The sequence below is a fragment of the Ambystoma mexicanum genome, chromosome 2q (genome assembly GCF_040938575.1).
Source record: "Ambystoma mexicanum isolate Mex_15411 chromosome 2q, UKY_AmexF1_1, whole genome shotgun sequence".
In the NCBI taxonomy this organism is placed as follows: domain Eukaryota; kingdom Metazoa; phylum Chordata; class Amphibia; order Caudata; family Ambystomatidae; genus Ambystoma; species Ambystoma mexicanum.
Genome location: NC_090924.1, coordinates 512,516,621 through 512,588,709, shown reverse-complemented (window position 1 = coordinate 512,588,709; position 72,089 = coordinate 512,516,621).

Sequence of the window (72,089 nt, the reverse complement as noted above, 5' to 3'; positions counted from 1 at the left end):
CCGGACAATCTGGCCAATGCCCATGGCCACAGGCTATACCTCAGTCATCAAAGGTATTTCACAATTTTTTGTACCTACATTATGACACTTGTCAAAAAATAAAACACGGGCACATTTGCAAAATCATGCTTTAAGGTTCTTGCCAATGCTTCTTACACAAGTTTGCTTGAAATCCACCCATGTTTTATTTTTTCAAAAGTGTCAAAATATATGTACATACAAAAGTCTTATAATTTAGCCCCCACTTGACAAAATCCATTCAGTCTTTACACAAACATTGAAGGTTGTGTCTATAATCTTTCTGAAAACCTTTGTCCCCATTTGTCAAATGGCAATTAAGTTATAAGCCATTTAAAAATGTTGAGACATCCCCTCTAATTTAGCCCTCTCTTGACAAAATCCCACCAAGCTTTAGAAAAACATTTATATCCATATCTAAAATGTTTCTGCAAACTTTTGTGTAGATTCCTCAAATGGCACCACATTTATAAGCCTTCACAATATTTTGGGACCCCCCGCTCTAATTTGGTGAAATCCGTCCAGCGGTTTGGGCTGTAGGCAAGAGCAAAACTGTTATGCCATTATGTCTATGAAAAAAGAAAAATTGGGACCTGCCCTATAACTTTGCCCCCCCTTAACTAAACTTCACCAAACATGCCAAAAGAAATTCAGAGTGGGCCATATACTTTTTTTGCAAAGTTTGGTAAGGATTCGTCCAGGGCGAGCAAAGTTATAAATGGCCCAAAAAGTGCTCTTCCTATGAGTTGAGCAACTTAACCATAACTACACGTCTGCTACCGGAGTCCGTGTAATAAAACAAAGTAACTTGAACACCACATCTATGTTCTCCCAAATGAAATGGCACCAGGCACAGCCCCAGGAAAAAGTCAACAGATCTGAATTGCATTGATCCCTGAGCCATCAGACAAGCAACATACTACCACAAGAATGTACCCATGGCAATGAACATACTGCAACTGTGCTTATGAATAAGACACTAAGCACTACCCCAGTACCTCAGCAATACAAAGCAGCAGTGACTTCCCAATGACTTCCCAATGTGCCTGTGACAAATCAACTTGCGGAGCACCAGTGGTCCAGGGATAAATACCAGTTTCTAAACCATCAATCAGCTCCACACCTCTAGTACACCAGAAGGGATCCGAACAGATTCGAAGCACAAGCAAATTACAAACCTCCCTGTTCAATTTTGGCAACATAGACGGAACAGCAGGCTTATATGCAAAAGGTTGTGGATCGTTGGTTAGTTGCAACAGAGCGCAGATACAATTATTTCCCAATGATAAAAAGGACTGTCCAGTCAAAGTTGTATAAAAATATCTACTTTATTATTATCGCAACAGACAGTTCTAGCACACTACAAAATAAAACCCACCCTGTGAAGGAAGGCAGATGACAGTTTCAAAGAAGGAAAATGGATGCACTCTGGATACTGACAGTAGGATAGTCGGTATATTGTAAGAGGATTCAATTCAACACTACAGCTAAGTCAATGCCTAGTCTGGGATACTGAATGGAAACCCTTATTGATATATCTTTATGTCCAGTTCATGAGTTCTGGATGACTACCCCTATATAACACCCCTCTCTTGGAATCCCCCTGACCCCACTGAGCCAAGAAGTAGTTCTGTTTTGCAAGTTAAAAGGTTTATTTGAGAATTTAAACAATATATATATAAATATCACACTTTATAATAAATTAATAATTGAATATCACACTTAATCTGAGCAGTAATCAATAATGGATAGTCTGGCACTAGCACACTTCTTTATAATCAATGATGAGTGGTTATAGGATGGATAAGATAGCAGCAATACTTTTATGGTTTCAAATGGATGCAAGGTGGATTGAAATTGCAGTACAGAAAATAACTTGATAGGGTTTCAGCAAAAGACAATGTAATCACTTTCTTGGACAATTCACCCCCCCCCCTTAATGCAATGTAAGGAGATGAATAGAATGGGACTCAGTTCTTAGAAATGCAATCAAATAGAATTCAGTTCAATTCCCCCTCAGCAGCTTATACAACAATAGGAGTTTTGAAACACAGACCCAAGTGCTTTGAATATGGTGACAATGCAGTGAGAAATATGCTGAAAATGCTTTTAATTCCCTTCAGGAGGTTCAGGGTGAGTGGTATCTAGTTAATATTAGTTTTGGCTCACTCTAGCAATGCTTCAGGAATAGTTCTTAAGAGGCAAACGAAATTTAGTAGTTCAGGCAAAAGCAGCTATCTTTTTACAAGTAAAGAAATCGGGCCAAATCGCAAATCGCGGCAAAATTCGCGGGTGCGAGAATCGTGATTATGGAGAAAGTATAAGGACTAGGACTAGGAAGCAAATGGAATTGAATCTCCTCTATAGCTTCCAGTGGCTCTTTTTATGTCTTTTGAAAGTGGGTGTGTGTGCAGCATCACTAGCCAGCCCCTCTTTCAACTTGTCATTGGCCCAATTCTCCCCTCTCTCATGATTGGGGAAGGAACTGTGAGTCAGAGTGTTGCTGTAGGTTTTATGGGTCAGAGGATCCTCCCCTGGTCAGTTTGCCCACAAATCTATATTTGATCAAAATACACATTTCTCAAATACATAGTGGTTTGTCATTGCATGTACATATTACCTATCACATGAGGTAGTCTCTGTCCCAAACCTGCTCTTCCTGAGGGCTTGCCTTCAGAAACGGCAACATTTTCAATTTTAGTGGGTTATGCAACCTTGGTTCTTCATTAAAGATTATACACATATACACGCCCTGTCCATACATACTCCAGTAAATTCCCATGTCTCTAGCTTAAACACAGAGTCTGTAGTATCCATAAATAGCAGGGTTTTGCCCCAGAACATCACACAAATTCCCAACGCGTCTTAAAATGTGCACAGAAAAATCACAAGAATTATGGTATCATTTAAATAATTTTGACAAGTCCGCACCATGAGTTATACATCTTTCTTAGAATCATATTCTGGCCAACAGTGGTGTGTCTTTTCAGGTCACATGGTGTAGAAACCAGTTTATCCAGTTTCTGCCAAGCCCAGAGACCCTGCCCCTCCCAACTTCTGCCAAGAGGAAGCTATTTTACGGCCACCCTAATAAACCATCTGCCTGGGCCCAGGACAGGCCTTTGTTCAACTCCCTGTAGCTGCTCCACCCCTAATCTAATCAGAGAGGTGACAACTCCTTTTGGCAAGGGGAAGAGTGGCTGAGCAGGTTTTAACTCCTGTGGGGGTAGATGTCAGGCAGAATTCAGTTTCATTAAGCCAGGTTTCAGATAAAATGTCACTTTTTGTTCCCCAGTTTAAGTCAAGACAATTTTTACATATGCAGCTAGAATGCTGATTCTCAGTTCAAAACTATGACATTTCAACAGTGACAAACTATGTGACACTCAAAAGTAGGTCACTCAGTTAATTTAAATATTTTCGATTTTTGGTAGTTTTAAATCCAGTTTCAGTTAGGCAGACCTGCAGAGCTCAGCCAGTCTTGTTATGAACATTGATTTGGGGCTCTTCAACTTCCCAGATTTAGTATGCACACATACTTCATTCTGCCAGATGTCCGCTGGTGTTCAGTGAGATTTTTGGATGTGTTGCAATGTTTGAAAATAGGCATTTTGAGCTGGCATTCAGGGAAACAAAAGGTTATTTTAAAGTGCGGTTTTTCCTTTGGCACACATTTCACTCATGGCACCCCGGCCCATCCTGCTCGCACTGGTGGGTGGCAAGTTAGGCAACCATTTTAGTGTGCACAAACTGCGTGGTTCTCCTAGATTCTGGCGCACATGTGGGCTTTTTGGCCATCTTGGATTTTCTAAGCCCATAGCACCAAATGTTGCAGCATGATAGCTCAAACGTGGGTCAGGACACCCAACAATATTAAATAATCACAGTTTAAGGATACTTGGTTTCAGCACAAAGGGAGCAATGGGTTGTAAAATGTCTCTAGGGTCCTTCGGAGAAGGACCAGGTTGACAGAACGACAATGTACCTTGTGCTTGTCGACTTTTTTGCTGCTCAACAGGTTAGAATTAGTTTCAGGGCACTTTTGCAGCTTCAGTGACAGAGTTCCAGATCGGAGACAGCTGTGGGTATCTGGCAACAAACAGTTCGGAGAGCGAAGCTGGATGCACTGCTACAGGTTGGCCTACACAGCGGCTCAGGGTCAGGAATCGGTCTCTCCGTGCTATCGGTGGTTTGGAAGCAGTGGTCGAGACATCTCAGATGGCTTTAATCGACTGCGGCGTATCAACAGTCAGTTGTGCAGTCGGTTGCAGCTGGAGGGGCTTGACAGGCTCGAAAATGTCCTTTATAGCAAACGTCGGTAGATGCTTGTCGATGCACTTCTCCTAGCTTCTTCACTGGACCTATGTCGTCCTTTAAGTTGGACAGCCCAAAGCTGATGAGTGTGCTGCAGGCAGCTACCTTGCCCTTGGTTTCGGGTACAGAGACTCTCTGGCACTTCTCACATAGGAAGCTTGCTGCAGAGTCTAAAAGGGCACAATTTGTGCTTGCTGGCTACTGGTTCTGGAGCTGCTGGGGGGGTCCTCTGGATTCACTATCTCCCACTATTCACTGGAATATGTTTAGGGGAGGGTCCTGGCCTTCCTTCACTGGCAGATCTAATGCAGACTGTACCTTCAGCCATGGTCCAATGATGAGTTCTTCCTTCTTCTCCTGGTGAAGCCTTCAGATGACCTGCCAAACGAGGGGCTCGGCCCTCTTTTTAAAGCCAAATGGACAACGGGGATTGGTGTAGGCTAAGCCTACCTTATTAAACCAATCTTGGGTCCCCACCAACAATCTCCTGCATGCGTGAGGGAGGTTATACCCAGTGTGCTTTGTAACAGAAAAGGTAAAGGGTGTGTAGGAATCATGCATCGTGCCAATTCAAACGCAAAATCCCCTACTAGATTTGCAGAAGAGATATTTGGGCATGAGGATAGAACATAACAGTATTCCACACTTGGGGATCCACATTACTAGTGACCTGGGAGAGATGGTGAAATTAAACTATGACCCCTCTGTGGAACAGCTCATAGATGATTTGAAAAGGCGGACCCCTTTAATATATCAGCTGGATGACAAAAGGAAAATATGATTCATGGGACTACAGACTATAACAAGTGGAACCAGGGGTGGGAACTGTGAACGCAAACTGAGAGAACAGGAATCAAGGATGATCTGTAGATTCAGATGTGTAAATGAAAGGTTTGAACACTGAACACAAATTTAATGTATTTTTATGAAATGTATGAAGGTTAATACACCAGGGGAATATATATATATATATATATATATATATATATATATATTTATTTTTATTTTTTTATTAGCATTTAGTTTATTACAAACTTTTGCTATATCATTCTATCCTCTTCTTCATTTAAAAATCAAACAAATTAAACACCCTCTCCGCTCAAAACATCCCAAACCAACAGTCCAAAAGTGTCGAGGCGAAGTGAGCAGGGAGGTAAAACCACCTTAAAAAGTAAGTAGCATTTAACCAATTCAGTAATTATCCTTGTGGGCTCACACCATGATCTGCTCTCCATGATCGAGGTTATTAAGTTCAGTCCCGGGATATGTGATAAGTCTTTTCCAAGAGTATTCTGCCATTTGTGCAGAGCAAACCAAAAATCCCCTTTTGGCTTTTATTCAGTGGCTTTCCACTTGAATTTTTGTTCAAAGATGAGCTCTAAAAATGTTGCCAGGAGCCTCGTCAAAGACGGCATTGTTCCTCCATAAAGACACTCTCATCAGGCTTCTGCATTTAAACCAAAGGATTTCACCATATGATCATGCAGACAAATATTTCTCTCGGTTCTTTACTCAGGGCAGAAGAAAAACAGGTGCCTGAGTGAATCTTGCTCCAGTTTACAGAATCATCATCTGTCATTTTCCACCAACCCACCATATCTGAACAGAGTGCCCTTAGTATGCAGAATGTTCAGTCGAAATCTCAAGATCATATCCCTATATTTCGTGTGTGGAAATTCCTTTAGGTACTGAAGGGTGATGTTCAATTGTCCCATAAGTAATCTGGATAGGGTAGGTATCATTGAGCTCAATCTTCTTTCTTCTGTTTTAGACCTGCAAAGGATGTCGACTGACAATCCTAGGTCATTTAAAATGTCTAGGCATCTTTCTCTCCATAGATTTAGCGCCCAGTCTGTCATGCCATCTTCCTTCATTTTTATGATAAGACGCTGTGGTGGACAATCCAAGGAGTACAGTTTACCAAAAGTAGACAGAGCTCTCCAGATGATGCACACATGCAGAGACAAGAGACCCAGCTCATAACTCAGAATCCCCATTGACACAGCTTTTGGCAGTCTTAGGATCTGCTTCCAAAAGCTGCTCTACAGTTCCTCCCAAACGCGCTTCTGCTGCATAGGTCAGTGTAAGGACTACCTTCTGGTTGTAGAAGACAATAACTGGAGATAGGGAGAATTTCCCATATTTTCTCCCTATCGCTAAGCCTTGGGCAGTCAGTTATTTCATTTTCCCCTGTAGGGTGAGCAGCCAGGGTTTCTCCCAGCAAATTTGCACTGATTGTTATCCCCAGGTATTTGATTTCAGGCACCAATCTTATTTTGTTTAAACCCAACAGCCAGGAAGCTGGTCTCTTGTTTCTTGGTTTTGCGTTTTCTATCATCAAGATTTCAATTTTTATCAGGTTAATTTTCATGTCAATCTGGTCTACATACTTCTGTAGGGCTTCCAGTTTTCTCTGAAGCCCAATGCGAGTCTTATCTAGAAGGACTAGATCATTGGTGTATAGGAGCCAACCTGCTGAGTTTCCATTGATCTTTAGTGGACAAGATCTTGATCGGGTCTAAGATCTCTTTCATGTCTGAGACAAAAAGGTTGTACAGAATAGGTGCCAGGGGGCAGCCCTGCTTCAATCCTTTTACAGTTTTTATCTCTCTAGTGAGATTTCCTTCCTGGTCAAGCATGATCTGCATCAGTGTTCCAGTGTAAAGTGCTTTGATTGCCGGCAGCAAATCTTTTGGGCAACCCATTGATGACATGTTGGCCCATAAGCGATTTCAGTCGATACAATCAAACACAGCTTCCATGTCGATGCATTCAATGTATATGTTTCCCTTCTCTTTCTTGGTCTTTATCTTGAGTAAGTTGATGAGGAAAAGGTTTAAATCACTGCCTAGCCTGCTGACGAACACGGTTTGCCTTGGTTCATAAGATTTTGATTTAGATACTCATTCTTTTAGGCGATTGAGCAGGAGACCCGCAACAACCTTTCCCAGAACATCTAATAGGATGATTGGTTGATAGTTCTTTGGCTTTCCTCTATTGCCCTTTTTATAAATGGGGATCATCTCTGCTCATTTCCAAGAATCTGGAATTTGACCTCCACTAGCAATGTTTTCCAACAGTGTCAAACAAAAGGATGCCCACTCTTCAGGAGCCCTTTTAAGGATAGTGTTTGGCAGTCCATCTGGGTCGGCTGCCTTCGAGTTACTTGCTTTTGCTATGATGGACAGACTTCTTTCTTTATTAAAATGGATTTGCCAGGGGCCTTTTTTCGATGGCTGTACATTTTCTGTGAGCCTCAGATCTCTATTGAATAAACTTTCAAAGTGATTCACCCACACACTCTTGGGATTGGATTACGTTTTATTGAATCTTGAATACTCTATCATTTAGTAATTGCCATATATTTCTCAAGTTTTATGAAGTAATAGCCTGCATCATGCGTTCTGCGTCGTTCTGGTATAGAGCCGCCTTATAGGATATCATTCAGTTCCTATATTGTTGTTTACATCTTCTGATTTGCTGACCTCTATTTGGAGGTGATAGGTTTTTTAGTGTTCTCAAGTCTCAGTATAGCTGGTCTTTCCTAAAAGCCACTGTGGCATTACATTTGTGCTTGGATTTAGGTCAGTGTTTTGATCCTTTTCCTCCAGGCTCTTTAAACAGTGCTAGCATGGGGACATAGTCAACCTCTTCTGCATTCCTAGCCTGCCGGGCTATTAATCTTGTAATGAGATGGGGACAATTTTCGGATTAATACAGATTTGATTTCTATTTCGAGTTACAGTTAATTTTTGCTTCCGGCACTTTGTATTTAAATCAGGTGCTGTCTTCTGCCAAGGATTTTTACAAATCAGCACAAGGAGATTGTGGTCACTGTGTTTGGTTTAGATTATGCTTAGGGATATAACGAAAGGGAAGACCCAGCCTGAAACAAAGAAATAATCCAGAATTGAACTGGAGAAGATTAAGTGCCAGGTTGCTGCAGCCTTTAGATCCCCCTTCACCTGGCCATTCACCATTCTGAATGGAGGTGTTGTTTCTTCCAATCATGTTTGGCATTTGACTGTCTTCTTTTGATTACGTTTTTGGGACCATTCTTACCATTTCACAGATATCGGAGGCACTTGATGTTTAGGTCCAAAGACATAATCTCAACCTGGATCCAATCAATCCACTTCATAACACATGCCACAGAAACTTTTGGAGCACCTGACCTTCGTATTCCAGTAAAGATTGCACATCACTAGAGGACCATAGGTTTCTGTGTAATCGTCGGATACAGACAAGCATATTTTTTTAATTTGGGGGTTCGAGTGTTTCACCCAGAGCACTGCCCCTCACCTGGTCTGTTGTTAACCAGTGTTAATAGCCCCGAGAAGTGCCTTCCTTTAGTCCCTTTTAGTGCTGGATTTAGGTAGCTCGTGTGACTGTTTCATAACGGAATCTCTGTGAGCAGCGACTCCTGGAGACAAATAATATCAAGTTTTGGAAATTGTGAGTTCTGCATGTCACACAAGTGGCTGAATCCATGGGTGTTCCAGGATACAATCTTTAGTGCTCCATGTCCCTTCCGATCTAACCTCTAGGCCCGAGAGGGCTTTGCTGGAGCTATGGGCAGCCAGTCCCAGGTGTAAGCTATATCTGTTTCGGCTTTTGATGAGCCGGGTGATAGGCCACCTTCTTGTCTATTGTCCGTGTTTGCACATTTGACCACTTATGACTATTTGTCTAAAAGCACTAATAAAACCACAATTGGTTTTGTAAAACTTGATTGTAGATATCCATCGATCTAATTAACTAGTGCAAGGTATCCGGGATCAAACTAGTTTTCCCTTTAATATTAATGTGGTACGGACATGTGACCTCCGTCAAGATGAATGTACTCCCCTGTCTCTTGTATTTATTTACCTCCATCCCCAGTCAGCTCCTGGAAAGATTTTTCCTTGACTTAATGGGAGAAATCCGCAGATTTATCTGACAGAATAAGACACAGAGGGCCTCATCACGAGTTAGGCGCTAAACCCGGCGGCATTATTGCCGGGGCTATTAGCCCTACCACCAAACCTCCCGGGGCTATTAGCGCTGGATGACGGGTTTGGCGGAACAGTAAGTCGCCATTGGGCCCATTTGGGAATTTCCCATTCCCCATTAGGCCCAATAGGCAATGTTCGGTGCTATTACCGCTGGCAATTGCGCCGAAAATCAGCAAAATCACGGCGGATTTGCCCCCAGGTAAGAGCTGGGGGAAAATCCTCCAAGCCCGTGATTTGGCGGACCCTTAAATGCGCAGTAATAGTGTTACAGCCACATTTAAGGGTAACCGCCAAACTCGTGATAAGGCCCTCTACCAACACTGACGCTCCTGGGGGATGGAGATGGGAACCTGATTTTGGGATTTTGGATTTCCTGATATCTGACTATAATATGAAGCTGCTCAATTGCGACTAATGCTAGATCATATGAGGGCTGACACAAACACCTACTGGACTTACCTTGAAGATCTGGTGACCCACACATTGAAGGTCAGGCACTACCTTTGGGCCCCACTCAGGTCTGTCCTGGAACGGCTACGATCACACCCCACACTGGGGGTTCTCTGGTCAGTCTGGCAAGATAGTGGGATTAATCACGTGTTCTCATCATGGCCCTCACCTTTGTCCTTGGTGTGGGGCCCCTCATTTTATTTGGCAAACGTGGGACTGCGACACTCAAAGAGGTGGTCAGAACTGGACCTTGAGAGGGTCGGTCAATTATTTAAGGAAGGGGCGTTTCTGGATAAGGAAACACTGACTGACCCAAACATGGGGAGGGTTGGCGGCAAAGGGAGCTTACCACCTTTGAGAAGGCTCTGAAATCAACATGTACTAGAAAAAGGGCATTCTATCTAGGCTATAGAAAGCTATGTACCTCTCATCCCTGCCGGGGAGACAAACGCTCCAGAGATACTGGGTTGACCTATTGGGGGAAGACATGTTAGCGGAGGAAAGGGCATATATGTATAACGTGACTTTCCACGGCAATCTCTTTAACTCTACAATGGAGCATGAATATAAAGAGGTTGGTAGGATGGCATAGAGATCCATCAAGGCTATCCAGAATATTTGCAGGGTCCTCCCCTCTCTGCCCCATGGGATGTGCCCAGGTGGGATCTCTTGCACACATGTGGTGGCAATGCCCCAAGGTTGAGGTGTTCTGGGATCACATGCTCAGCTGGATGAAAGACATTACAGGGTTTCAGTTGGGTTTAGACCCATTGCAGATGCTCCTGGGGGTCCCAGCCAAGGAGAGGAATGAGCATAGGCTCCCCAGAATGTGGGAAGCAGTGCTTAGAGCAGCACGGCTGGCCATCACTTAAGGGTGGAAAGCCATCTAAGGAGGTTTGGGAACAACAGGTGCACACCATGATAGTGATGGATAAACTGACAACTCTTTTGCATGACAATTTGGAGACATTTAGAGAGGAATGGAGTGTGCTCATATACAGATGGGAGGTGGTAGAAGAGGACCCTCCAATCTCTGGGGACGTGTGAGTAGATGTATACGATATGGACCATCTCAGGGGGAGCTGAAATAACAGAGCTTGAATGCACATATAAAAGTGCTCCCGAGACATCAATGAGAATGGACCCATTCTACACAGAGAATTCATAGAGAATGAACCCTGACCACACTTTCTGACTCCTGCAAACCACATACTTGTACCTTATGAATGGGGTCTCCCTGCAGTGTTGACCACTGTAAACACGCAGTACCAGACATGACAGTTCACTGTCAATCGATACTGTGGGGCGGGACCTGGCTTCAGGTTGACATGGTTGCACATGAAAGGTTGTTGGGTATTCCTGATTCCTTTGTTGGCCTCTGAAGCCTAGACCCATATGGGCCTTTTTAAATTGCACAATGAATGTTATGCAAATTGTTGCCACCAGCTACAAGGCCCACCAAAAGGACATGGCGGATCCATGGAGCCTCTGTTAGTTAATTAGGCTGGCCATGGCAGGGGGAAGGTTTGGCTCTCTCCCTTCCGAGCTGCATCGTGTACTCCTCCTTTCATATCCCAACTAAATATGACAGGGCGGACTGCACTATTAGGCCGTGTCCACCCGGAGTATGTGGGTATATGGGTATGGCATGCAGTGAGCATAGGAAAATGGATGCGTATTAGCCATACACATTTTCCAGAGGTTGATTTACCATCATTCAATTTAATTTCAAAATTGCAAAAAAGCCCCGGTGGGTGTCCACCCATTGTGCGGCTGGTCGAATTTCTCACAGTGTCTGGCATCTGCATTTGAGTGTGGCCAAAAATATCACATGTCAAATGAAAGATATTGCCTGCTTGATATTAACCTGGCAATAATGTTGGCAATCGACCTATTTTCTGGAAAACCTAGGATTCTAGGATCAGTGGAGGTTTGGATATAGTGCGACAGGTTCTCCATCAGTTCATGGGGCAAATAAAATCTACTTTGCCATGGGCATGTAGACCAGCAGTCAGAGCATTTACTACTTGGCCATCACAGCATACTGGGTGGCTTTTCCATCCACTACCGGCCACGATGAGTCCTTAGTAATGCAAGAGGGCAGCAGGTGCATACAGTTCAGCACCAGACAATTTTGGGCACACCAGGGTTTTAGGGCAGAAGCCACAGGTGTGTTGATATCAGGTAGAAACTTGAGTAGGGGGCCAATGTCTGATAATATGCATTTGCGCTTTATTGCAACAGAAAATTAATCAAATATACTTGATGCCTTATGAACTGGGAAGACAATGCGCCTCCGCTGATTTGCACCTATTCATTACCTTGTGGTCACATGCTTTATCAGCATTCATCAGCCTGTAAAAGAAATGGTCACTGTGCTCTAAAAGAAAAGCTCCCATTTCTGCAAGGCGTACCATCCCAAAAATGTAACGCAAGTTCTGACTGTAAAAGCGAACACCTAAGTGGCCATATTTTGAAGATCTACTTTGCACATCTTTGAGGTTTTAGTTTGGGTGGAGCTATTGTCTCTATCGGCAGCAGAGGACTCACAGTGCTGCATGTTTAACCAATTGATATTTATAAAACGGAAGAGTCACTTCCTTGACAACAACTGTGGAATGACATCTACCAATAGCCCTTCAAGACCTAGGTATATGACAGTGATTTGTTACCCGGTACATGTAAAAGTAAGGCAGCATTGTTTTGCTGTGTATTGGGTTGGGAAACAGATAGCTATAGTAGTGACTGAGATGTTCCAAACAGTTATTGACTTGAATATTCGATTGCATAATGTGCAAGTAATTTCTTTTAACCTTAAGCAGCCACCCGTTAAAGTTCTCAGATTTTCTCAAAGTGTGGAGGCAACCACTAAAGGTTTTGGATTCATTCACTGGGTTCAGCCACCTACAAATGTTCCTGAGTTCTCTCACAGGGTGCAATTGTTCAATGAGAAATCCCATAAGGTTCTCAGTTTCTCACACAGGGTACAGTCATCCATTAACGTTCTAGGGCTTTCACAGGATCTAAGCATTCACTGAACCTTTTGGGTTCTCTCACTGTGGGCAGTCTCCAACTAAAGTTTGCATGGGGGATGATATATTGTGATGCAGAGTCTCCCTGTGAGGCCAGTCTCACCCCTATAACTGCCTCATCCCTTCAACCATGCACACCGACCTACAGGAGAGAAGGTTGATGGAGTTATATGTGCCTCTTCATGTTGGCCATTACCACTCTGTGGTCCAGCTTGCCCGGCCAACTGACTTCCGGCAATAAGGTCTAAGCTTTCATGTACGCCTCATTGCAAAGTCCATGGGATCCTGCCCAAAAGCAAGCACTTGCAGTGCGACACAATCCTCAATCTCTTGTTTGGGATGCAGGTAACATGAACCTCCCACTGTTTACAGTTTCTTGTGTCACTAGCAATTATTGGGCAGGCTGGATAAGTGTATGGGTTTTGGCACAGAACGCCAAATGTCACTGCTGTACTGCATCCTTGGGCATGGGAAGTACTAGCATCCAGTCCATCTTCACCACATATGGCAGCCTGGTCATTAGCAGGATTACTGGAGGAAGGCGACTAGTTTACAATGTAAATGGTTTTGTGCTGCTGGTGAATGTTGTCCCTCATGCTTGTCAACATGCAGCCCTTGCCCTATCCTTTCTCTCAAAGGCACTATTACAACATATTAAAGGGCAGTAAAATAACATAATAATGCAGAAGAACTTAAAATAGAAGGAAGGGAAGAGAACAGATAAGAAGGGACAGGAGCTGAGCTTTCAGATTTGATTGGAAAATACGAAGAGATGAAGAAGAGCAGACAGAAAAAGCAAGAGAATTTCAGTGTTTAAGGGCTAAGAGAGTAAACGTTCAGAAATGGGAAGAAGCACATGGGGTTTGGGAACAGTGAGAAGAAGTAGATTCTGTGATCGGAGAGGCCGAGACAGAGAATAGAACGACACTAGCAAGGAAAGGTGGTAAGAAAGGTAAGGAGGAGCAAGACCGTGAATATGATTAAATACAATTGAAAGAAAATGGTAGAGCAGACGCGATTCGAAGGGAAGCAATAAAATAGACAGTAGAGAGGATGTAATAGTAGAGTGAAAATGTAAAGAGAAGAGAAGATGGACCGAGGAGTTATAAACGGAGTGGAGGGGAAGAAGATGTGAGGCTGGTAGACAAAGAAGAAGAGGGAAACAGCAATCAATACAAGAAAAAAAATACATAACAGAATAGGTTTAATAGTGTAAAATGAGAGGTAAGAGCGAGCCTGATGGATGTTAAAAAGAGCATAGATACAGGAGCGAGCAATAGAAGAGATATGCAGTGTAAAAGAATGAGGGATCAAAGATAACACCCACATTGCGTGCAGAAGAGGAAAAGGGCAAAGACGAAGGAGGAAAAAAGAGAGACAGAGGAGCAAGAGTAGGAGGAATAGTTGAAGCTGGAAAAAACAGAACCTCAATCTTAAAAGGATTGAGGTGTAGAAAATGAGAGCACATCCAGTTTTGGATAGCAGAAAGGCAAGTTTATTCAGTAGAGTGCATAATGGATTCTAATGAAGTAAAAGAGAAAATGATGAGTGTATCATCTGCATCCAGATGAAAAGAAAGATCACATGAAGAACTAAGAGCAGAAGAGAGGGCCAGTGTAAAGAGAGAAGAGGGTCAAAAACAGTACCCTGAGGGATATCATAGAGAAGAGGAAGTGAGGAGGAGGTGTGCCTGGTCCAAGTTACAGAAAAGGAACACAGAGAAAGATAAGAGCAAAACCATTCAAGGACAGACCCAGTAATACCCAAAGAGGAACAAAAAAAATGAAATAAGAAGACACTGATCAACAGTGTCAAAAGCTGTAGATAGATTGAGAAAATTAAGTATATAGGAGAGCTTAGAGCAGCGAGCAGACAGAAGAGAGTTGGAGACATGCAAAAGAGCATTCTCAGTAGAATCAGAGGAACAGATTCCAGATTGAAGAGGTGGTAAAGGAGAATAGAGATTCAGAAAACTAGTTACCTGAGCGTCCTTGATCTCTGCCTGTTCAAGTCTTATCCGTCTGATTTCCCCATCCCACTCAGCCTTCTTCCTTTTGCCCTTTTGGGAATTCTTACTGTCTACCATCCTTACACCTCCCAGACCAGTGCCATACATTCTGGGAAGCAGGCCATTGGTGTGAGGAGCCGGTCCCTGACCATCCCTGAGTTCCAACCCTTACGGTGGGAAGGGGTTGGTTCCTCCCACTGATTTACCTTCGGGCACAACCTGGACCTACTTTGAGGAAACAACATGAACAAGACCCCAGGTACTCCGCACTTGAAAGATAAGGTGCTTGACACTACTCTTCTGTCACCTTCTGTCTATTTTCTGTGTCATGTTGCCGTCGCACCATAAGGGAACCAAAAGTTTAAAATTTGAACATCAAACATAAAACAAACCCTGAGAACCCAAATCTGTACAACTTACCCTGTGAACCAATATCCATGACCCTGAGAACAAGTGACCAATACTAATACTGTTACACCAAGACAATCTATTCTACTACAAACAACACTACAAGACAAACCAACACAAGCAACAAAAAAGCATATTGGGAGAAAAGACAAGAACAAAAAACATACAAGAGGACACTGGTACATGATTCTGTTTTTTGTGCTTTTTCTGGCAAATGATTAGGGACAGGAAACTATTCTTGACGCTTGAACATTTTACTAGTGGAAAAAGGGATGGGAGAAACTAACAATACACTAACAACACAATGAACAAACACTTAGGCTGAGGGGCAAAACAATTGGCAACATGTACAAAATTCTACTTAGCTACATAGAAACAAATGGAATACTCAACCACTCACAAGTCAGCTTCAGACCCATGAGAGGAGCCAAATCTGCAGTCCTATCCATGTGGGATGACTTAAAAAGAAATGCAGACAACGGCACCCAATCTGCTCTAATACTACTGGACATATTGATGGCATTCAACACAATCAGTCACATAACACTAATAGAAAGGCTGGCGGAATGCAGGGTAAAGACTCCACCTTACAATGGCTAAAATCCATCCCTGCAAATCGAACCAAAAGAACCCACCTACTGCCGTTTACCTCAAACACTAAATACATCTCCTGTGGAGTTCCAGAAAGCTCAAGCCTCTCCCCTCTCCTCTTCAGTATCTGCATGTCCCCTTTGAGGAAAATCATTCCAAACCACGAACTGACCGCCTACAACTACACAGACGACACACAACTCATCATCAAGATAGCCATGAACCAAGACCAAAGCAACACCCTCAACATTTGCCTCTCCGACATACACAGCTGGATGACAACAAACAACCTCAAATTAAACCCTGTCAAAACAGAAATAATGATCTGACCCCAAGAGGGCTACGCAACCAACTCACAAATGGACTGGCCACCTGCCATGGAAACCTAACCGGAGGCTTAAACCTGATAGAAAAACCTAGGAATACTCATAGAAATGGACTATCAATGGAACCACAAGTCATCACTATTACAAAGAAATGCTTCTACCTCCCGAGACTATTCAGAGCAAATCTCCTCTACCTCTCATTGCCACATAGAACCCTTTCAAATATCTCCCTAGTATTGTCATGAATCGACTAAGCAAACAGTCTCTACCTTGAAATGCCAGAACGGCTCACCAAAACACTTCAACGTATCAGAAACACTGCAACAAGAATACTCCTGAGATTAAACAGAAGAGACCACACCATGCCAGCTCTGAGAAGCCTACATTGGCTCCCAGTAAAAAATGCATTAAATGCTAAGCCCTCTGCCTTGCTCACAAATCACTATATAATCTCTAGGCCAAGATCAGCCACTACCAACCAGAAAGACACCTAAGTTCACGTGACGACCTCCAAATCGAAATGAAACAATAAAATTCGAAGGAACTACATTTGCACGCCTAATTGCTAATCTAGGAAACAGAATATCAAAGGAAAGTAGGACAGCAGAATACCACCGCAGCTTCAGAAAATGACGGAAAACATGGCTATTCAACTTCCAATGACTGGCACAAATGGACAATGCCAGCAAAACCAATGGAGACCGACGGAAAGTCGCCAACCACTAACCACCCCGCTTCCAACTTCTCTTCTCTCCTAGCCATGCCTCACTTTGCCTAAATGTGTGATGATTAGTCAGGCCTCACATTTAGATATATTTGTGAAGATTAGCCGCGAGTCACGTTTAAATAGATTTGTGAAGACTAGCCATGCATCATATAAGAAAGAATTGTGAATATTAGCCATGCATCACATTAGATCGTGTTGGTAAACCTTGCCATTTATCAATGCCACCAGTTAAAATAGACACATTTATCTCTACTGCCAACCACGGCATATAATGTCTGAGATGCCTAAATATTGTTGCTGTTGCAGAAGCAAATGTGGAAACTCAACAATAAATACTACGCAAGCAAATGATGTTGCATAACAAAAATAAACATGTATATATAATCACTGTCAAAAGTTAGTATGCTTAAAAAATGCAAAAGTTGAGAAAGTGTCCTTAACATACACCACATAAAATATAAGAAACATGATCACATATAGTGGGTGGAAGGGGCGCTGTTGCACGACTATGAAGATGGCTGCCATAGTGTGGAGCTCCTGCACCAGCTCTAAACATCCTATTCATCTCTCCTTCTGGAGCAGTGTCGCTTTTCCATGAGTCTTGGCATTGTGACCTGGATTCTTACAGGAGCCGGATCCGGTACACTGCGGTTGCTGAGCGCTGACATCTCACCTCAGTGTTTGGGTCCTGGTGTCCACGAAGAACTTGCTCCGCCGGCCCCCATGGCACCACTACCATAGTTGCTCTGTATCATTGTGAGACTTGGTCGATGTACGGCCTCAGGCAGTGAAATCGAAAGATGGCTTTGCAGCATTGTGGAGGAAGCTGGCGTTGTCCAGATTCCGGAGCTGCTGTGTGCAGAGGGCTGCCCGGTTGAGCCCCGTTGGAGACGGCTGCAGAGGCCTGTCTTCTGGTGTATTGGCTCCGCCTTCTCTGGAGAACACAGCCAGAGCAGAGGTGACCTACTGTGGGATTGGAGGCAGGATATATTTCCACAGTGAGACATTTTGTGTATCTACCTGGAAGGACAGCTCAGCCTTGCATCGCACTCTGCACTGTGTCACTTCACATATCAATACGTGATACCATACCAGCATTATTGCCCCGCCCTATACGTTAGGTTACTATTGTGAATGTTAATCACTTTTCTATCACTGCGCACATCTAATGCTCATTTCATGTGGCTGAATTGCTTATAGTAGTTATTAATTGTTCTTAGGCTTGAGCTGTCGTGTCTACTGTGGGTGCGAGACTTTGAAATACTGGCATAGGTGATGTTTTCGCCATGATAGCAATGTGCTCCTAATAGGGTGCAGGGTGGGTTTTTCACATTCATCAGAGTAACATTTTGCTGAGTGGTCTGCACCCTGCTGTATTTCCTACTGGCCAGCTTGATCATCAGTCTTTGCCTGTTGCTGGATACTAGGTGCACTGTGGAGACCTGACGCCTGCGCCACATCACATTCTGATCCTCCGAAGTAATCAGGCTGATAGTGCTAGGTGGAGGCTGGACAGTTATCTCATTAGTGTTGGTAATTACGGTATGAAACCAGCCTTGCCCAAAAAGCTGGCTAAATTAGATGTTCAATACTGGACACTGCTGAAACATCACAAAAGAAGCAGCCTGCGGGCAGTGATACAGCTGAGAGAGACACGCTGGACCCTATTGTGATGGCCATTCGCAATCTCCAGGAAGGCATCGAGAGCATCAGTGATACCACTGATGTGCTGTCTGTGCAGTGGACTCCTCCAGTGCCAGGATAGAGATGTTGTGCATCAAGATGCCTAAAGCTGAACAAAGAATATCGAAATCGGAAGACTCGATCCTGGAATTAGAATCTGTGGTGAGGACAGTTAAGAATGAACTTAAGGTGATACAGGCCAAAAACTATGACCTTGAACATCGCTCCAGAGGAAATAATATTTGGATATTGGTCCTTCCTCAATCAACCACCATCGGTCCTTAGGAACTTTTTCTGGAAAATAATGTACCCTCTGTACCGGGTAATCTGGTTTTCTCCTCCTACTTTTAGATAAAGAGAGCCCACAGATTCTTGGGGCCGAGGCCCGCTCCCGGTCTCCCTCCACGTCCTATATTACCTAAAATCTTCAATTTCTGAGACAGAGACCTCATTCTCAAAGCAGCCATGGAAAAGGGGCCACTGCAGTTTCAGTCCGCCACCCTTCAGATCTATCCAGATTTCAGTCCTACTGTGGAAGTGACTGGGAAAACCTTCAACACTGTCAAGAAATATTTGCGAGACAGACAAGTGCCATACGCTATGCTGTTTCCTGAAAAACTTAATATTATCCATGCCAATAAGTCTAATTTGTTTACCTCCCTGGCTGATGCAATGGACTTTTGTACCTCCACATTTGACTCGCCACACCGACAACGCTGAAATCCTGTACAAGAATAGCCTTGCATATCAAGCAGATGAATATTTTATCAAATATGGCAGTGCTCAAAATGTGAATGTTCTTGACATAGAGGGGGTCATGATGGTATCTGTCAAGGAAGGCTCCCCGGAGGATGACTGGGACACAGAGGAGGGAGTGGAGGAGGGGGCAAATGAATGTGCCAGCGCACAGAGACCACCCGAGAGCAGTGCATGTGCCAGCTGGCCCAGGGAAAGTTGCATCTACTGATGATGCTGAGCCAGCTCCTCATGAGTAGCTGACATAGCATCACAAATCGTGTCTGTCCTCCTCACCAGACCGGCCAGCAGGGCCTGCACCAATTGTGGGGTGGTCTTCTCCGGTACAAGCAGGGGCTTGTATTTGTATTTGTATTTATTATATTTGTATAGCGCACCAGGCCCGAGGGCAACCAGACGCATATCGTCAAACAGTAGGTTCAGTTACAGTTACAGTTACAATTACAGTCAGTCACTTACATGAACAAAGGCAGTACAGTACAAGAACAGTGCAGGTTGGCAGGCAGAGTAACAGGAGATAGAAGTCAGGCATAGTGAAGGTGGCAGCGATCAGATGGCCTGAGAGGACAGTTGGTCAGATGCAGTAGCTAGCCAAAAATTAGCTTTATGTTTGAATAAATTAAGAGAAGGCAAGGTTCTAATGGTAAGTGGCAGTGTGTTCCAGAGTTTGGCAGCCGGGACTGGGAAGCTAGCACCTCCAGCTGTCTGAAGCTTGTATCTGGGGATCGTGAGGCAGTGTGCTTGGGCAGATCTAAGTGACCGTGATGGAATATGCTGAGCGAATCGCGAAGCTAGGTAGATGGGGGTCTGGTTGTTTTACACATTTGTAAGTAAAGGCCAGAGATTTCAGTGATATCCTTTGGGCAACTGAGAACCAGTGTAGGCTCTTCCTAGTTTCAGAGATGTGTGCAGATCTGGGAATGTTGAGGGCTGCTCTAATAGCATTATTTTGGTTGATCTGGAGTTTGTTGAGGTTGCAATGTTTCGTGCCTTGATAAAGTGCATTGCAATAATCAAGTTTGGACATAACCAGTGTCCTGGCAAGGATGATGCAGTTCTGAGTGGAGAGGAATGGGCAGCAGGCTGTGATCAGCTTGCATGTGTAAGCTGAGGCAGCGACGACTGCGTTGGTTTGCCTATTTAGGGAGAGTGTAGAATCTAGGTAGATTCCCATGGTTTTAGTATCTTTGGATACTTTGATGGAATTGCCATCAATATTAAAAGAGCTGAACAAAGGGTTCAGCTTATTAAGTCTTTGTTGTGTGCCCAGGATGAGGAGTTCTGTCTTGTCGTCGTTAAGACAGAGCTCATGTTGGGCCATCCGGGCTTGGATGACTTGGTAGATGTCCTTCAGGGCTTTAGAATCTGCAATGTAGTAACCAGTGATAGGGATGAGTATCTGGGTGTCATCATTGTAGTTAGTGTAGGTGACGCCCAGATACTCAAGCACATCAAACAAAGGTTTAGCGAATACATTGTAGAATGTAAGGGATACACAGGACCCTGTGGGACTCCGCAGGGTACTGGGGTAGGGTCCACCGATGAGGTAGGTGAAAATACTCTCATGTGTCTATTGTCAAGGAAGGAGCTAATCCGATTAGTGGCATTGTCAGAAAAATGGGCAGCTGATTTTCAGATGATGGCAGAGAATTCGGTGATTGACCAAATCGAAAGCTGCAGATAGGTCCAGAAGAAGTAGGAGGGCCAGTTTGCCGTTGTCTTTTAGGTCCTCAGTTTGGGTTTTGAGATCTAAGAGGGCTGTTTCTGTCCCGTGCTTAGGTCTAAAGCCAGATTGTCTCGTACCAAGAAGATTATTAGTTTCCAGACAATTCTGTATCTGCAGGTAGGCTGATCTATCTAAAATGTTTAGAAGGAACGGGACCATGGTGATGAGTCTGTAGTTGGAAGGTATCTCTGGATCTAATGTCATTTTTTTTAGCAGAGGGATGACCCATGCATCCTTCAGATTGTTAGTGACAATTCCAGATTGAAACGAGGAATTGATGAAGGTGGTTATTAAGGGAGCAAGGTCATGTGCCAATTCATTGATGATAGGTGCAGGGCAGAAATCACCTTGGCAGTTGGAAGGTTTTAGGTTAGTGATGATTTTTTCGACCTCTGGGATGGTGAGAGGTACGAAACTAAATGGAGTGTGGGGGAAGGAGGTGGCTGTTTTGGGCGCAGGGAATTTAGTTAGGGAGGATGTAAGAAGGGAGTTTTGTTTGGCATTGATTTTGGCTTGTAGGGTGGTTATTTTAGTGAGGAGAGCATTTTGGATATTGTTGCACCACGTACTGTCTTTGCTGCAGGTATCAGGGATGGGTGAAGGGGATTCTAATTCTTTGAGAATTTTAAATAACTCCTTCGGGTTTGATTCAGCGTGTATTATACGCTGGTTATAGGTCTCTTTTTTGGCTTGTGGGATTGCTTCCTTGTAATTGAGGGATGTGATGAAGAGGAAGTTTTTGTTGGCCTCACAAGGAAGACTTTTCCACAGTGCTTCAGCCTTACGTTTTTCTTTGCTCAAAGCTCTGAGTTGCGGGGTAAACCACAAATTCAGATGGGCTCGTTGTTTGGCTTTCCGTAGTTTGAGCCTTGCTATGGTGTCAATGACTTTGAGCAGTGTTTGCTTAAAGGTGTCCACTAAGACGGTAGGGTCATTGTGCTGAGAAGCGCATTTGTTCAGAATGGGTAGGATGAGTGGGAGTAGTTTGTCCCTAGTAATGTCCTTTTTGTTCCTGGTCGGAATAGCGGGGGCTATAGAGGTTTAGGGTGAGGATTGGTGGCTGGTAAGTGACAGATAATGAAATGGTGGCCAGAGCAGGCACAGGCGGAGCAAGAACTTATCAATGTATTACAGTTTAAATCTACAATCCAATCGAGCATACAACCCTTGTTGTGGGTAAGTTCGAGGATGCGTTGCTGGAAGCCTAAGTAGGAGACAATGCTAGCGACCTCAGTGGCCATAGGATCCTTCGGGTCAGATAGGCCGAGGTTGATGTCACCCAGTAAAAGCACCTGTGAGTTAGGCTTAGTGTTGTCGGTCAGGATGGAGGTAATATCGTCTGTGAATGAGGTGAGTGGTCCTGGTGGTCTGTAGATAAGGTGTAGTGTTGCTGTGTTGGTAGGTGAGAGGGATAGTTTCACTGATAGTGATTCAGCTGAGCTAAATTGTGTGTTGGGGATAATTCTCATAGTGATATCGTCCCGGTGTATGAATGCGACTCCGCCCCCTTTGGATATGTTGGACTGGCGGTCATTTCTGAGGATGGAATAGCCATCGGAGATAGCGAGGGCGAGAAGCGGGCCTGAGGCGGCATGTAACCATGTTTCAGTGATGGCGATGAAGTCAAGGTTTTGGACAGTGATGAGGTCAGTAATATCGAGGGCATGGGCAGTGAAGGATCTGGCAATGATGAGGGCTCCTTTTAGATCTTTAATGGGGGGAGTCATGGGATGGTTTATTGTCGTCTGCGTAATTGGCTGTGGGCTGGAGCTGAGGTGCCGCTGGGCGCATGGTACGCGAGCCAGTCTGGGTGAAGTCATCCACAAAGGTGGTCACTGCTGCAGCAGATGGACCAGGGACAGGAGATCGTGAAGTTTCCTCCACAGTGCACTGCACAGCCTTGCCGCCCTCACCAGACCCTGTGTGCTGACCTTCACTTGCCTCGTCTTCCACCAACAACTCTCTGGATGACTCCTGAACATCTAGTCATCCAGAGAGTTGTTGGTGGAAGACGAGGCAAGTGAAGGTCAGCACACAGGGTCTGGTGAGGGCGGCAAGGCTGTGCAGTGCACTGTGGAGGAAACTTCACGATCTCCTGTCCCTGGTCCATCTGCTGCAGCAGTGACCACCTTTGTGGATGACTTCACCCAGACTGGCTCGCGTACCATGCGCCCAGCGGCACCTCAGCTCCAGCCCACAGCCAATTACGCAGACGACAATAAACCATCCCATGACTCCCCCCATTAAAGATCTAAAAGGAGCCCTCATCATTGCCAGATCCTTCACTGCCCATGCCCTCGATATTACTTCCTTCTTCCCTTGATGAAATCTCTGTCCCCGCAAATGGGCCGCAGCCGCTCAGGAGTCCCCCAGCACAACCACATCCTGGGACTTACGCCCAGCAGCTCCGCCTGATGAAACTTGCACTCCCCCAGCCAACTCTCCCTCAGAAGAGGTGGTGTCAATGGCAGCTGGCCAGGGTGTGCGCTTGGGTCATGTGGCCCGGTCCGAGCCTTTCCGTTCCACAGCAAGGCCTCCGGCCTCTGGGGAAAATGGGACAAAGTACATTGACATCAGTTATCAGTGTCAATGCATGTGTGTCATACATGACATTAACATCACCAATCATGCAGCTTGCTGCAACCACACACGCATCGCACAAACACATGGGAACGCTCATGCAATCTGCATGACTACTGCCACATGCGCGTAGTGTCAACAATGAATCAGTCATGACACACGCACATTTCAACACAGCAACAATTCTTCGAGACAATTTTAATATTGCCAATATCAACATTTTCAGATTATCATACCCAATTAGGAGGAGACTAGAAGAGATATTTTTCATATGTGAACCCTATATAACAAATAATAAGGGTGAAAGCCTATTTAATTTGTCTTGCAGTTACATTGACTTAGTCTCATGCGCCCACGTTTTGAAATCCTTGAAAGTAAACTCGAAGTAATATGCAAAGTGAAACGATCACTGTTTATTCATTTTGTGAAGTCCGAAAGTAATTCAAATTATCTAACCAATTGGCACCATTTTATTTCATATATTATTTTTCATTTTTTTCTTTGATGTTCTTTCTACCATCCCTAACACTCCTACCCTTCCCCCCCTCTCAATGGCCAACCTATTGAATGATTCTATGCGATGAATATGTGTTTTTCATGTGATGGTCAATACTAACACTATTATTTGCAAATACTAAATATGTCTTTTTGAAAATTATAATTTGCAAATGTAAAATGATAAGCCCTGATTTGAAAAAGACGAGGAGATCTTCGAAACATGTGTTATCACAAAGGGCACTGTCAAATGCACAATAAGAGAAAAATTGGAAAAAACAGAAAAATAAAAACCAATAACATATTGGAACACTGAGGCAAGAGGCCATTTGTCTTCTTTTCTCTGCAAAACGTGGGTGCATGAGACTAAGTCAATGTAACTGCAAGACTTTATTTTTGAATCAAACGAAGTAGAGGATCCAGATACTTTGTTGTTACTCTCCCATGCGACAGTGAAAAGGAAAACATCAGATACATACAAGGGCGCTGAGGTCCAACCATAGGAAACCCCCCCGCCCCCGCCAATAGGTTCTTCAAAAAACGTTCTGCCTATTTAATTTGTATTATTCAAGAGTCATACTGATTATTGAACAGAAGTAACCGATTGAGACATCCTTTACCAGCATGAACAGATTTCCAACTATCTCCTACCCCCTTTTTTCTTTTTCTCTTTTAGATCATGTTCAGCCAGAATTATTAATTTTGAGAATACTAAGTGCTTAATAATTTTGAGTATACTAGCTTCCTATCAACACAAGAGAAATACAGTGGCCAAAAACGTGTTGAGGTTAAAAATCAGTGAGAGTTTAAAAATATTTATTTTCTTTTAAAAAAAAACAACGAGAAGTTAAAGTTCACTCAAGTCACCAATTGACATTTGATTTATTGTGTGCAAATTGGATATTAAAGGATGGAGTTATTCAATCTAAATGTGTTATCAACAAGCTAACTATGTAATGGAAGACATGTAATGAAGACATGTAATGGAAATAGAATTTTCTCTAAGAATTCATGATTTCAATTAAAGATTATTTTCTTCACCATTTTGGATCTATAGTGATCATTAACATTACATAAACTATCGCAAATTGAATGACCCTCTTGAAAAACATATCCATTGAGAACATTTTACAGTCACAATATTGGGACATTCTTTGATGTCAGTGTTTCACAAACTGATAGCAATACGATTCGCCACACAGGTTGATTTTTGTCTGCAATTTAACACAACACATTGTTGTGTGGCCACAAACACTTTACAGCAAACATGCAATGCAACCAAACTATTGTAAAACCGACACAAGTATGGCATGCAACCAGGGACATGGGAATTGTACCAGGGCACCTGCCCACCCAATTACAGTCAGCAACATTCATCTGTCACAGCCTGACCTGCCAGCAACCAACATGTACCAGCACACATATCTGGGAATCAATTGCTCCTGTTGTGTGACCCATCACACACATATTGCATGTACACATGTGTACTTGTGCTTCATAAGCAGTGGGATGACACCAACTTGACATTCACAGACATACATGCACATGTGTCACTCGCTGCAGATGTGTGTACATCGACTCACTTGCAGGTGTGCCACACATGGAGACGTCCATCATGCATGTCGTTCACATGGCCACAACATAGTATGCCTGCATCCGTACTTTCCCTGCACTGTCCCAGCACTTGGTCCATGTTCTCACCCAGCATGTGCCCAAGTTCAACAATTCACAGAGGACCAAATCTGCAATTACCCATGCATACGCCAGAAACCAATGTCTGCCATTACCTACACCCAGCATTGGCATGAGGCAGCATGCTGTTGTGTCTCACACCTACACACATGCAGCATACCGAATGTGGCACATGCAATCATGCATGCCACACATATACTGCATGGCCACTCACCAGCAGCATCTGCTTGCACAGATCTGGGTATGAAGGTCCGGGTAAAACCTCTCAAGGTCCTACATCTGGTTCTGGGACAACAGGCGCCAGCCCGCTCGTTACACCTCCACTGTGTGCTCCATGGTGAGGGCTGCCTCTGCCTTCTAATGGCTGCTGGCCTTGAAGTCATCCCATCTCTTCTGGGTAGTCTTCATCGTACAGTCTGACACTGCCTCAGCATTAATGGCAGCCATGATGTCATCCCAGATCTGTTGACATGCATCATGATGCAGCTGTGTTGCTGGGTTGAAGAGGGCCTAATAGGTGCCCAGGACCGATCCACCAGGGTGCCATCTTCGGTGGCACTGAAGTTGGCAGCCCTCTGCCTCGTTGATGTGGGGGTGCTGCTCTCTTCTGAAGAGGTGGATGGTCCTGACATTGCACCCCCGAAAGCAGGTATGGCTTTGCTGAGTCCGGGAGCGGTGCTGTGGAGCTGTGGTGGTGTTGGCAGGGAGGGTTGGAAGTCTCAAATCACAGATGAGGTGGTCACAGGACCAACAGATGAGTACAGGCAATTGCAGGACAGCTGACTCTCCGACACAGTGCTGGACACAAGCAGGCACTCACACTCAATCAGGCAGCAGCAAATACAGAGTGTTTGAGGCAATGCAGGCCAATGCAGGGCCAGAGGAGGCAAAAGCAGTGTCTGGTGTGCATCTCTCATCTGAGGCAGACGAAAACAGAGTAAAGGCACTTACCAAGTAAATTCCGTGACACACGCCGCACGTGTCGTGCCTTCATGATGGTGACATTTAAGGAGTGCGACATGCATCACTGGTTGTGCGTTACGAAGTTACGAAGATGGACGAGTTTCTCATTCACGTATTTGGGGATGCTACTGAAGCCGTTTCCTTCAGGTAACGTGTACTAGATTTTTCTTTTTGGGTTTGCCTCTGAGAATAAGTGCATATTTATTTTCCAGTTTGAGGCCTACGGAGTGTTTCCAATGCATTTTTCCCTTTTGGATTGTCTTTTTTCACCTTTCGGAGGCTTTACCGGTATCGCGTACATAATTTTAGGTTTTTGGAGGCCTCTGCGTATCACGTCCTGCTTTTTTCACCTTTTGGAACTTTCCAAGTATCACGTATGCAATTTCTGGTTTTTGGGGTGTCTCGGCTTATCGCACACTGCTTTTTTCACCTTTTAGAAGCTTTCAGGGTATCGCAAATGCAATTTTAGTTTTTTGGATGCCTCTGCATATCGCATGCACAACAGGCACGTCACTGATCTCCAGATCCTTGTTGACTATGAAACCGATAACCATTGTGGATGTTCCTGTGTGCAGGCAGCACATATATACACACAAATGGTGCATTGGTGGCATGTCACAGACCTCATCAATGCCTTAGGTGTGGAGATGCACACTGCTGAACAGGTCCAGAAGCGGTGGAATGATCTCACGCGAGGGACCAAGCATAAGCTCAGTGTAAACCTGGCCTCTGCACTGGCCCCTGGAGGAGGGCCAGCAGAGGAGAAGCAGCTGACTCCAATCGAGGAGGCCACAAGTCAACTCATCACCATTGAGCAGTTGCAAGGCATGAGAGGCGTGGAGACTTAAGAGGGCGCATCTAGTGAGTGGCATTTGTTTGCATTGTGTGTGTGGACAATCATGATTGGCCTACCCGTATGTGCGTAGTAGTACAACTGGCTGCATTTGTCAGCCATATTTGGGCAATGCATGTTTGCTACTGTGTACACTTCTGTCACATGGCCTGCATTTGTGAGTTTCCTGTGTAGTCTACATGTGTGGCAAATGTTAGCATGACTGTTGACATCACTGTCTGTGGGCCGACACAGCTGTGCCAGTACTTGCATGCAAGGTTTCAATGTTCGAAACATGTGCAGACGAGCACCCATGACAAGCACACATCACTCACTGGGCACACCTCTGGGTCATGCCAAACAATGCCAAATCCACATGTATCATTCATTGCCAAATTCTTGGGGCCTGTCTCATTGCATTGTACATCATGTACATGCGATATGTGTCAGCCATACTCATCATTTGCTGCTGAGTTTCATGTTTGTATTGTCACTTGCCCTTATGGGATGCCTTGTCACAATGCATTTCAGAGATACCTGCCATTACACACTGTGGTGTGACCAGCCTGCCGGGACATCAATGACCACAGACCAGTGCCCTGTGTAACAGGCGCTATGTCGATGCAACTTGATCTGTATGATGCAAGTGACAACACTAGAGAAAACATAACATCCGAAGGTGGATCATCATGCCAAAGTTGTAAGTTGGGTACTCTCCAATTGAAATATCCATAGAGAGCCGACGCAAAAGGTTACAGGCATGAGCAAAGCCAATGTGTGTGCCTGTCTGAATCCATTTCCTATTAGAAGCTCCTGTCTGACATGAAAGGCCTTTATGTGTTCATCAGTCGTTATATGACAGACATATGCCTTCTCCCTCGCTTCATTGTGGACAACACTCACATGGACATTGGCCTGTTTGTGTAAATGAGACATGCAAACTTGTCCAGAAATGTGTCATCTGTTTGGTATAGAATAACGTGACCGCTACATCACCCACTCAGATATAGCGTGAGGGCTCTGTTGCGCCTTGTGTCATGGGATTTGTAAAAAAGGTGCGGGTTCTCTGTCCAAGCATGCCCGGTCAAGAACACTGACCCATCATCGTAGGATGATGTTCATAGACAGTGACTGATGCCCCAACAAAATCCACTATGCCGTAGGCATGATGATTGTTGCGCCTATTTACTTCTCCCAGACCATGACCTTTACCAGTATGCCTCACAAAGTTGGCACATGATATGTCATATGGGGTCCACATTCACATAGACACAGCAGCCTCACCATCAGGCATGCCTCATGGGTGATTCATGCACAAAATTCACCAATGAGAGGGTTGTGCATTTCGCCAGTGCACACATCATTGCTGCGCACATTTCACATCATTGATTGTACATGTACTACGCTCTTTACAATGTCACAATGGACCAGGCTGTCCTCATCAGGGTGCAGTATCACATTTAGGTGGAATGTGGCAGTGGTTTTCAGGTTGGGTGGATGCTGAGAATGCCGATGGTGAGGGAATGCATGTAGACCATGTCCCAATTAATCCACTGGAGCACTTTTGCTAGATTATCACTGTTTTGCATCTCAGGCATGCAGCAAATATTGTACTGTTGTGTAATGTTTGAACAGGCTACATGTGTGAATTGACAGGACATGGTTATCAAGTACAAATGTGGAGTCATGTCTTGTCCGTCATATTTCAATCTTGGTAGTATCTGTGGATTTGGCCGGCTGACTGATGCAATGTGATGGCCTGCAGCATTCCAATGCCCCATGTGTAGTACTTGTCCCTGGGTTGTGTGACGAAATGCTTGTTGTATGTCCCAAGAGTCATTGTGCATGCCACGTGTGTACGCCTATGTGTCCACTAATGGCAATGACAGGGCAAGGGGTGGGATGGTGCCATATGCCAGCAAATGCAATACCTTTGTGGCTTACAGCTCGCAGTGTGCCAAGTCACGATGTCAGATGCATGAGTGTCCTGCCATGTTGTGTCTGTCTGCACTTTGATGCACATGTGCATGGAAGTCAGGATACACATGACTCAGATTGTCAGTCTCTGTTCATGTGCAGTTGATGATGCAGTGGAAACAGAAGAGGAGGAGGAAGAAGAAGTGATGGTACGCCAGTCCACCAGTGGAGGCTGTGGTGTATTTTGCCATGAAAATCCAAAGGTGTTACAGGCTATTATCAGTTATGCTCCGGACTCTTCTGACTCTGCTGAATCAGATGCAGAACCAGAAGTGGAGGACTTACTTAAGGAGAAGATGAGTGCCCCAATGGGCAGATCAGATGGGGTTGTTGGGTCTCGGCGGTATGGCTGGCTTCACAAGGCTGGTCAGTGGTGAGCCCCATATCCGTGGTGATTACGGCTACAAGGACTTCCTCCCATGAGTTGGTATCAGGTTCTGGGGCTGATGTCCAACAGAGGGTTGCAGCCCTGTAGCCAGTGACAGGGGCACCACAGCAAAGGGACTGGTCCCTTGCATCACGCCACCGTGGGCCCTGCCCATGTAGTGGATGTGTTCCTGCTGGAGAGACAGTGTGGGAGCAGCACATTTTGCGCACCGCTATCCGGCATGGCAATGTGTTGGATCAAATTGCAGAGTGCATGGATCACCTGGCCAAGAACATGTCCACACCAGCAGCCCAGGATGTGCAACAGCCGCAGATCATGTGGTCTTCAAGCCGCTCCCACAGACTGGCAGTGGAATGCCAAAATCAAGGGTCGACTGGCTGATCTGAAGTGACTGGAGTCCCTTCATGCAGATGCTGAGGCACATCTAGAGGCCCTGAGGCAGGAGATGTTGGCATCTCGTGAATCCAATCACCATGAGATGTAGAGCTCGAAGACTTCACTGCATCAGCAACTCTCAGCCGCAAAGTCTCAGATCCATGAAGCAATGGATGCCTTGAGCCAGACACTCTCCCAGCAACTTGAGGCGTCGTGTGTGAGCGCACATACCGATTCTGTGGCTATTCAGGATGAAGCACATCATTAACTTCCCATATTTGCAGTGCTGATGCATGTATCTGTGCCATGGCTGGCCCTGGCCAATGAAATCCAGGCCGTAACACTGCTTGGACTTGATCCACTGCCACACCCACAACCACCTGAGGATCCACTGCAGGATGTTAGTCCCAGTACACCTATGCCTCCACAACCACCTCTGCCATGATGTGCATGAGCCCATGGAGTTTTTTATTCTTTTTTTGTGGTCGAATCATGTGGATGTGAACACACACCCTCGCCTATGCCCTTCCAGGATGGATATTTATTTTACCCCATTCTATGCTGGACTTTTTTTTAAAAATGTTTTGAACCTGACCGGTGTGGTATGCTTTTTTTTTTTTCCCTTGATGGACACATTTTTCTGATTTGTTCATACACCTGTTCATGATGGAGGCATATGTTGTTTCTTTCAAGTTGGACTGTTTTTCTTTTTGTTTTGAGACCTTGAGAGATGTGCTGTTGTCCTCTCAGAGGAGTAATGAGTGCAGTACTGAAGATGCAGCCATGCACAGTGATGTGAACTGCCATGGTGGACTGCAGAACAATAGGATAACATGTACAGGTAACAATGGGTTGATTGAACATATGTGCTGTCAGCATGATTTTCTACTATGGCTGGTGACATACAATGTCCCCTGTTTTTGCAGTGATCCTGATTCATCCAGTGACTGCACTACATGTGAGGTCCATCCTGCGCCATTTAACCCCCTTATTCCTCATGCCCTCGGGCAGGTGTTGGCCCTCAATTCACAAAGGTGGAGATACAGTTTCCATTGGAGGTGTTGGTAATATCTGTATTGTTGCTCATCACGATCCTTGCATGTACTATTACACATTTGCTTTCTACGGGATACTCATGTATTCACGGTGAATGTCAGTACAGATGTGTGTATGTCCACATGCATGTGTGTGTATGACCCCTTGAACATCCATGCATGTGCATTGTTTTTTAGATTGCACTTTCACAATTGACAGCCAATGTACAGGAATGTGCAGCACTTATCACAGTTGAGTAATTGACAGTATTTTCCACATTCTGAATGTACATCCTCATTCACGTCCTAAATTCTCTGTGCATCTGGACCCTGATTTTTGATTGTTCACCACTGGCCTCATTGACCATTATGATGTCTTCTTACTGCCACCATTCACATCCCCCGCCCCATTTGTCTTGCGGATCCCTGCAGGTGTACTCCCTGTCCACAAACTCTTTGACCTGTGCCAGCGCCACTCCACACCCTTATCCGCTCACATGACCTGCCCTGCTACAATTCCATATTTTACACAAACGTCCATTGTCAGGTCTACACAACCTCGACTGCTCCCCTTCATGGCCTTGCTTCTGGTGACACAGATCTGGCCATTTGTCTCCACTGACTCCACAGGACAGGTTTGTCACACTTGATGCATCTAGGTTTGTACAGCTTTGTGCATGTGTACCCCTGGACTGCAACTGTGTTCCCCAATCAAGTCACTTGTTCATTGTTGTTTTCAGTGTGTTCCATCCATCTGAATGTGTTGCATGACTTCTTTTTCCATTACTTGTTGTTTTAATCCAGCACTGTGAGTGACTGGATGGTGTGTGTGCACATTGTGGGCACATACATGTGGTCCACTCCCCCAACTTCTGTTCATCTGTTGTCCCTGTAGGTTTTGCCAGTGCACCCTATGATCTCTGCACACTTACTGGTACTGTTTCATCCAAGGTGTGTGGTCAGTTGGGGGTGAGTCAACAGCTGGGTATTGTAGTCATGTGTATTTACAATATGTCGAACAGGGGTGGTGGTGGTTGGTGCAGGGTATGGGGATGTGGTTGAAGGGACTCATTTGCAGGGATGTTGCGAATATGGTTCTTTTTCTTGTTTATATGGGACAGTGGGTTGGGCATGTTGTTTCTGTGAAGTGAAGCTGCAGATTGATCTTTCACAGGTGGCGTTTGTTTCCCAGTCTGCTCTTCTTCCTCACCCACGTTTGTTCTTCCTCACCCCCAACAAGTTACTTTCTCATTTGGTTGCCTTCAGGCTCTCACACCATGCTGATTTTTTTCCAGTGTTTCTGTCTCTGTCGTTCTCTCTTGCCTATCTTCTCTCTACCTTCACCCACTGTAATGACCACCATCTCTCTTCTCGTCTCCCCACCATTGAGTCTCCCCCTTGGACCATGATTCCCCTATCCCTCTCTCTCTTCCTCCCCATTCCACAGCTGCACATTCATCACTATGTGTCCTGTCTCCCTCTTGCCCTGTCATCCTTTACATCAGCTACCACACTTTTACTTCCACTCCCGAGACCTTCACCTCCTAACTTGGTGTCCTTTTCCTCCCCTGCATCCATGGGTGACCCAAAGGCACATGTGACACCTGATAGTGGGTGTGCAAAACTTGTATCCCTGCAATTAATGGCCCCACTTGTGCCTGCATCTCGGGGCTGACTGACACCTGTTTCCAGAGTGCATGTCGTGCTGTGCTTGTAATCTGTTTGCTTCACTGACAGTGATTTCTCTGTTGGTGAGTTTTGCTGTTGGGATGTTGACAGTTGTTCACACTTGATTATTTTTACTTCTGTCCGTTGACACTGGGTGGTCCATGGCTGTTCCCTTTTTCCATACAGGAGTTGTCAAGGCTGGCACAAGTTTCTTTACATTGATGCAATGCATGTGTTTGCAAGTTCAAAATGTTGTTTCAGGTGGGATGCTATGGATGCGAGACAGGTGGGTGCCTTGAGGAGGTAAGTCGAAGGCACTCAGGGTGGCACATTTTGTGGTGTTGTTGGTGGCATGGAGTCTGGCACTGTGTGGGGTGATTTTCTTTCATTGTACTGAGGTGAGCTGGTCTGAGTTTCATAGGCGCAGAGACACATGGAGATGGTAGGCTGGCGAGCCTATACTTGCTGCTTTTGCATGACAATATGGGGGGCACTTGTTGTGGGGTGATTGTTATGTGGGGGGCTGTCACTGTTGGCAATTTATTGGTGAGTTGTCATAAGGCTGGCAGGTCCGGCTCCATGGGTGATGGGGAACATGGTGATGGGACTCTGGCGAGTGATTGCTTGCAGTTTTTGCATGTGTCTTGCCTGCCGCATGGCATCCCATTCACTCAGCTTTTCATGTCATGTCTACCCATGCTGGCAGTCCACTCATGGTATTTCTGCCCCTTGTGGGGGTACTGTCCAAGAAAAATCCACACAGAGCACAACAGTGAAGGCCATTTGGGGATGCCATTTTCACCACAGACACCAGGCACACACCAATGTGGACATGCTCCACGCATGGTAAACTGGCAGATATGTTGTTGCCTGTTGACAGCTGCTCAGTCCCATCTCCATGCTCCCTTCAGTTTCTAGCACATTGGCCCCCATTCAGTCCAGTCCCTACGAACTCTGCCATCCATTCCTCTTGCCTGGTCCCTGCTCCTTTTTGTGTGGCAGTTTCCTTGGCCTCCGTTTCTCATTCCTTTCTCCTGTCTGCTTGTCTATTTTATGGCAGTTGCCTCTGTTCCCTGTCATCCTGTATTATGACTGCTGTCTCTTTGACCAGCTCCCTTCTGCCAAATCCTGTCTTCACTGCAATTGATGAGATGTTTGCATCCCTTCGTCTTGGACTTTCCATCATAGGCTCCCCTGACAGTGTTTATTGCACAGTCTTGATGCCACATTCATCAGGGGATGCCATATCATGGCCTTGGGAGGGCTTCCAAGGGGATCCTGGGCTTCCAACCTCTCAGTGATATCTATTTGGGAGTCCTCTCAGTGTCATTCTGACTCAAGCCAGATCAGAGTGTTCACAATGTCCCCTCACCAGTACACGCGGTGAGTGGTACTTGATTCTTCATTGCATGACACTCTAGGGGCAGGCAGTGTAATTGTTGTGGGTGGGGAAGGTGTCACTGTGTGGGGTGTTTTAATTGCATTGGCATGAGGTGGCCAGATCTGACTGCATAGGTGCAGCGACACATGGTGATGGGTTGACTGGGGAGTTCTTGTTTGCATTCGTTGCATGGCACTCAGTGGGGCACATGTTGCAGTGTAATTGGGTGCATGGATGAGTTACCTGCCCTGACCTTGTGTTGTTTTTCTCTATTGAGACATTCAGCCGGGGAAGATGGTTGCTGCAATTGAAGGGGACATTATTTATTCGTATTTGTATAGCGCACAACAGCCCAACAGAAACATAATTAGTTGCATAGTTATCACGTGGCATTAGTTACAGAGCAAGAGCATATTTGGATAACATATTTGTACATTTGTCATGTGAATGTTGGATATAAGAGATATGTACATAGTTACATTGTGTTTATATCACATTTATAATACAACATACATTAGGAAGACGTGCGTGTGCTTACAGAGTTAGCTCTGGAGAGTGGTCTTGACATTTATACGGAAAACATGGATGGATGGTTCAGCTCTGGAGGCAGGGAGTGAGTTCCATAGTTTGGGTGCAATGTATGAGAAGCCTAGCCCTCCTGCTTTAGCTCTCCTTATATGGGGGATGAGTAACTGGTTGGTGTACTGAGTTCTGGTGGGGCGTGTTGAGGTGGGTCTTGATATAGCTTCTGATAGGTATGTGGGAGCTGTGCTGTTGATGCATCCATGCGTAATAGTGAGGATTTTGAGTGTAATGCGGTCTTTGACCTGGAGCCACCGCACTGCTTGTCTGTGCATGCATGCAACACATCAGCAGAGTCGGGGGGTTTGCAGACCTATGGAAAGGAGCATCAATGAATTTCAGGGTGCAGATGGTGCAGGCTCACAAGGGAAAAGGTGTGCAGTGAGACATGCATCTTTCTTGCAGTGCACTTGCATTTCTCAATGACTGCATGACTAATCTTATATGAATGTGTATTGTGAGGATCGGGTGGTCACTCCACCTGTATATTGTTATGAGACTTGCATACGGTGGCCAGGGGAGTCCTCACATGTGTTAGTTGCTGTTTTCCATCCTCTGCTGTGCCTTCCTACTTGTGTTCTCCTGTGTGTTGTTGGGGTCTACTTGCACAATAGTTGGTGGTGTCCATGTGACAGTGGTCGGGAACTTTGTTGCTTGTTTTGTGTGCTTTGTTGTGGATTACATGGACACTGTTGGTTCCACTTGCTATGACTGTGTCAGTGTTTGGTACATGTTATTCTATGTCTAATGGACACACACAGTGTGCCTCTCCCAGACACACATGCTCAGGGAGTTGTTATGGGCATGGAGATAAGTGCCAAATCATCATTGAATGACACCAGGGCTGTGGCCTCACTGTGTGTGCTCCACAGGGGCAGGTTTTCAGGTAAAGTATGTTTGCACCAGCTGGTTTGTGTGCATCCTTTCCATGTGCGCTTTGGCCAACCAAGTGCAAGGTTGGTGCCTGTAGCTGAGGGCTATGTCCCATCTGCATATTAACTGGTATTCCATGCCATATGGCAACATTGTGCAATACACATACTGCCATGATGATTTTACACACTACTGGTGGGGCATATAGCAAATCCCCACCAGAGTGGTCTAGGAAGCAGACATGTGACCTAAGCACCCCAAATGTGTGCTGCACTATGCCCCTAGTGGCTACATGTTCTGTATTATATATTACCTCAGCTGGTGTGGCGGGTAGGCACTGTCCTGTGCAAATGTGTACATGGTTGTTATGGCATTTATTGTCATGGTCTGTTGTTCGGTGTGCCACGTGCACGCATGCATGTGCCTGACAGTTCATACTCACCATTGAGTTAGGTGTTGCCATATTTTCCCAATGCCAGGGTCCAGTAGAGTGCTGCCTGGTGGTAAATGTATCTGTCATGCATGCTGCCATGGAAATTGGCATTGACTTGCATGATCATTCCATTTGCATCTCAGATGACCTGCACATTGATGGAATGCCAGTGCTTGCGAATGAGGTATATGTGCTCTGTCAATCGGGAGGGGGGCGTAGAGCAACATGTTTACAGTTGATGGCACCAAGTACATGAGGACATTGCTTAAAAATCATGCCACACATAATGTGATGTTATGCAAGCCAATACCTGGTGGACACAGCAGGATTGTGTGGCCTGATATATCCCACCAACTAAGATATGATATGATAGGTTATTTATAACACGCTTAATACCCAGAGGTTTCTAAGCATGGACCCGGGGATCGAACCTGTGTTTGCTCCGTGTCGGCTTGCTTCTAAGGTGAGCATGTTGCACCTGAGCTATCCTCCCAAGACAACTTTGGCAGTTGTGTGCTGAAAGGAGCCTGCAGCAATGAAATGTAGTGCTGTCAGCACCATTTCAAGGGGGTTAAGGGACTGGGGGCAGATGGTTTGTGATGCTAGGTCTTGCTCCCACTCCCTGATAAGGTCTAGGATGACATGGGGTGGGAACCGGTACCTAGCATACACCTGGTCATCAGGCAGCCCAAAACAACATGGTGCGTGTTGGGAAAATCTGGGCCCTTGGCCTCCTACTCCTCCTTATCCATGTGCAATGGCTCCCACTATTGCAGCATTTATCATGGCTGTGCGACATTTGTATGGTGTGCAATGCGTGCTTTATATGCATTGGATCCTTTGCGCATTGAACTTTACGCCTGCTATCATGTTAGATCACTTGGATTGCGTATGACTTTTCCTAAAATCAAGTTGCACGTTGAAATCCATGAATTCGGTTGGGTTTGCGGTGGACTGGGTGTGCGATTTTCTAGCTTGGCCCGTGCCTCCACACACCCACATTAGTCCTTGTTCTTCCTGATTCTGTGTGGAGAATGGCGACTATGCAAGTTTCGCCCCCTATTTTAATCTCTGCACAAGCCCGAACCACACTATGGCCCTCATTACGAGACCGTCGTTAACTTACCGATTCTGCCATGGTGAAATGGGGAATTACTACCCCATTCCAAGGTTGGCGGGCGGTAATTGCCCATTTACCATTGACCCTTCCCCATTCCCATTTTTGCCCCATAGGGCTCAATGGGAATGGGGTAGGTGATCATTATGGTACCGAAAATTGCGGTACCATAATTAGCTTCAAGGTCCCTTTGCGGGTCCCTACCTTAACGGCTGGTCCAGACCAGCCGTTAAGGTCGGGAGCCGCAAAGGGACTCAGTAGTAAGGCATTGAGGGGTTAACGGCGCCGCAACCTTTTACAGCGATGTTAACCCCTTGACGGCTGGGTCGTAATGACCCCCTATGTGTGGAGTCTCACGCAGTGCGCTTTACTGCATGCATAGACATGCCGGACCAGTGCAGAGTCACTGCAAGGTCCCAAAACGGCCCACGAAGTCGATTCCATGAATCGACGAAGTGGGTTTTGCACACAGATTGACGCACAAAGTCTGTATTCACTGCACATATTATTCCATGAATCAGGGCCTAAAGGTAACATCAAATAAACTTAACAACCTTTCTTTGTTGGAACTCACCATTAAAAGTGATAATTAAAAAATGTGGCATCCGCACATACACTGTCTAAGTACTAATTGTCCTAGTGCACTCCTGTTCGAGTTAACAAAGTGAGATATTTCAAGGATAAGTGTTAGGGTGCCGGGGAGAAAAACAGCCCTGACACTGGTTTGTATAACTATACTTCAAAATAACATATGTCCACAATCTTGTGGATCTCTACCATCCCCTGCACACCGAATATTAATTGTGTAGACAAATAATTGTCAGTTACTTTTGTTAGTAAGTTTCAAAGTTTTGAGTTCAATAATGATGTAGTTCACACACAGATTATAACAAAGGTTTTTTAGTCCACAATTTGATCAAATGTGTATTCTAGTACATGTCCATTCATTTTGTGATCAACGTTAAACATTACATTTAATTTCTCTCAATTTTCGTCATTAGAATAGATAATTACAAATCTTAGCTGTCATATAATGTTGCATTCGATATTACATTCAATAATAACTCTACAGAACAGTTTCTTAGAAAAGCAATTTCTTATAAAATGTCCAATCCTTGATTTGTATCTCTAAGCGTTTCAAGGTATGTTTGTCCCGTTTTTCAGGAATTGTCTACTCTCTGCTTAATTTCAGATATCCAATCTACAGTAAGTAATTAGAATTATATTATTCCTCTTTCCAAACATTAATGGCAAAATATTCATTTCTGTCATGATTCTGAATCTCATAATTACCTGTGTGCCTTCCTATTCAGTGCAACTTTTTTCTTTAGTGAGCTAAAAATGCTTCCTGCAAAAACCAAAAAACATAAAAGAGTAAAGTGATTATAGTACTCTACTACCATCCAGAAATGTCAAGTTAATAACCCATTCATGGGTTTTTAGGTTGTTCTCTATGTACATCCTAAAGTTACCTGCTCGGTATTCCCGTAGGATTAACCGTTCTCAATGTCATCTTTCTCTATTTGTAGGTCATGCCTCTCGGTTGCCCGGATGTTATGGCATTCATGGTGATTTATACCAGTGGCACATTTTTGAACTGTGTGCTTCTGCACCTTGCCTCACAGTTTCCTGTAGTACATGCTGCCTGTGGAACAGACAAGGGAGAGATTGTTCTATATTGAAATATTATAAAATTAGCCTCTGGCACATAAATGGGTCTTGAATTCTTACCCCAAACAAACAAATGCAGTTGGTTTCCTTTCCTAGTTGCCCGGGTGGTATAGCCTCTGTGGTGGTCTATGACCAATGTGGATGGTCAATTGGGTTCTTCTGCACCTAGTCCCACAGTTTGCAACTGTTCCTGCTTCCTGTAGAACAGATAATGTAGCTGTTGTTCTATATTTATATATGTTTTTATAGGCTATTATAATCTTGAAGAGTAGCCTATGGTACTTACATGAAATTTGAATTCTTACCCTAAACGAATCAGCAGTAGGTGCCCATTCCAAATTGAGTGTGGTGAGAAGTGTGGGCCACTCCCTTTCATGTGGTGATCTGTAAAAGGTAAACTCTATGTCAAACGTGCCTACTCGTGACTGTTATTGAGAATTTTAATTACATCTTATGCTAGTAACAGGTTTTCATGTACATTTTGTTCAATAATATTAAGACCCCAAGTATCATGGGGGATTCTCTTTCTTACCTCTCTCCTACGTGCTTTCTCCTTTTTGAAATTCAGGATCCGTGGGTAAAGGACTCCGCAAAAAAATTCTAATTACTTACTTTAGATTGGATATCTGAAGTTACGAAGAGAGTAGACAATTCCTGAAGAAGGGGACAAACACACCCCGAAACGCACAGAGATACAAATCAAGGATTGGACATTTTATAAGAAATTGCTCTGCTAAGAAATTGTTCTGTAGAGTTATTATTGAATGTAATATTGAATTCCACATCATATGACAGCTAAGATTTGTAATTGTCTATTCTACTGTGGAAAATTGAGAGAAATGAAATGTAATGTTTAATGTTGCTCACAAAATGAATGGTCATGTACTAGAATACACATTTGATCACATTGTGGACTAAACAACCTTTTTACAATCTGTGTACAAACTACATCATTATTGAACTCAAAATTTTGAAACTTACTAACAGAGTAACTAACATTTGGTTGTCTATACAATTAATATTGGGTGTGCAGGGGACGGGAGAGATCCACAAGATTGTGGACATCTTTTGTTTTGAAGTATCTGCACATAAACCACCATGTAGGTATATATTTACAATGCACATCAACAGCATACATTACACCCATTCAAGACATCCTAAAAACACACCACAATAACATGTAACTAGACAGAAATAAAATACACCTTATAGTGAATAAACTCAAAATGTATACATAAAATCACATCTTATACTAAATGACTTCGAACTGGTACATTTACAATCACCCAATATATTAAATTACTTCAAGTTATATCGAAGTTGCATTCCTGTACAAGGAGACACTATGTGCTTTCCACCATTGCAAACCCAGTGAGCAGGCAAATGCATAATGCAACTGGAGACTGAAAAATCCTCTTGGAGATAGCTTCTCAGCCTCGAGCTGTTTTGAAGAAAATATACTGCAGTCAGGGCCGTTTCAAAATGGAGTCTGTAAGCGGCACATGGTGAGTTATTACTATAATCGACAATATGAACCTCTGACGGACTGCGCAGTGCACAGCAAGTGGCGTTTTCATTAAAACATGGGGTGATCCATCTAGGCCTTTTTTATGAAGAATGAACATGCAAAGTGGTGCTTATTGCACTTGACAAAGCTGTAGAGCGGCTTTAATATTAGATTTTATGGGGTGATTCATATTTATAATGCAGTATTTATACAGTGCTTTATAGCCTTACTAAGATGTCGAGTCACCTCACAAACGAGTTACACACTGTATGATCACAATAATAATTGATTGATATATTTATTCTTAGGAAGGCAGAACATTGTGTTGGCTCTTGCTGGATACGAGGTCTCAGCTGGGGTTCAGCTCAAGACTTTCCATTTATGATATGCACATGTATAAGGTGGTGTCATTCTGAACAACCTGCATGCACCTTACTGCAACATAGACATGTTTAAATTCAGTCTGTAGAGAATTTGATGTTATATCTCAACTTAACTCGAAAACATCATAAACATTAACATTTCAATGGGCTAGTGCATTTTTTATTTCCATGATCAGGTGCATGTGTGTGCTACTCAGTTTCGTCTTTCCTTGCTTCTAACAGCATGCTAATTATGCTTTTCCTTTGCCTTCATTTTTTCGGTTGGACATTTTAATTTTCGTCAGGGCTAAGGTTCTAGGTCAGGAAACATGAATATCCACTCTCCCAGCAATGTCTGGATATCCTGTGCGTCACAGTAATCTGAATAGTTTATCTTTTGCTTCCTCCTCCCCTTGCCTTCTGCACAGGGTTAAATTGTTGATTTGACAGCATGACTCCCTTTGTCAGATAGTTAAGCACTTCACGGCACTGTTGTGAAAATTAAATGTTGGATTAAGTATTTGTCTACATACGTGTATTACTTTGTCATTATGGATATTGTTGGGATTGACAGTGTGCATGTTTTCCCACAAGGTAGCTTCTTAGAGCCGCGCAGCTTACTGGGCCATGCCAGCAACTGCTGTTGTGTACACAACAGACCTCGGTATGAGCATTGCAGTATTCCCAGTCATATTACTGTGCACGCTAATTGTCCTTACCATTTATGGTAATCTAATAGGGTCTGCTGGGATTAGGAGCTGCCACTGCTAAGGCAGTACATTCATGTAAGACTCGAGAAATTTACCAAATACTGCATGCAATGTTTGTGTAATACCACAAGTCGTGATAATGTACATATTATAAAGCTCTCAGGGCTGCTGGAAATGCACATGTGACAGCATAGGTTCAGCCCACTCCTCTCCCACACAGGATCACACTGGCAATGCTACGATCAGCATCTAAAAATGTTGGTTGAACCAATATTGATCTCTCTATTTTATCGGAATGTACATTTGAATCCAGCCAGCACATCATTACTAGTTTACATAAGGCTAGTTGTCATCTCTTTGCTGGTTTCCAGCAAAATCACTTATGATATGATAGGTTATTTATAACGCGCGCAGACCGGGGGATCAAACCTCTATTGCTCCGTGTCGTCTTGATCCCAAGGCGAGCACGTTGCCGCTGAGCTATCCTCCCGAGATACTTCGTTTATCCTCCCACTTAGTTCATCATTACAAGATTACATAATTCCCATTCTCAAGTGGCCTTGCGAGATCCATAAAAAGCCCAGGCGTTAAAGTGAGTATAGACAGTTTTTTGCATTCTTAGCACAAATACAAAGGGCGGCTCCATTGTAGCTTCAGTAACTCAAAGTTCGTCAAATTGTTCCCTTCCAAAGGTTCCTTTTAAACGGTACATACAGATTTTGGGTAACACCTCAGACTTCACTCTCTTGGCCACTTGTTTCCTAGCAAGGTTCTCCTTGTCGTCTTTCCAGATTTAATGGGTGGATGATCGCCTCCAGTCCCCATAGCCATTGATTTGCCTCGGTCACAAGGTGTAGCAAAAACAAAGATCTGATGGCTGGAAGGTTTAGAATGAATCGTATACCTCTGGAAATTGCTCTGGGCAACCCTCGAGACCATCGATTCTGCCTGCCAAGCCATTACAGAAAGGAGAAAGACAACATGCAAACCAGGATTGGTCCCACCCCCAAAGGGGCTCTCCAGCCTGAACTGCTAGGCCACATCACTTCTGCACGTGATCCCAAGCATACCGAGACATGTTTTGGCCTCAAAGGGCCTCATCAATGAGGAGTAGCTTAGGTCTCTAGGCCTAGCAGGCACAGGACCCACTTCTGGGTATTCTCGCCCCACTCAAGGTGACAAAGCAAAAACAAAGAGTTGCTGACTGGAAGGTTTAGAATTAATCTTAAACCTCTGGCAATTGCTCTGGGCAATCCTCCAGACCATCGTTCTTTGCCTGCCAACCCATTACAGAAGGGGGAAAAACCATATGCAAATCAGGCTTAGTCCCACCCCCCAAATGATGGTCAGGAGGATTGCCCAGAGCTGTAACCATGGTTATAATTTATTCAAAAGCTTCCAACCATCAACCTTTGGTTTTGCTTCAGTCACAAGGTGTAACAGTAGCTGTAGTTTGACATCTTTGGGCAGGGACAGCCACAATAGCCGTTTGGCCTCAGTTTTCTTAGGGGGGGCCCTTGAGTGTCTTCAAACCACCCTTCACTTTGGTCCTGATAAATATCCTTGGCCTTGTTGCGCTGCACATATGGCATGTGATCATATATATACTTAGGGGATCAAGCGGTCAGAGGACCGCAAAACGCTTCGTTGTGCTCCTCACATCCTCCTCTCTGATGCACTTTGATTAAATAAAGGACATTTGGTGCTAACTGTTTTTGCCGTCTGAGCCCTTCATTTTGCTGACGACTGGATTCTCCTGATTCAACTACTTTGTGGAGTGCAATCCATTGGTTTTGCCCTGTGCCGGGCTGAACCTTCGTTTGAAATATATATATATATATATATATATATATATATATATATATATATATATATATATATATATATATATATATATATTGATAACATAACAAGGCATAACATGAGATATTTATGATGTGTCATGTCATACTGTGATGAATGTATGTTTGGAATTTATTTACATAGCATGCCATAGTATGAAATTACGTATCATATAGTGTTATAATATGACAGGATATGTCATGTCATGCCCTTTATGGCAGTATATTCGGACCGAGTAATCTGGGAATATACTGGGACTGTTGGATGTGTGCATCTGGAACTACTTTTTATGGCAGGCATCTATGGGTGGTTGTAGAGCTGCAATGTCCGGAGTATTAGTGCTGGCACCATAAAAGGATTTACTGGAGTGGTGTTGACTATGATGACCATATATAACAAGAGATGACATATTATAACATAGCATGACATGATACATCTTGACATTATACCATAACATTATATGTCATGCCACGATACATCCTAGTACGACATATAATAGCATATCATATTATGATGTCCCAACATACACTAAGAGCCTGACATGAAATCCCATGCACAACAAGTTGTTCATGACACATAAAGGCATGGCATATCATGACATGATATCATATGCCATATCATTGCCTAGCATATCATGAGTCACCTGACATATGATGCCATGATGTTCCATGTCATGGATTGTCATTTCATATCCAAGTTTGGAGTGGCCATCGGGCATGTGAAATCAAGACTTGGCTGGACCTGTCAGTTCTGTCCACCCTATCCAGCCTGCAAGCCATTAGCAGACACTGCAGGTGGTTTCATTGTCTTTACTATGTTTCCAACCACTATCAGCAGTCTTGCTGCCTGTCAAATCCTCAGACCAATGTGTAGATGAGAGTGTTACTCTCCCTTCGCTCCGTGACCAGCATCAAACAGTAAAACATGGAGCAAGAGGTGAGTTAAGGCATTGGCCCTCATTACGACCCTTGCGGAAATCGGAAAACGATGGCGGAAATGCAATACCGCCATCGAATAGCGCTCGGTGCGACTATGACCCGTCACCGCAAAGTACGAAGCCATTAGCGACACCGTAGTGAACGCCAACGCTAACTGCACCAAGCACGCGCGGGCGCGCCATGCGAAACCGCAAACACCACCATGGCGCAAGGGTACGCCAATTCCGACCCTAGCGGACATGTACCTAACGCCATCAGGCATGGCGTAATGTACCATTCCGCCATGGTGAGAAGTACGGCATCGCGAATCAACCGTAAACGGCCCCACTGAGTGCCTGTACACCGCTCCCTGCCCACAAAGTACAACTCCCCGTAGGTGCAATGAAGTCACAATGCAACCATTGAAATGTACAAGTCACCCATGCATGGCAACGAACAAAAGAAACACAAGAGGGGCCAATGGGAGCTGCAGGGCACAGATGGCACGAATACAGAAGCCATCCCAATGGACATGACCACAGTCCCCCACCAAGAAACGCACGCAAACACAGGCACCTGTGACCAGCAATATTCCGAGAATCACATCATTCCACCAGTCCACCTGGCTGACCGGCATCTGTTACACAAAACCCAATCCCCCGCCCCTGAGCATGACAACATTCAAACTGTCATATTGGCAGCCCCCATCCCTGACCTCACGGGCTTAGTAGGCAAACGCGCCCAGTACAGTACCACGCAACTAAACTCCGAAGCTGGAACCCAATGCAGATCTCCTCACAATACATCGCCCCCCAAATAGGCATATGCCACATCACTTGCAAAGAAAAACGCTACACGGGCCAAATCAGAATAGAAATTTAATGCACATCAAAGTCACCAAGCCCATACAGCCATCAGGCCATGAACTCCAAAACACTAATCACCATTGTGGGCTGCATCCGCAAGAAATGACCAGCCACTACTTGTGTGTCGCCCTGTTCCCTCATGGTACACAGAGCCACATTCACGTACGAAAAGGCAACATGGAAGCGCACAGAACCGCAGGGCCGTCCCAATGGGGAGGCACTAGTCCAGCTGAAAGGCCGAAATGTTGCTCCGAGCCACCAGTACTGCGTAAGGGCATGTGGGCCATTGGCGATCGTCCCATAAGATCGTAATGCTGCTCCACTGATTAACACGAAGCAGCAGGTGTCGGGAGTAAAACCCATCTGCAGGAGTGGCATACAGATGGCAGTGGCAAAAGGGGAGGAGATACCTGTCAACCAAAAGAAAAGAAAAAGAACAGAATGGCCATCAGAACCACATTCCAACAACTCACTTCAATGATCACACGAAATCCACAGCCATATGCATGCTAGCCCACTCCAAAGGATCATCACCACCCCAAAACCACTTGCGACTCATAACCATCTATATCGAGGTGCAAACACCATCACAAACGAGTGTACCTGTGCATGCGTCTGTCAAAACAGAATCCATCAGATGGGAATGTTAACGTGCATGGACACAAGTGTCTGAGGGCGCGTCGAGACAGGGAGGGCTCAACAAGGCCAGATAGACGATGGTCCCACTATGGCAGCCCTGCATCACATAGCGTAGGGGAGGCGGATAGATCCCAAGAAGCCCTGTACATGGCAAACTCTGTATCAAATCACCTGCCCATGCATCCATTCATCATTCCCTCATCCCGGAATCAAAACGCCTGAATAATTACTCACATAACATTAGAAACATCCATTGAGTCTGTGCGTTATGCAGCCTGCAAAATCCACAGTGCCCCAGCCCGTAATTCCAGTGTAGTGAAGTAACATGTATTTGGGAACGTCCGGCCTCATCGCCCACGTAGCAATTGCGCATCCCAAACTATTCATATCAATCATTGCTTCCTCGCCATGGGCCCTGTCTCAAGGACATTGAACAATAGAACGTTATATTTGCAGTCAGACCTGTGGGCATCTCCTCGCCGCTAGCTGGAAACCGAAAGCGCCGCCCTTCGAATTCCTCATTTGCAACATCACGCCGAAAAGGCATCTGTGGCCGTTTGAAATCACTAATTATTCCATCGAGTGCGGCTGTGTGTGAAAATGGCAACTGCCTTCACCCACAAATGGGACGCCCCGCCCGTCGTTGCAACTCGGTACAGTGATGCATGAGGGCCCACCGTTACTCGAGTACTACGTTCCACTGACCCTTCACAAGTCTGTTCGCGACTGTACAGATAGTATGTGCAACAATGGGACCACAGCAGAATGAACATGTCAACCAATGTTACACGGCCATCGGGTACAAATACATGATTGCAATAGCAAGATGCCATTCCCCGATTTGCAGCGTTGTGCGCGGGACGTGCTCGGCCAAAGGGGAGAGCAGTTTGCACAGGTGGAATTAATCACCACAGGTGGAGGCCATACAGCCTGAAAACACATAAATTGCACAGCCAGTCTCCTCCCACAACCACACCGAAATGCTACCGGCAGGACTCGCGATGTTGGCCCTGGGGGACCTGATAGCACTGCAACTACTCCAACTCCAAGAAGAAGACGAACACCAACTGCAACCGGCCGCACGAAGGAGACGCAGGAGGAGGAGGAGGCCAAGGCAGGGCCAGCAAGGGCCGCCAGCACAGCCACTACCACCACGCAGGCAGCCCGCAATCCCACGCCTCCGAGCACATCCGTTCGACCTCACTGCTGAGCAGATCCACACCCTCTACCGTTTGGACCGGGACACCATAGCCGCCATTGTGGACATGACACAGGCTGACCTTGTCAGCATGATAGATAGCCCAACCGCCATCCCACCCCTACTGAAGGTGGTGTCTGTACTCCACTTCCTGGCCACAGGCACCTACCAGCACACAGTCGGACAGTTGCATGGCATTTCTCAGCCACTGTTCTCACGGACACTATTTCAAGTGCTCGATGCCCTCCTGCAGCACGCAGACGACCACATCTCTCTACCACGCTCGGAGCAGGAAATTACCAACACAAAAGTGGGATTCCATGCACTTGCCGGCATACCGGGTTGCATTGGTGCCATCGACTGCACCCATGTGAAATTGGTCGTCCCACATGCCATGGAGGCCCAGTACCGCAACCGAAAACAATTTCATTCCCTGAATGTACAAATGGTGTGTGACTCCAACAGGATCATTACACATTGTTGTGCCCGATTCCCTGGATCAACCCATGATTCTATGGTCTTGAGGAACTCTACAATACCACGCTACATGGAGCGACACGCAGGGAACAGATCCTGGCTACTCGGTGAGTCTCATTACATGCATGATTATGTGGGGTATGTGATTTGGCAATGACCTGGCAGGAAGGGGCGGGGGTGTGCGTACGTAGCAATGGCATTCCACATCATACGTTTCTCGTCCACATACAGGTGATGCTGGATATCCACTGAAGAGATGGCTCCTCACACCAGTCCGGAACCCACGGGACCAGCATGAGGAGGACTACAACCATGCCCACTCACGTACCCGTGTAGTCATTGAACAGGCATTCGGCCTACTGAAGACTCGTTTCCGCTGCCTCAGCAGGTCTGGCGGGGCACTCCTGTACCGCCATGAGAAGGTTGCAAAGATGGTCATGGCATGTGTCATGCTCCACAACATGTGCGTACGTAGAAATGTGCCCATGCCCCCTGACGCAGAACTGCAAGCACCTGATGATGGTCATGATGAGGGTGGGGATGTGGCAGCACCTCATGGAGTCTGCGAGGCACCGGAGGCCCGTGACATTCGTCAGCATCTCATTGATGTATGCTTCTAGCACTCACGCCTGGTGGCTGATACATGGACACGGGACTCGTGGCACTGTGTGTGTCTGGGACATGCACAATATGGACTGTACGCCTATGATGGCCTAGTACACAAAGATCAATGTCCACACATCTCATTGGTTGATCGTGCACTTTTTATGGCATATGTGATGTCATGTTGAACACCCTATCGACCCGCCACCCAAGTGAGCCCAACACACCCCCTCCACCCTCCTACCTCCCCCCCGAACACCAGTGTCCAAAGATGCTCATTGTCAGTGGGCTGTCGCTATTGCAAGCCCCCTCTGCGGGTATCAGGGGCACCCCTGCCTGTGGAGCGCAGGTTCCTTCCAGATCTACGTTGGGGGCTGCCCTGGACGGAACTTTCAACGGATGATGTGTCTGCCTGCTCACGTCCATGCATGTCCCTAAGGGTTTGCGAGAGCTCAGTGAGCACACGGCGCACTGCGGCAAGTTCGGCACATACGTCTTTGGACGTCGCATGCAGTTCCCCCCTCAGGCTCTCGGTGCTTCTCTCCATTTGGACTCTCAGGCTCTCGGTGCTACTCTCCATTTGGACTCTCAGGCTCTCGGTGCTACTCTCCATTTGGACTCTCAGGCTCTCGGTGCTACTCTCCATTTGGACTCTCAGGCTCTCGGTGCTACTCTCCATTTGTGCCCTTAGCGTCTCTGTACCTCTCTCCATTTCTGCCCTAAGTGTCTCAGTTGATGTTTCTATGTCTGCCTTAGTGCCCCCACATTCATCGGCATGGTCCTTGAGGAGTGTGGCCAGTTGCTGCTGTTGTACGATTAACTGGTCGAGGGACTGTTGCCTCTGCTGGGCCATGGCCATTTGCGGGGGTGTCACAGAGGGGCTGTTGTCCTCATGTTGCCTTGCCACAGGGCTTGTGGGGGATGGCCAGTCGTCGTCTTGTGGGTGCCCCTGCGTGGTATCCTCATGTTGTACGGGATGGGACAGACAGGGGGATTGGGACAGGTCATGGATGGATCTGACTTCGACATCCCCGTTTTCTGTGTCCGAGCATGCTGCCATCAATGGGGTGTCACCTATGGTGCTGCTGCCACCAGAGGCAGTGCCTTCTGTGGCATCCATTGGGGGGACCTGTGGTGGTGGTGTTGTGGGCATGCTGGCTGCTGGGGTGCCTGTTGATGTTCCCTCCTCTGTGCTGCCACCTGATTTGTGCTGCTGCCGTGTCTTGATGCGTGCAGCTGAGGTGGAGGGTCTCTGGCCGTTGGTCTTGGCCCTCTTTGCAGGTGTGCTGGTAGGGGTGTCCTGTAGCTCGTCGTTTGGATCGGACCCTGTGGTGGAGTAAAGGAGGGCGAGGGTTATTGATGGGTCTGTGGGAATTGGAATGGCATTGTATCACATGCATTGGGGTGGTACCTGAGGGTGATTTGGGTCGGGTCCTTGGAGGTGCTTTGATTTGTGTGTGGAGTGAGGGTGCAGTTGTTTGGCAGCCTGCAGTTTGGGTGTGCCTGCTGCACGTGTAGTGCGTGTATTAGGGGTTTTTAATTATTTATGTATTTATTGTGGGTTTTAACGTGCGCTATCAGGCCGATGTGTGTGGACGTTCTCCTGGACATGTGTTTCTGTTGCACTATGTGGACGCATGGTACTTCACATGGATGGACTGTGTGGATTTGGCATTGTTTTATCTGGCCCACCTACCTGAATCTTCGGATGTCTGCACTCCTTTCTCCATCCCTCCGACTCCCTCTATGCTCTCCATTCCGATGGTGGAGGCACAGATTTCTTCCCAGGGGGTCAACTTGATGGGTGATTCAGGACCTCCCCCGGTGGCTGTGGCAATGTTGCGGTTGGCAGAGAGTATGCTGCGGACGCGTATCCGCAGGTCGTCCCATCGCTTGCGGCATTGCTGTGGGGTGCGGGGTGCGGTCCCCACCGCACTTACCCGCTGTGCCACCAGAGCCCATATGGTCTTCTTGTTTGCAAGTGCCGTTCTGGTCATTTGCGTGGAGAAGACGACGGCAGCATTCTCCTGGAGGGTCTCTGTTAGCACGGTGAGTTCCTCACGGGAGAAGTGGACCTGCCGCTTGCGGTCGCACGCTTTCTTCGCTACTTTTCCCATTTGTCTTGGTTTCGCTAGGGTGGGTGACGGGTTGGGGTGTGTTTCAGGGTAGTGATTTTAGTGGTTGTGTGGTTTTAGTGGTTTTATAGGTGTACGCCGGGATGTTTCCCGTTCCGGGCCCATGTTTTTACTTCCGTTTCCGTATATTTCCGGTCACCGTACTTTCCGGTAGGCGCACACTACGGTGACCGCTAAGAGGGGTGGCGGTATTGCACCTAGGGCGCCGTACGGCGGCGGTGTGGGCCGTTTTGGGGTCATTTCCGCCATCGCGGACTTTGCACTTCCGCCGTGGCGTGGTGCTCGTGCCCGATGGGTCGGAATGGGCCGCACTTTGCTCCTTCGTGCAATGGCGGAAACGCTATTTACGCTGTGGCGCTCCGGTCAGTCACTTTCCGCCAGGGTCGTAATGAGGGCCATTGAATGAATGGGTTAGATGAACATATTGGAAACTGGACATGATGTAGAATTTAAATACAAAGTGGGCATATTGAACCTAGCAATGATGTGCTATGTGCACCGGAGACAGGCCCGCTTGTGCTAACTGGGTTAATGGACACTGGTAATAATCTGCTAAATGGATATAAGATGATTTGATTACTGGTGTGACAAAGTTCCCTGCCCTTATTTGGGGACTTCTAGTGATGTGAATGTGGGGTCTGGACGCTTTCCTAAGCCAGTGGTTGATAGACGTGGGGGGGGTACAGTGAGGTTTCCTTGGTCACCTCCACTTAGCCCCCTCCAGCAGGCAGTGTACTATCACGTGTGCACTTCCAAGTCCAAGGGATACCTCACCACAGTCTCTGGACACTGTAAAACTTTATCTTAGAGCAACAGAATCCCAGAAATGAAATAGTCCTGCTCCCACACAACACAATCTATGCAGTGAGCAAGTAAATCTACTTGGTCATCACAAACTGGAGAAAATGCCCTTCAAAAACACATACCCCCCCAAAGCGAGAAAATGCGTCTCTGCTCCCTTGGCAGGTTGGGTGGGAAAGCACTTGACGAAGACACACAATGGTGGACAGACTTTTAAAAGCTTGCTCCAACCTCCAAGATAGTTAGTACCACCAGCTCAAGAAACAACTCAGCCACCACAACTTTTCAAAATGAACCAATGGGAATCCTACAACAATAAGACACACATGGAAACCATGAAACCTAGTATAAACCTGTAGGAGGAGCAGACCAAGAATAAAAGGGAAGGAAATAAAGGAACCGGGGTTAACATTTGGACCAGTAGAGGACTGTAGTTTAGAGTGAGTGGTCACTGGGTGAGAGACCTATGATGAGGATGGAAGTGTGGAAGTACAGGAGGGAGTGGAGATTTGAGACAAGAGGGAGGAAAAGAGAGAGAAGCAGGTGGAACGGTGGAGAACAGCAGGTAGAGGAAGGAGGAGGAAAGCAAGTGGGGGCTAAATAAGATCAGACATAAGCAGCTGGGAACCAACAGGAGGCGAGAGGACTGTGAGGGCAGAACTCATCAGAAGGGGGTAGAGTTAAATTTTAGATCTCAAAGCACAGAGTCCACAGTAAGAGGAGGAATCATAATGTGACGGGCTGATGAAGAGGGTCAGGACCAGGGCCTATGGAGGAAAGCAGAGCCAATGGTATGTATCATGACATTAGGTATGGACCCATAAAGACCTGCAAGGGCCACCATGTGGTAACCGAGGGCAAAAGGCTAATGTAGCTTTTGCGGCCTGTGTATGTCATGCTGCAGCTAATTCACATGGGACAGAGATGAAGCAACTGCTATGGGGACTGGACATGATCACGTTGCTATTGCATCTGGAGAGACACATAGCATGACCTTACGGGTAAGCAAGCAACCAGGAGACTTTGGGATCCCTGGGGTCACCCAAAATCCTTCTGAACCATTGAAGACAAGCTTTTTTGTTCAGAACAATAAGCCCAGGAGAGAAAAACTTTGATGAACTTTGAGTTACTGAACCTTTTCATTTATGTCGAGAATAAAACATCTGTGTCTGGAATTTTTGTGGATCTCACATGGCCACGTGATAGATAATGTAAGAAGCAGAATTCTCAAAGGCTGTTCTATAAGCCTTCCTAAGATCTCCAAGGTATGGAACACAGATCATTTGTATATCTAGGCTGGCACAGGTTATCACAAAATCCACCCCAGATTCTTAAGGATTGGATTTATAGAGAATTGGCAAAGCTGACATTCCTCAGAGGGGTTGGGCCCTGCTTTCCACAAGCCTTAGGGTTCAGCAACCAGTTGGTACCTAAGACTTAGAAGCACCTAAGTCTGGCTTAGCTGTAAAATATGTTATCAATGTGGGGCCAGGTTGACTGATAGAGACGACTGGGAACAGTTAAGTTCCTGCTCTTTAACTATGGTTCAGAGACATTTAAGATGTAGCAAATGGATTGTCAGGTCTGCACTTGTCCTAGGCGCAGGAGCGATGCAGAACCAACCACCCCCTCAATGGTCTTGGTGCCTGCAAGTCAAAGCTTGCACAGACCTCCTCAACCAGAGCGCGGAAGGAGGGTTAGGATCATGATGGCTGGATGGGTAGGGGTTTTGTAGAATAACCGGATTGAGGGATAGGAAGAGGTTATGGATAGGACTGGGGAATTCAGGGTAAATATGACGATTGCACACTTTTGACACCAACTGTGTTTTAACTGACACTTTTTAGAGAGGGTTGATTATCCAACACCTTTACATGTAAAGGTGTTCCCCTTCACACGTTTTTACCAAATCTACATGCAGCATGAACTTGCTAGCCTGAACACATGGGTTAACTTCACTGCCACAGATGAGTATCAATCACAAGTTTGAGCCCAAATACATAGCACCAAGTCAGTTAACATGCACTTGCACACTTAGCTTTTTTCAATGTTCTAGTCCAGTCCTGCAAGAGCTGTCTAGTCCTGTGCCACATCTCTGAAGTCCTTGGGTCCAGTTCAGACTAAAAGAAAAACAAAGAAAATCATTTGCGTATGCCTCAGAGTTTAGGTAATCACTCACTACTCACAACATGTTCAAAACACACACATCCTGCACTCGACGTGCGTTAGGTTTCCAGATCCCATTGGTATGTGCCACCGCACGTGGCTTGTAACACCTAGTAATGGGTGCTGCCCATCACGGTCTTCCTTCAGACCGACTTTACAAAGACAGTGTGCTTTCGCTTCATGCGCCCGCTAGGTATAGTTTTCACTGGGCGAAAACACGCGGAACTGCACTCATCCCCAGGCTGCCTTGGTTCCACTTGTTTTGAGCATGAACAACCCTTTCCCGAACAATCCCGCCCACGTATCTGTGTTCGCCTGCGCAGGGGCTCTGGAGGGGCTGGGACATGCCCACTGCGCTTTTCTCCTCTGTCCCACCAACTCCCAGGGCCAAGCGATACTTATCTCTTGTATGCGAGGGGCCGGATGATCGTTCCGGAGGGTCTTGGCCCCTCGCGTATGGTTTTTCTGGAGCTGCTGGGCACACGTCCTCTCCCTCTGGTTTCTCAAGCACAAGCCCCATGCCTTGGTACTTGCGCATGCGCGTTCGCGTGCCTCACCCTACACGGCTTCTCATTTGCTCACGGGCCCGCAAGGCATGCTAGGAAATGTAGTCATGGCATGCCTTTTGCTGGATCCTGTAGTTTTTGAGTCCCTTCTGCCTGCACATAGGACACAGCAATCGTCTATAGGGCTGTAATGCCACAAACAAAGGTCCTTTTAACACTGTACCCCCCACAATCGCAATGGTCCTTAGCCCATGCCCTGTTCTGCCCCTGACAGCGATCATATAGACCTGCTTATTTTAAACCTATACCATCCCACCAAAAATAGATGCATTGGAGAAAAAGTGTGGCAAGGCAGGATTTTGTTCCTCTTATAGGCAAAAGATAGATGAATCCAACCAACCCGCCAAAGCCAAGTAATGAGGGGGTACCATAACCTCAGGAGGCATTGTTAAAAACAGAATTTGCTTTGGCCTGAAGACAAAATTGTCTTTGATGCCAAAATATTTGTGGAGGAAGGGAGAAGACTTATGGGACCCTATTTTAATCATAAAAATTGCCTCCTCTTTCGGTACATGAATAAAGTGAAGGGAGAAAGGCAAACACATTCTCAATTATTGGCTCCTCTTCAGTTCCAAAAAGCAGTTATGAACCTGGTACATTCTCATCTCTTGGCAGTGCACCAGGGTCTGAAGTACCCCAGAAATGTATTCTGAGAGATTTATTTATCCAGAATCTATCAGGAAATCCAGAAGTACTGTTTGGAGTTCCCTGTTTGTCAAAAAACCTCACAGAATAATGTGGGGTATGCATTGCTGCAGCCTGATCCTGATTATAGATGACCTATTTTCCCATATCAGGAGAGAAGTTGTGGAACCCCTTTGTACATTTGAGGCAGGGAATCAATATATTCAAGTGTTCTTGGACTATCCCACCAAGCATTCTGAAGCCTTGCCAATGCAAGGTACAATGCAGCGCAAAATAGTCTAAAGCATTAAGTTCCCTATTTCATCCGGGTAGGCCTCCTAAAGGGAATTCTCACTGACCTGTGAGCCCCCTTTATGTCCAGATTACGGATTGATGTATATAACTTGCTAGAAAGACCCTCAAACCCCCGTCTATCACCCTCATACAAATGGCCTTGTAGAGTGTTTCAAGTGAACTTTAAAAAAACATTCATCCTTAATTAGTTTTAGAGGATACAAAACACTTGTACAAGCTAGGACCATGGACTGTGTTTGTAGCATGAACGTTTCTGCTGGATTTTGCCCTTTCCAAATGGCCTATAATAGAGAACCCCAGTATATCCTGAAGGAGGTTTGTGAAGGACAAGAAGACCCTGAAAGTGAGACTTCAATTTTTCTGAAACCTAGGAATGCACCATCTATAAGTTAGTCAAGGGAAACAGAAGCACCTAGTTGACTGAGAAACCAAACTAAAGAAGTCAATGTGAGTGATGTCATTCTAATCTTGCTCACAGCCTCGGAAAACAAGCTGATGACTAAGTGGCAAATACCCTACCACGTCACCCAAGTTCCTAGTGACCACACATATCAGCTTAAACAAAATGAACTGCAGATGTCCTCACAAGTATACCATGTGAACTGGCACAAGGCATGACAGAAACCTGAAGACCCAACTTTCTGAGGACACTTAGAAGTGGGAGGGAGGAAGAACATCTTAAAAGTGGCTTCCAATCTGATACCAAGGAGCTTAACACTGGATCAGATCAAGGATCTATAAGCCTACTTGCAACACTACACCAAAGTATTTGTTGGCCAACCTGGCTCTGCTAAGAGATTTATCCATCACATCAGCATGAGCTTGCTAACTACCTTAATCCAGGGGGAAGCTGTGGAAGATGCAGTGAAGAAAATATTAGAATTTGAAGTGTTTGCTGAGCTCTCCAAGAGCCTCTGGTCCTCTCCAATCGTGCTGAGCCTGAACCTTATGAAAGTTGGAAGTTATGCACAGACTTTCAGAAAATGAATGAAATCTTCTGCATTGATGCCAACCATTGACAAAGTTTTTGAAGTAATTGGACCACCGATTTATTTTCTACAACTTATCTTACTAAAGGTATTTACAGATTTTCTTGGGGCCTGAGGATCTTCAACAGCACTCTGCTTCTCTTTCAGTTTTCAGTACCATTCATCAGGTTGCATGGGGCTCCGACAACCTTCCAGTGAGTGATGGATACTATAGCACTATTAAGCCTTTGCTGAAGCCTATTTGAGCAACATTGTGCTACATAGTAAAAACTGTCATGAACATATAATACACTGATATTTGTTTACCCAAAGACAAAAAGCTAGACTTAATGCCAAGCTGGCCAAGTGACATATAGGTTTGCTATCATCAAATATTTGGGGTTTCAAGTTGGAAAGGGCACGGTAAAACCTCAAGAAGGGAGCATTGAAAGAAAACAAAACATCCCAACTCTGAAAACAAAACAAAGATCAGAGTTTTGTATATTATCGCCATTTCATTCCAAATGTTTCAGCCATAGCTGGATCCCCAACCAACCAACTGAAATTCCCCAAATGCAACTCTATCCAATGGACTAAAGGTACAGAGAAGACATTTAATATGTTGAAACTCTCCCTGTTAGTTCCTGCCTCTTGATAATTCCTAACTGTGATGATTATTATTTCTCCAAACGGATGCCACCCAAGGGAATTCAGGGGCAGTATTGGTTGCAATCCAGAATGGGTAAGCACTATCCCTATTCTTCGTTAGACAGAAATCTCACCAAATGAGAGAAAGTATACCATTATTGAACTTGGGTATAAAAGTAGAAACCTCCATGCTACTAACACAGTCCAAGGTTCCAGCTCATCCCAGTTCTTTGCATCCTCTAAAACTCATTTCTGGAGAAAGTTCTTTAAAGTTAGCGTGAAACACACTACAAGGCAATTTGTCTGAGTGTGATAGACATAGGTTGCAGGGTATTTCAAGCAGGTTCTTCAGATCAGTGAGGAGTTTGGACATAAAGGTAATAACTGGTCAGTGAGAATTTCCTTCAGGAGGTGTACCTGGATGAAATAGGGAACTAAATGCTTTAGAACATTTTGTGCAGTATGGACTTCATATGGAAGGCTTCAGGTTACTTGGTGGTATAGACCATCAAGTACTACTATCAAGAAGGAAGTTAATTTTATCCACTGACAATGCTCCTCTAACTTGATAATCCCAAACAAAGGATACCAACTGCTAGGGTCAGAGGTGGATCCTAGCCACATCTCTATATTCTTTCTCAGTATTAAATTGAAATGCTAATCTTGTAAACTATTTAAGCCAATACCAGATGACAGAACCATAGTAGTTTGAAAATCAGGAGGAGGAGATATTTGACTCTGTCCCCTTTCTTGTTTTGAGGGGCTTCTGTTAGGGTGATTCAAGGGGGTATTGAGGGGAAGGGCAGTTGATGATGGTGGGTTCTTCTTTTAGAAGAAGAACTTCATGTCAATGTAAGGTGACCCAAAGACTCCCCCCAACCCCTAGTACCTGGACATGGTGCAGTTACATCTTTGAGCAACAGCAACCCAGAAATACCTGTGTGCCAATTGTGCCCAGAACACTGTATTTAGTGGGAAGCAAAACAATCTTGGTAATCACATACTACAGAGACCTTGTGTTTCACAAATGCTTACCCATCTAAAGTGGCAACCTGGCTGTACACAGCTCTGTTGCCCTGGCACCATCCACCCGTGCATGGTAGACAGGCTTTTTAAAGACGTGGTTCACACTACATGCAGGTAAGTACCATTGGTTCATGAAGCAGAGCCACAGTGACTGTTTAAAAGAAAACAATTGAAACCCAAAAAAATATAAAAACATGCCCATGTCACCTGGGACCTTTGTGTGCTTTTTGTGTCTTCATTATTCAACTTTATGTATGTTGGTTGCTTTCTGAAAAGATTGCTTTGCCAGCATCTCGCATTGCCCCCATTTTGCAGTGCCTATGGTGCATTTCTTGATTTATTTGCTCTACTCTGAGGGACACCACTGAAAACTCCATCCCTTCCATTGTTCCTTTTAACCCCTCATTTATTTGAATCCAGGTCATGAACCCCCTGGAAACTACCTTCCCTTCACAACGCCACTCACCGCCTCCTTCACATTCCAACATCCACCTCACCTTCTTGTCCAGCCCAAACTGCCACATACTCGCACCAAAGTCTCTTTTGACTTGTGGGTCCCCTACATCGGTGCCTTGACTTGCCATGTGTATTACAAGCTTTACATACTCATTCCATCTCTCATTGGTTTATACCTGATGGAATGCTGCATACAACATCTTTTGCAAAATTGATTGGGGTCAATTCTATCAGCTTGTAACCCAACCACAAGAGATGAGCAGGCTAGGGGTAAAATGCAATGCATTGAAGGATAGACATTTGGAGCAGAAGACCAGCAGAGTTTGTAGAGAGTTTGTGGGATATGAGAATTACATGAAGGAGTGGAGGATATCAAAGGTGAGGACAGGTGGAAGAAGGAGGGGAATGCCACAGGGTGGAAGGAGGAGAACATCAGTTGGCGGAAGAAGGTGGGCAACAGAGGGTGGAGATAAGAGAACGGCAAACGGTCAAAGGAGGAAAACAACAGGTGAGGGAAGAAGAAGAACATCAGAAGTTGGAAGGAGGAGAACCAGAGTTGGGGGCCAGAGGAAATTTGACAGAGCAACTGGTAAGCAGAAGGGTGATGTGAAGGAGGAGAAGAAGATTTGTGAGGGAAGAACAAGTGAGAGGGAATATTTGGCCCACGGCAGGGGTGAATGGTGGCCCCAATCTGAAGGTGCAGAATCCCCAGTGGGAGAAGGAATGAGAAATGATCTAGATGAGCCAGAATAGGCATGGCATGATAGCTCATGATATGTCATGTTATCTGGGTGGATAGCACACAAGTTAATAGCTTTCCTGAGACATGGGGCCAAGCTACACTTCACAAGTTCTGCAGCCCTTAATCCTTCTGAAGTCAATAAATTGAGTTTGGATTCAGATTTCCAAACACATGTCCTCTTCCCCAGAAGTATTTTTTTAAAAAACTGTAAAGGCTTGTTCACCCTTTCTGTGAGGCTCTGCACAACAATCGGCATATGCTGAGAGGATTAAAGTTAGTGGACACAGATGCACCACTTGTCAACAAGGGAAGATGGACACTTGTGGTGGTAAGCCCAATGAGCAACGTCCAGCCATTTCCCTTTTATGTGCAGATATGTAGGAAAGCAATGCCAGGTGGTAGGGTGGGGATGCATTCTCGTGTTCTTAAATTGTGAAAGCAAATAGCGTTCCAGGTCGTGAATCTTCAGCAGTCAACTTGTTCCTTAAGTCCAGAGGCTCAGATAAAGCCAGTGCCATGAACAAATTAATAGAATATATTTTTGTAAACCAGCCATGAACTATTCAAAATAAAGAAAAGGGAGATATTTTAATTATTTTCTGAAACAAGAACTAGGGACAGGGCATACTCTAAGCAGATTTACAAAAAAAGAGCCCACCCTGAAGGGCAACCTTTTACTGCCATCCCTTGAACAGGACATACTCACTGCCCTCACAACCAACATACATCACTTATTTTTCAGGATGGATCATTCATAAATGAATTCGGCCTTTAAGCCACCAATATACTGTGGATTCTCTGAAGCATCATCTTTGCTCTACATTCAGGTCCTTCCATCAGTCCCAACATTCGTTCAAGCTCTCTCACACCACAGCACTTCACACTCAAATCATTGCACCCACCACCTGCCAACAAGAGACTGCCAAGAACTATTGAATTGAACTATTGAATGCATGACCCAAAAACAGAGATTATGGTGGGAGAAGCTCTCCCCCGATATTGACCCACTGATATCAGGCCCAATCAAGAAGGACAACTCCCACTCCTTGTAAAGGTTGTTAGTCACCTTGTGATGCACATGAACAAATCATTCTCAATGATATCTTACATATCAGCAGCAGTACAAAAATAAAGTTATCAGTGTCTAAATACTGACGCATAGTTTTTATTATGTATGTATGTTTCTCTACACATCCAAGCTGTTCTGACACATACAATGTTACATTTGACTTGCCCTATGTGTCTGTTCAGGTCTCCAAAGGTATGTGATTCAGCATCTGCAATGAATTCAGAAGGCAGCTGCACCCCCACTTCTTCACCTTCTGGGATTTTGGCATATTGTACCTGGCCTGCAATCAGTTCTTAGGCTCCAGTAGCTGCCTGTGTTAGGGTTACGTGGTTCTCTCCTCGTGCTCAGAGACTTTCATGAACTGAGACTTATATTTCTGGGCGATAAACGACTGCACTCTTCACCCGGGCAACAATGACGGTCAGCAGACTTGGGACTACTGGTTACTTCAAGGTATAACAAGGCAAGAACTGACTGGAGGAAAGACCATCTCCACTCTGGCCACCAGGCTATGAAATGACATGTTCCTAGAAATAAAAATATCACAGACATCCTTTCTTTTTTTTTATTGTGCACATAGTTTATTTAAACTTTTTTGGACAGTTTACAAAAATATACAAGAGCGAGAAAACATCACTTCTACAATGTAAAATGTCAGAATCAATTCATAAATGCAACAATACAGTAATTAAAATAAAATAATACCAAATAAAATGAATCAGTAAAACAACAAACTAACTTGTCACTTCTCTTGAGATCTATTTCAAATAAAAACATAACACCTATCTATTCGAAAGCACAAGGCTCTGCTGCATCTTTCATGGCTCGCTTCCATATATAGAAAGCCGCTGGATTCATAACAACAGATTCTGCCCCTCTCAGACTAGACCAGAATTGATTGCCTCTTATGTTGTCGGGAGGGCTAACAAGAACTCTGTACCCTATTGTGTAGAGATCTGTCAACACTATACAAGAGTTCAATATATGTCTCCTCGTCTCCACTGCAGCTAAGCAATGTCTGCAGGTCCTATCCTGGTTATCTGCATTCCCCCATCTACTAGTAAGTTCCTTGGTTTGCAATATATTCATGCAGAGCTGCATTGTACATCTCCTAAGCTCTGGATTTGACCATTTGGTTAATTAACTACGCAATTGACCACGCTTGAAACCCTGAGTAGCAAATTCCCTGTATCTCTCAAGGGTGTATAATTTGTCAGTGCACGTGATCAAGTCAAGTTCCTGTGCCTTTCTCTTTAGGATTATTTCCAGTTCAAGCCGTCCTTCAATCGCTTCCGATTGAAGGCCTAATTTGGTCAAATATTGTTTAGTAAACGCATGAAGATCATTAACAGAGTGGTTCTGGAAAATCGTCTGTTGTTCTTTACCAAGCAGTTGTAATAGATTATTAGATCTACAGCTTGCTTTACCCAGTTTAAAGTACTTTAGAGACCACAGTGAAGTTAATGATTGCAAACCGTATTCTAATCTCAGTGCTTCCACTGGGACTCCCTGGGCCAGGTTGATAATCAAGTGGAGTAACTTGCCCTCAAGCTTATCCAGCCACCTCATATGGTCAGATGGAAGAACGTCTAATGGATAGAGAATTGCGGGGACTATACTGACTTTATAGACATGGATGAACCCTTCAACATTTTGTTCACCTCGATGGTCAATAAATGCTTTTATTGCTGACCATCTAGTCCATAATTTTACATATATGAAGGCCTCATAATGGGATGCCAAGGGTTTTACCCATATAGGGAAACCCAAGTAGACCACTTCCTTGACATTTTCAAGAGCAATACTATCCATGTATCACTTAGGTTTTCTGGACGCTACTTGTGAACCCCCAAACACATGGTTTTTGTTTTTGTTTTATTTATAACCATCAGGTTTTCTTTTGCATATATGGTTAATGCATCCAACGTACGCTCTAGACCAATTTCTATCTGATCAAATTTTATGATGTCATCAGCGTATGTCATGCAAATGATTTTGACCCCATTTATATTGGGGGGGGATTTCTTACGAGCTTGAGGGTCGGTTCCATATCTGCTGTGTACAGGTTGTATAGCACTGGGCCCAGTACGCATCCCTGTTTTAAGCCCTGACTAGTAAGGGTGTATTCTGAGAGATATCCATCTGAGCTTAAACGTACTGCCACTGATGTATTTGTGTATAAGGATTGGATACAAAACAGGAGTTCAGGATCAATGCCACAACTTTCCAGTTTCCTCCAGGGTCCTACTGTGGACACAAGGTCAAAGGCTTTGGAGAAATCAACATAGCAACAGTACAATCTGTTTTCCCCTTAGATCTTAACTCTCTCAGGAATTGTACTCTCATGATATTAGTAGCGGTGCAGTATTTCTTCCAAAAGCCTGTTTGGAATGTGCTTAAGTTGTCATTCCCTTCCAACCAGGTGTTTAGACGTTCCAGTAGAATATTAGCAAAAAGTTTCTGGCATGAATCCATCATCGCCAATAGACAGTAATTTGATGGTATTAATCTATCTCCCTTTTTAAAAATCGTGACAAGTATGGATTGGTGCCAGCTGTACAGTATTTTGCCAGTAATAATTATATGGCTGAAATACATTTTAACAGCCTTGCCCACACGTTCGGATTATCCTTATATACCAGGTTGGGGATATCATCAGGCCTGGGGCCCATGATGCTTTTGTTTGCACAATGAATCGCTCCAGATTAACCTCGTTTATCCCTACCTCTAAGGTACCCACCCAGGGATTCTCCTCCAAATCATCCTCCACATACACAGGGATGTCATGTTGTGATATTAGATTTACAGGTGCAAAGTAAAGGTGTTGGATATATAGTGTCCAACTCACCTGTGAAACCCGGTTAAGTTCCCTTAAGGAAAATAATTTACAAAAACTATTGAAGTTGCACCAGAATCTGGACATGCTGTTCATTCTTAGCCACAGGATTGCTTCTTGTTGAGGACTTATGCATTTTTGCCAGTTCCTATGCCTTGTAGCCAGGTTTATTATGCTTTTCTGTCTGGTACTTGGAGACATAATGACATTCTTTTTTATCGCTGTCCTGTCTTTGCTATATTGCTTCTTTTTTTTAGAAATAACATAATCAAAATGTTTGAAGCTGTTACTGTTTCCCTAATTTCCGTACCCTTTCTCTTTATTTGTGCATGCAGGGATAAGGCCTTTTAGCATTTTACTCAAGTCCCAATTGGCCGCCATTAGCAGATGCTTATAGTCATGGAAGTTCAGGTTTATGCTTTTTCATGTTCTTGTTATCCCATTGAATTCAGTTGCCAGCGAAGTTCGTCATAGTTTTTGCATATTTCACATCCAATTTTCTCATATTTTTAACCTCAATGGACCTACATAGTACACTGTGATCACTCGTTTTGTTGTGCACGATTGTTATTCGGCTGCATTCGGTACTAAGGTCCGCGTCAACTATGCCATAGTCTATATGTGATCATACAACCCCTTTGGACCAAGTATATTGAGGTTTAGTATCGCTCCTTGGGGCAATTTCGAGGAATTCCAGCTCATGAAAGCCAATTAATTTTGACCATGTGCTGTTTCTCCCGGCCCTGATATAACCAGGTCGATGTAAAGATCTCCCATTAAGATCACCGGCCAGTATAACGTGACCATAGGGAGATCTGTCAGACCAATGTGAGATTGCAATGGTTAGTATAGTTTGTATTTTAAAGGTCTGGGATGCACCCGGTGGGTCATAAACATTGACAACCAGGATTTCCTCTGATGGAAGCGTGGAAGGCTGTATTATTCCCATATGGACATTTGGTGACTTCTTCGAGGGAAGGAATGGGGTCAAGCCCAGATGTACCTTCACTCCTATTACGAGGCCACCACTCGCCCTGCCCTTCTTTGCCTGGATGTCAGAGTTGGTCAATATTTGATAGCCGTCTATTAAGATGGGCTTAGTACACCACGTCTCTTGGAGTAGGAATATGTCAGCCTCCTTCAATAATGCCTGGCCTTTCGGATGAACAAGATAAGAGCAGTAACCTCATGTGTTCCATGATGTTCAGGTCAAAGTTGTTCTAATTTCACTTTGTCATTTTGTACAATTGTGTGAGCATAGTGGTATCCAGAGGTCAGTGGTAAATAACTTTTCCCGTGCTTGTGAGCTTTGACTTTTCTAAGGCTCTTAGCGTGGATCTCTGTGATGTTTAAGTGAGGATGGTGGGCCCTGATGATGATGCCTGTTTATTTTCATCTTGTTTCTGGCCGGTGAATTTCCAACAGGCAATTAGCATGTAACCAGCTTGCAACAGAGTGTCCGCATGGGTTTTCAACATAGAAACAATCAGCGATGATGCAAACTCTACTAAGGCCCGATTTGTGCTGCTATTCCAGGGAGGCAACAACATTTTCAAAATATCAGTTGTCTGAATAAATTCCAAATACGGAAGATTTTTGAAAATGGATAGAAGGACAGATCTGTTTAGAAATGAGCTTAGCGATGTAGGATCATTCTCTTCCATGATTACCCAAGAGCCTCTATCTTTTAGAGCACTAGGGTGTATGATAGTTGGTATGATCTTTGGTTCCGCCGTCTGTAGAGGGATAGGATTTGTTTTCTCCTTTGACAGAGCCCTTTCCCTGGGTTAGTTACTATAGGTGGAGAAATAGCTGGTGATACTTCTCTAGATTTGCATAAAGGCCCTTTTACCAGCTCAGATGTGTTGGTTTGTTGGTTTACTCTGCTAGTTACATTTTCTACGGGCCCTGCAAGCATACCTGTTGTGTTGATCCATCTGGAGCACAGTTTTCAAATCAAGAGCCTTTGCATACACCGACATTTTCTTTCACTTTTTAGGTTTCGTTTTGTTTGTGCTGCAGCATGCTTGACCAGTGTGTGTGGTGTATATAGGATTGGTGGTGAGTGTTTTTTTTAGTTCAGTTAAGGGAGGGATGTAAACTCCTTCAAAGTCCCAACTTGTAGTGGCCTTTTTGATGTGCCCTCCCATAGGTGTTGCCTGTTTGGCAGCCAATTTCCCTTTCATTCCAGGGACTTTGGGCAGGGCTTGGGCTGATCCTTTATTTTTTGTCCCAGTGCCCTCTTGTTTGCCTTCCAAAGTGATTTTGATTTCGATGCTTTCTGTCAGGAAGACACTAAGTCAAACCATTCCTGGGAGAAGATTTTACTGGGGCTTAAATTCTCAATGAAAGTAGCAAGTGTATTAGTTTGGCTGTCATTCCTGGTCTCCAATACGCACAGATAGGCCATTAGCCCAGCCTGGTCACCCTTCATGGTTTTGATAGATATGAACGATTCATTTGCCCCGTCTGATTGCGTTGTGTTTGAGGAGTGTGAGTGCGAGGCGAAAACTGTCATATCCGGTGTGCAGGATAGATTAATCATTGCTGCGTCTTCAGGTCAAGTTCTATCTGGCAGTAAATGCTCCCCCCCATAGAGGCCGTTTTCAAGTTAGTGATCAGATTTAGCAATGAGTTGTTATTGTCCAAAGTCTGCTCCAGGATTGACTTATAAATCTCTTTGTGTGTTGTTGAAGAATGTCGAGACTCCACGCCATCTTTTGAACCAAAAAATGCTGTAACTAGTGCCTGAGATGGTAAATCATGTTTTGAGCTTTTAGCCACCTCATGCCTAATAATGGATAGGACATTCTTAGGTTTTGGTCCGGCCCTGCGCTACGCAGAGTGGCTCTACTGAACGGACCCCTGAGGGACCCTCGGATGTGGAAACAAGGCACAATCACCACACACGAATGGATACGCCAGACACGAGGTTGTATTCCCAAAATCTAGGGTTTATTGCAACAAAAATAGTCCCAGTTGGCCAAATGGTCCCACGCCCCGCACCGTTTGTCTAACAGACCTCGGGGGACACAAGAAAGAGAAAAATGTACATCAGTTACATATATACAAAATGAGCATCTTACAATCAGTAATGACACATTCGATGCCGCCCCTAATTCATTCCCTTTGATTTGGAGGGGATGATTGACCATCGTGACGAATATGACACCTTGGACCACCATATTTAGTAACAGTTTGAAATCTTGAATTTACAGACACCATTCTTTATTTGCGAGAACACAGCGCTTCTGTTTTCATGGGCAAGCTGCGCGTAGGAGACTGGCACATACCAGGTCGCGCTATCTCTTAGTTTCGATTCATGCTCTAGAGGTCAGCTTGCTCTCCTGGGCCCCACTGTGCTCAGAAAGGGGACCATAAAGAAGAACATAATTCAACTCTTTAAATGTTAGTTTCGTACATTGCTATTCTTTTAGGAGACTCGCTGGCATTCGTGTACTGGTTAAAATGCCTTGCTCCCTGCCTTCAAGTATATGTGAGGGAGGGAACCGGGCATTTCTGTCTAGCTTACCAGTGTAATGTCTCAACATGTCTTTTAGTAGCCTTGGACCATTGAAGAGAAATAATATCTACAGCAAAGCAGTTTTACATGTGGGAAAAGTGCCAACGTTAGAGAGAGCGAAGAGAAAACAAAATGGCGATTCTGGTCATCTTAAAATGGCCGTACTCTAGTTGAGCTAATAGCTACTTAATGACTCATGAGCATATATTATTGGCACTTTAAATGAGGCGGGTGGTCTTCGGCCAACCAATTATCATGCATTTCCCTCCACTTGAGGGGTGATTAGCTTTTCTAGACTGACACTATGTGGTTTTTTCCATCGCACTCAATACAATCTCAAAAAGTGGCTAGATTTACAGGAGGGCTATGTGTTGCACCAAAGTTCCTTAAATTGGCAAGCCCCACATACCACTGCCACTGGCCTCAAAACACAAGCCATGCGGTTTTCAATCTGACACACTAGAACTGCTGCTGGGATCAAAGGGTATATACCCTACAGTCTGCCAGCAGCACCTAGTGTCGCCCAGCAGTAGAGTTGCTGGATAGTTACAGTTCATTACCATTAACTACAGTTGCGAGCAGCTAATGTCACAGCAAAGTATGTGGAATCATCAAACATTTATTTAGAAGTCAGTGTGGCATTTACCTTCTCGGCGTTGCAGTTGCAGGTTGAAAGTTCCTAATCGAGTATCCTTTTATGGGCTGTATAAGTGGGAAGACAGGAAATCCTTCCTTGTTGTTTCCATTGCAGCGCACCACGAACAGTCAACAGCCACCACTTTCCAGCCACTTTGTGGCGGCTTCGTGGCACGGAAGTGCTTTTAGCAAGTGGGAGGAGGGTGGAGCACATGCGCTCTCACAACGTCCCCGGCTGTGCTTAAAGGTATAGATGCCTCTGTCCTTTTCAGCACGGCCAAGAGTAATCAGCAGCAGCGAGGAGTCGAAGAGCAAAAAAGTAGACAAACACTGTCACCCACGATCAGAACAATGTCCAGCCAACAGCCACCACTTTCCAGACATCCTTTCTAATAGAAGGAGAACAACATCCCACCTTCTTGCTTTAGAACGCAGCAAATGTTGACTTGGGATGATGCAATATCAATGTAAGTCCATTTCCAGGGTGACAGCAGGCTCTGTAAATAACCAAAGCCCAACATAGCAAACCTCTTAATGCTAGTAAATTGTTTCAATACTAGAGGATAGGGAACCATTACTTCCAATACATCCTTAGTAAACACAGTCTCTTAGAAAAATCATTGCACATATGTTCTCAAACAAAATCCTGCAAGACTACCAACAGAGAAAGCAATAACCAGACAAAAATGTTGTCTTGCACTCCAGTAATATACAAGCAGCTATGTTGTACGGTATAGAAAGGTGGCTACAGTATGTAGTCCTTTATAGAATGGTGTGGCTCATGAAAGATCATTTGCTCTTTGTTTGTTAATTTAAAATATTCCTTAAATCAATTGAAATTGTCTTTACAATGGTTTCTACATTATCATTAAATTTGTGGACATGCTTCCTTGCTAGAAAATTACATAGTTCCCTGTTTTTCTGCCCAGTGCCAGGTACATCCAGTGTAATGGGGGATAAAATTTTGGAAGTCAAGTACATACAAAAGGAATATGTATTTAAATACATTTTTATAACACTAATACACATTATTAATATTCTTCACAGTACTAAAAACAAAACTCCCAAACTATCGGCTTTGCCAATGCTTGTTTCATTTGCAACTGTGCTCGTTAATTGGTCTGATACATGTAATGTTGGATTTGGCCTCTGACCTGTTTTCACCCCACAGACATTTATCAGGTTTTCGGGATATTCTGCAGATATAAATTACACGGCTGGCCACATCGTTTTAGTGGCTATTAGCTCAGGATGAGCTTTAGTGTATTTTTCAGTTGTATTTTTTTAAGTATAAAATGTGATATATTAAACGTTTGATACATATTTTACATATTAAAAAAAACAAGCAAAAGTCAATTGTATTTCTGCTGTCTCTGTATTTGTTTGTTTGACATTACTAGCTACACATTTACATTAATTACAGATAATTATTCATTTTAAATGGCAAGCGGATCTTGAATACAACCCCAAAGACAAGGTTTGACAAATATTAGCATTATGTTGTCTCCCTTTAGGAATTTCATTCACATATCATAATTTTTTATTCCTGGTTCCTCAACATAATAAAATAGGTATCTTGTTCGTCCTGACTCAGAAACTCGCACTCTATCAACCGATGGCACAGAGATTCAATTTGTGTTAGATTGTGATGTTAACACCCATATTCATGGGTGGTCTTGGGACTTAAAGGTCTGCTAGCCTAGGCCAAAGTAAGCCTCAGCGAAGCAAGGGCCTCTGCAATGACAGTGGGCCATTAATGGCCAGTAACTGTTATTATCGGAACATTCCCTGGCTGGCAGAGACTATCAGCAGATATATTACCAACAACTGCCGTGTAAAAAAGGAATTGGTTCATCCCCCGCGCCCTTGAAAAGTCAGGCCTTCCTTTACATACTATCCCTAACTACACCAACTACTGCCTTATCTAAAATGTGTCCTTATTGCAAAGATTCTGTGCAAGTTTTCATTTACCCAGCAGTAAAATATTGGGAAGATGCTGGAGTCAATCGGCCTCATTAAAAGTGTGCCGTCATCCTGGTGGTAAATATACCAGGACACCAACAAACAGAATTACAGTTACTGCTGCTTGGTCTGGTGGAAATACCATTGGATTACAAATGGCGGTAAGGGCGATTTTTGCCAGTAAGACTCCTGACTTACCTCCAGCTCTTAGCTGGTGGTAAATCAGGTGTCCCACCGGAAACCTTATAGTTGACTTGTGCAGTAATGTGCCGGTATGCGTTAATGCCACCACATTATTAGCGCACCGGACAACTTCTAATGTGCCATAATATCTTTTAATAGACACATGGGGTCAGTTGTGGACCAGAGACCACATCGGTCTGCATGGCGGATGATCTGCTAATAGCTTTGAACTGTGGCTTTATCCAGTCCTTGCAATGTTGGACCTGTCAGCCGTATATGACACCATGGACCCTGACAGGGTGTTTGCCCATCCCTTGGTCCTGGGAGAGAATAAGGAATGGTGCTTGCATGGATCCATTTGTTCCTGCAGATTAAATCCCAGCAAGGTAAGCAGTATGGTATCCTATACTTATCCTACCAGTTGGTCTTGTCCCTTATACAAGTTGCACAGGGTTCTGTGCTCTCCCTTCAATTGTTCAATGTTTATGCCAGAATGCTGGGATTTCATCTAGTGATATGGTCTGCAGGATCCTCAGTGTGCTAAGAACACAGAGGCAGCAGCCTTTTCCCTTTAGCCCTGACATAGCCATGGAATAAAAAGCTATTTGTTTGACCAAAGTGCCGTTTGGATGAAGGGAAAGTGGCTAAATCCAACCCAGACAAGACCGAAAATGAAGATTGTGGGCTCTGAGAAGCAACTCCTGTGAGGTAAAAAGCTTGCGATCTGCCTTTTATTAATGGCATACGGTCATTCCTGTCACCCAGGTATGCAATCTCAGTACCCTGTTTGGCAGTATCCTTAACATACATGCACAGTTTTCTGCAGTTAAGGCTGTGTATTTATATGTTAAGACAGTCCAATGATTACATATATGTGGTTGTCTGTAGCCTGTAATCATTGTTCCATGCTGTCTAAGTGCTTAACTATAAAACTGCAGCCGTTCCCCATTGCTTCCAAGTGACCTCATGTCTTGGTAACACCTTCAGTGAGGCCTGGCTTGTAACCTTGCAATCTCAGAGTTGCAGCCCATATTTAAAATAGGAAACAAGAAACTATAAATCCCAGAATGCATTTGGAAAAGCCTAGACTGTCTCAATGACAGGGGACGGGGGTCATTTGGCAGCTCCGGGTGCTGAAAACTGCCACCTGAAGTTGTGACAAGTTTAACACTTCAAATACATCACCTCATTCTGTGCAATCTGCACCAGTTACTGGTGGGCTTCTGTGTGTGGTGCGGTGCAAGTCATAGCCTTTAGAGCTTTGTATAGAAAATGGTCTCTCGATCTGTGTTCTGTAGAGGTGAGCAGGGTACACCTTTTCACTACCTAATAACTCTAAATGAGCTGTATTTCGCTGTGCCAAGAGTGGCTCACCCAACGATGCGCCGGCACATTTTCTCGAGTGTCGTCCGATAGATTTGCAATGGTCTGTTCCATTGTTGTAGGTGCACTGTTATGTTGCCCCTGTTCTGAATAAGTTAGAAGCATTTTCTCTGCTGAGATGTGTAGACTTTGATGGTGTCGCCCTAATGACCACTAATGCCAAAGGGATTCACAAATCCCAAGCCGGCCCTGCTTCAGCTACACATTTTTCAGAAAATCAATAATTGATTGATTGCAACGTTCAACACCACCACTAGAAGATGGCCGGTAGGAGATGTATAGCTTTCTTTTCACTCACAAAATCTGCCACATCTTAGCCATCACTGCACTATTAAAATGACTTCCACAACCTGATTCTATTCTTTAAGGTAAACCAAATCTGGTAAATATATGATTCACCAATAAAGTAGCTGCTGTTTGCGCACTGCAGTCAGGTGCCGGTATGCACTCCAACCATGTAGACATTATACTGTTAACTTTTAACATGTATCTGTTTCCCCGTGCGGATCCTTGGACTGGGTGAATGAAATCTATCTGCCAATCTGACATGGGTAATGGTGCTCTATGTGTTGGGAGGCCAGCTGAAACTGTGCACAGACCAAACATCCCTGAGTATACAAATCTACATCTTGGGACTTATGAAGCCAATAGGCATATTCTTTCAACATTTCCAATGTTTTCTGTGAACCTCTGTATCCTGCTGTTATTGCATAATGGGCATGATGTAGCATGAAGCCCCTAAATGACAAAGGAGCCACCCATTGGATCTGACCTGAAATGGATTCTTGAAGCAATAGTTCATCTTGCAATTGAAATCTCTTGTTATTCTTTAACAACACCCTCAATTCTTCTCTCCCTTTTCAGTCCTCCTCTGTTAAAGGATTTTGCTCTGCATCTAACAAATGATTGCACACGAGACTTATGATGGGATTTTCTTTCTGTGCCTTGATTCAATCCTGATCAGGCGTATCAAAACTCCATTCCACCAGGGGCTGATCGCTTGCTAGTTTACATTTGGAACATGCTACCATATCCACTTTGATCTCACAGAGCAAGTGCTCAACGGGGAACAATTCCTTCATCACTGCCCCAATTTTGGTCAATTGATCAGCCATGTTATACCCTTCCGGGTCTTCCCCTGGTGTTCTGGAGTGCTCTCACATCTTCCTCCAGTGAATTTTCATCTCATTCACTGCAAACAGATTGTCTATGGCCTGAATTAATTTTCTGTGTCTGAGTGGCTTTTTGTTACATTTGACTATTCCTCTCAACTTCAACCCCTGTAAGTAAATTGCAGCCAATTCTGCCACTTGACTACATATGGAACATAACCTCATGCTCACTCTTGGGATACCATTACATTTAACCCACACATTCCCTATTCCTGCCACTAATTATTTTTCAGGGTCACCCCCTACATGGTATGCACACCCATCCACATACACAGTTGGGAGATTACTGCGCGCTTATTCATCGAAGTTTTGGTGAGGTGACTGTTCAAATTCAGTCAAATTTGTCTCTAATTTTGCATCATCCTTTGCACCCACAGCTGCACATTCGTGTAAGTCTGCCAGCCCCAGGGCTGCTGTATTCCTTTTGTTCTGCACACATCTCACTTCCACTTGGAATCCCTGCAATGCCAATGTCCAAGATGTAATTCTTGAATGGGCTAAGGTCCCTGAGCTGATTATTTTTCTCTGCAAGAATTGCAGGGGCTGAAGATTATTTGCAACAATCACTCACTCCCTCTGAATAATGTGTTGAAAATGTTGTAATACCCACAGAGTGGTCAACAATGCTTTTTTCACATTCATTATATTTTCTAGCTGTGACAA